Raw genomic sequence first — 72089 nt, 5'->3', positions numbered from 1 at the left:
CAAAAGCAGTAATTGAAGCATTTTCTCATAAGTCAAATTCTCACTATTGAAATAATAACATTCATCAACACCATCATGATTATTATTTTTGCTTTCATATTGCTTCTGTTGTCATCTACATAGTATTTGCAATAAACTTGTTCTTTATATTATTTGGCTAAATAGAGGTGCTGGAGTTGTTGACTATATATGAAACTTATTCTAATTAAGCTTCATTTGTGTATTTCTAAAGCTATCATTTATAGCCAAGTCTGATGGCTCAGTTGGTAGTTGGTAGCATGGGGACTGAGTGGTGGAAGAGGACCTTGGTTCGAATCCCACTAACACCATCTGAGGAGGGGCATAAGTACCGTAATCCTTGGACTCGCACCCGAACTCTGGATTAGTTTCATAGGCGACTCAAAGAGTCGAACCCGTGGAGATACCGGAGGGTTCTGATTCGCCTCAAAGAGATAATTAGGATCAGTTTCAAAAAAAAAAAGCTATCATTTATCTTTTCTCTTCCATAATAATCAATAATGTGTTCCATTCAAATTGGACTTTTAATAAGTTTATTCTGGACTTGCATTATGAGTCTATGACTAAAAGAGTTATAATTACTCTTTAGTGTCATTTTATTTTGGGTCTTAAGTATCCACTACATGATGATATAGGATGATTTTTTCCCTTACTAAATTAGGATTGCCAACATTTGCACATGTTGTATTTTGGTGAATTTTAATATATTTATGGCTGTGTTTTTGTTCATTTAGTTCAAGAAGAGAAGGAAATTTATTCATGAGGATGGATTGCCCCAGTGGTGGACAAGATTTCTTGATGATCAGAAATGCTAAAGAAAAGGCTGAGAGAGTAACATATGAAGGGACCCGTGCTTACCTTGCTTTAGGTTTATGGAAACTTTTCACCCTTTTGTTAGAACTTGGAAAGAATTAAATGATATATCATGTTCACTTCTTCCTTTATAGCGTGCCATGTTTTTTTAAAGTAATTTGTAAAACTAAGGCTTTCTTATTGTTGTTTGCTTGTGGTGTACCGCAGTTTCGGCCATTTAAAATGGATTTTTTCATGATGTGAAAAATTGTGCTGTCCCTCACTAGAAGCTTGGATCTCTACAGATGCTTAAACTATAGCTAAGACTTTTTAAACGCTCAATTATTGAGGAATTAATCTGTGGTTGTTACTTAAAGTTGGAACAATTCAAGTCCTCATGTTGAGGAATTGTATTATCTATGCCATTATTGAGTATAGGTTTAAGGTATTGTTTGTAGGTTTAGACTTGTAGCTTGTTTTAAATTATTTAAACCTCGTAATACTAACGCACTACTAGGCTACCTATTAATTAAAGGTGATAATTCATATGTCAAGATGTAAGCTGTATATTTGTATATTAGGTGGTATATGTTTGGTACTCTTGAGAGGGGAGCTTCAGTACCTCGAATGGGTGTGGAAATAATCGGACAACGACAAAATGAATTTTGGTACTACTGTAATATATTATTGGATTGTTATCCATGTTTTTTCCATAATTGGTTATTCATTAAAGCACCCTAATAAGCTAGCTTTTAAGACTAGCACCACCTCTCGATGCACAAGATTTGGTTCTTTCTATGTTCTTTTTCTGTTTAGTTCAGTATGTATCCCTTAATCAAACACGCTTACTCAAAACCTCAAACAAAGCAATCACTTCCCTTAATTTTACTAAACATGCAATATAGTAACTAACGTTTCCACATGGGAAATGGGATTGAATACTTACTGATAATATGATCGTTAGTGTAGATTAACCCATTGGTGGTGGTTCCCATCATGGGTTTTTCCTGACCTGCAATCCGGTTCTAATACCACTGTCAAGTGGGTTAGGGAGAAGCCATAGTTGGGGACCTATGTAGCACGGATACTGACACGGGACACGTGACACGATACGATACGACACGACACTCCGACACGTTAATTCTAAAAAATGTTAGATTTCGACACGTTAGGACACGTTTTGATATTAAATAATATTTTTAATTTATGTAGTGTATATTATATTTAAGGGTTTGTTTTTTCTGATGTTACTTTGGATAACTTTATCTAATGTTCATCAAAACGACGTCGTTTTGGGACAGAAATCATGGTATTTTTGTAATTTTAATTTATTTCAGGGTTATAATAGTCTTTATCACTCTAATTTTTTAATTTTTCAACCCCAAAACGACGTCGTTTCGATGAACATTAGATAAAATTATCTAAAGTAACATCGGAAACTTTTTTTCCTATATTTAATATTCAATAATTTAACAAAAAAAAATGAAACTAAACTTATAATATTCATCAATTTTGCAAAGAAACATAAGATATCCCAAATATTTATATTAAACTCAATAAAATGGTAATCGTAATCCAATAAATCTAATAGTTGGAACTAAAAACTCAACACATAGAAACCTTTGAACCTTTCTTTGAATTTCTATAACGCGTGTTGAAGTGTCGGGAAGTGTCGGGAAGTGTCGGAGAGTGTCGGGAAGTGTCGGTGCTTCATAGTTGGGGACAACCCCCATTGGGCTAAACTACAACAATAATAAATGAGTCTGACATCATGTCTCAATCTAAAATCCTAAGATATTGTGTTTAGAGTCCTCTCACCTATACGGATTTCACTTAACCTATCATCAACTAATGTGGGATTCTATCACATTTGATTATCCCAACAATGTCTCCATCAACTATGAAATCCATATTAATATGTTCCCCATCTTCTCGAGGTCTAAATACTCAACCCACCTCTAGCCGAAGACCTGGCTAGCTCGAGCCTAACTTAGCTCTGATACCACTGTTAGGCGGGCCAACGGCTGAGGAGCCCATGGCAGGGGACCACCACCAATGGGCTAAGCTACTCCAACCGTAACAAGTGAATCCGACACCATAAGGTTTTGAGTTAAGACATAGTGTTGGACCCTTTTGTTACGGTTGTTATAGCTTAGCTCATTGGTGGTGGTCCCCTTCCACAGACTCCACGTGACAAGCCTAAGATATGGGTGGTAACAAATTGTATGTTTTTGCATCTTTTAGATAAAGAACTTTGAGAATATGACACCAATAGTAACATATTGTTGGTATGGTAGAAGGCATCTTCTTTATCCAATTTCTCTACAAAGGATTATGTGTGGTTATCGTTAGCTCATATACTTCATAATGGATTATAGATCTCGGGTATCTCACGTATGGGTGGACATAGTTTGATTCAGTTATTTATGTTACATCGAACCGAACTGATTTTAGTGATTTAGTTTGGGAAACCAAATTGGTTTTAGTGATTCAATTCTTTTCGTTCAGGAACTAATTTAAATAAATTAATTTGATTCTTGAACTATTTCTATATAAAGTGATTCAAATTTTTTGAAGTTTTTTTTCGCACCTCTACTTACCCGAAAGCAATGTTTGTTTCTGTCTAAAGTAATTTTTTTCACAGCCCATGAGCTCACTTCCTGCATGAAAGGTCAGATAACATGGTATAGCAGTAATCATATACAAAAGACTTCTAGGGACTTCATCCCGTAAAGAAATCCAAACAAATACTTTCGAGAACCTAAGTCCTCGCGGAAGTTATACATGATAATCCAAAGGCTTGGTCCTTAAGGATCGTACTTCCAGGGGCTGTATCCCGTAAAGATAATACAAACAATCACCTCTGAGAACCTAAGTCCTCATAGAGTCATACATGATAGTTCATGGGCTGTATCCCTATGGATCCACCTCCAAGAGTTGTATCCCGTTGAAAGATCACACATGTATGCGTTCACTGTCCATGAACCACAATTCTACACATCACATCATAACATGATCATGTCCTCTATGATTGCACTATATTACGTATCTAACATTCATCAATCACATATACATGAAACTATAGTCCCAATGGACCTGTGGTGGAACAACAGAATAGGAGAAGAGTACTCCTAAACCAAGAGCTTACGTTTTGAAGTTCCTAAGTCAACACTTGCTTGAAAATCAAGAAAGCTATCCACACCACTTTTCACTTGCCCTGTACTCCAAAAATCACATATTTTGCATAGGATATTGGAAACATAAATACTTGTCATAAATCACACATTGACCTAATGGTCAAAATACCAAATAACTTATGGTTTCATAAACTTACCCTATCCTTGAATAAACAAGAACTAGGGCTTCCAATGCTTGATTAACTTGGAACTTGATCTTCCAAAGTTAAATCCCTTCATTCAACATAATACCAAGAATGAAAACACCATTAACCACCAAAGCACATGTTACTTGCAATTCAAGAAATCAGCACATTTGTATGCTAATTTCAAAAATGGACATGGTGATTCACATGGTTATCATTATTACATTTTTCCTTGCCAATTCATGCTACAAAAATAAGTCATAGCTAATTATCTAATTTACACATAATTTTTCACATAATACTTGATTAAGTTCACATATTACATGATTTACATGAATATTAGGCCAAGCTAGGTTTTCACACCCTAAACTCACTTGATACATGCCTAGTATATGTTTTCCAACATGAACTTGAATTTAATACACTTCCTTGTCTAATTTTCATCACATGGCCGAAATCATGTATACATCAACACATTAATTTTTCTCTTGCTTTTCAAAGCTATCAATTAGTTCATCCAACCTTATCATGCCTAAGGATCAACAACCAATAACCAACATGGTTTAAACAAGATTTCAACCCATTCCTCATGTCTTGACCGAAATCACACCCAAAAGGGTTCAACATGTTTTCAAACTTCTAATCACATACACATTGGTTCAACCCTATTTACCATGTTCAAGGATCATCATTAATGATCAAGATCAAATTAAGTTAATTTCCCACATGTTCTTCCTCACATGGCCGAAGCCAACCCTAAAGGGTTTTTCATGTTTTCATGTTTTCCTCAATCAACCATTCAATCCATCCATCTTACACTAATTAGGGCATGTTAATCATCATTAAAAAACCTCAAAAATAATTTTCACATACATTCACTCATAATGGCCGAAAATAACATAGGGTGGGTTCATGAGGATTTTCAACTTTCCACAACATTCACATGCTTTTATACACTATTCAATCATAAATGAACACATTCCATCAATACACAACCAACTATTCACGCTCTTGCATTTTCACAAATTTCTCAAAAATTATGCTTGAAACCTAAACTTGAAACTCAAAGAATCAACAATTCAAAATGGAGTTTCTTACCTTAAACAAGTCCTATACAATGAGAAGACCAATCTTTATGCATGGAATCAACCAAAAACTCAAATTTTTCCCCTTGATGAACAGTAACTGCGTGTTAGGGAGGAGATATCTCTTGATCCAAGGCTTCTCAAGATGAACAAGCTTATGGGTTTTGCTCACAAGGACCTAAGCTACAAGTTTCATGTTGGTCATTTGACTTGAAAGTGAATGAAACAAAAACAAAAATTTTGAAAGGGAGAGAAAGAGAGGTCATAGTTTGCAGAAAAAAAGAGGAGGAGAAAAAGAGTGAATAGTACTGTTCTTACAACACACTTAAGTGTTTTTAAAAAAAAAAAACCATTTGTTCACTTTGGCTTTTACTTCGAAAATTTGCTATTTAATTCTTAGGTTTATACTAACTTAAGACCTCATTTTCAAACTTAATCAACCTAATTATTATCATTTCCATGTCATTAAATTCCCTAAGGAATAATATTATCACACAATAATTGAGTTTAGGTCAATTTTTGCATATTACAATTTGGTCCCTAAACTTTACCATATTTGCACTTTGACCCTTATAATTTCTCATATTTATATTTTTGATCCTAAATGAATTGATTGGCATGAATTGTATCCTTGTTCATATTATTATGTTGATTATGATTACATGATTTTTTTTGTCGTAATTTCCTTGCACACATGTTTGATTTCTTGTAAACTTGCTTAATTTCTTGTTTTCATGACTTGATACCACATGACTTGATATTTCATGACTTGACATTACATGGCTTGATAGTGCGAGTTACTATAAGACACATCATCCATCAATTTATATATCATTTTTTAAAGTCTTGTTTTATCACTTTTCCCCAAGTAAGTTTTGTTTGATCTCTTCTTCTCTTTTTCTCAAGCTCTTGGTAACAATGTAACGCATGGCCACCAACACGAGACTTTTCAACGTGCTTTGTCCTCACTCGCACACTTTCCAGGAAAACTTTCCAGGAGGTCACCCATCCCAGAATTGCCCCAAGTCAAGCACACTTAACTGTGGAGTTCTTCCGTTCCGGGCTACCAAAAAGCATATGCATCTTGTTAGTATAGGTAGTACCAATTAATTCTTATAAGTTATTCTCAACTGTACCATCCCATACCAGCACAGTCTTTGGAATCCCTCTCTTTCGGGTGTCGATTCTATTCATTCATGCGTGTAACCCCCTGCTGGAAGCCTGTCAGGAGCCGCTCTTTGTCCGTTCCTTTTTGCACCGGCGATCACTCCCCGCCCTCGTCAGTGCTCGGAATGTTACATGCCCACCATCTCCGCCTGGTTCGTCTTCGAACCACACCGTACTGGAAGAGAGGTCCTGCTCTGATACCACTTGTAACGTCTGGCCACTTCCAAGCATTAATGATTATCCCCACACACCAACACGAGACTTTTCAGCGTGTTTTGTCTTCACTCGCACACTTCCCGGGAAAACTTCCCAGGAAGTCACCCATCCCAGAATTGCCCCAAGTCAAGCACACTTAACTGTGGAGTTCTTCTGTTCTGAGCTACCGAAAAGCAAATGTGTAACACTCCGTGTATACCTGGTTTGTTAACATGTCATCGTATTAAGCCACACTTAATTTAAAAATGCGGAATTTCTTTTTCTTTTCAATTATGACGTCATTGTACTTAACCAAGTTGATTACTTAATCATTTCCATAAAAACATCGCCTGTATGTAAATTGCAAATAGACATCTAACTGAAATACCTCAATATATAGATATAAATGTGAGTATCTAAGTCACGGAACTACAACACGTAGTCCGGACAATAATTCTGATAATTTAAACAACTCCAAGCTAACCTAAAGAGAGTCAAGCCAATGTGGCATGGACAATCCTCATGCTCACCAAACAAGGCATACAAGCCCAACATAGTCACAACAACAAAGACATAATAAAACATAATCATAAGATGGCATATCAGCATCCAGCATATAATCAGATAAATAGCAATATCAGCTAACTCAGCTCCGGCCTCCTGCCACCCGAGGTCTCAACCCCTGGGTTACCTGAACCTGAAATATGTGCCCCAAATGTGGGGTGAGATCTCTAAAAAGAAATCTCAGTAAGACAAGGGGTCCTCAAGGATTTTCCACCCCAAGCTCACTTGCATGCGCAATATAAGTTCAAAAGCAGTTCAACAGTATAAGTTTCAAAATAGTGCAATGCAGCAGATAATCATGTCATGTGTGTTATAACAATTCTACTGATCAGAGAAGTGCAGGAATACGTCTAGTACCCACAAAGTATCAGCCATGTTGTACCAGCCCAAGTTGTACCCGCCCCCAGGACCACCCCATGGCTTCCTGGCTAGGCGAAACACCACATACATATCATAAGCATTTTGCACTTAACAGCTTCATAGCATTTCAATAAAACAGTACATGAAAACACATCATGCATGTAAACCATCCCCCATGGGACATGGTGGAACATACAATAGCTAAACCGAGGACACGAAAGCTTACCTTGCAAGCTAACAATCCAATGCCAAGAGTCCAATCAAAGCTCAAAGCCCAACACAGCAGAATCACAATCTGATTTAGGACCAACAATCATATCAATAACCATAGCTCATAAGCATAAACATTAAGACAACGCTTCTCTTTTACGTTTCATGTCTTAAGGCTTCTCACAAAGCCACAAGCCTTTAATCCCTTGATTCTGACTTAACTTAGTCATTACAGAAGTTCAACTTACACAAACTAGGGTCCACAAACCCATAACTTAGTTCTGTATGAACAGTACCGTTACTGTTCACGTAAACCCAGAATGTCCGGATATATGTTGGGAGGATATCCGGATATCTCTCTGCCAATATCCGGATATCCAGATCCCCATATCCGGATATCAATATCTGGATACCATATTCGAATATTTCGCGACAGAATGCAGTTTCTGCATTTTGCGAGATATCACTCCAAAGGTTCATCTTTTAACCTACTAAATTGTTAAAGCATGCATTTTTACTCTGTTCAAGGTTCATATACAGATTACATACTTGTTTAACTCATTAACATGCCAAGACTCCATTTTTAAACATCAACAACTCATGATCAAGGTTGGTAACACTTACCCAAGCTCAAAACAGAGCAACAATGGCTCTTGGAGCTCATCACACTGCCTCTACAGTTCTGACTTGAAGGCAAACGAAAATGACAACAAAGCAAGGTTGTAAGAACCCGCACCGTTAATTAAGGGAGTTAATTAATTAATCATGTGAAATTAGGAAATAATTCCATAATTGACCCTAATAATTATTATGAGGCTCTAATAATTATAGTAAGTGAGTAATAATGCTGAAAGTCGCTTTTCTGACGAAAATTGCAGATACCGGTTCTGCTAGTCGGTATAAATGCATACCGAAAAAGTATCCCGGAAAATTATAATAAGTGAATGATAATTACTAGAATAATATGTAGGACTTGTAAAACGAGTTTCAAGTTAAAATAATGTGAACTGGTGTCAGAAACTGGTACTGGCTATGAAAAGCGCGTACCGAAAAGGTGCACCAAAAATTATAAGAAAAATATGTTAATTCTTGTAATATTGAGTAGGTTAAGGGTGTGTATGACAACCTTCCCAGAATTAATTCTTTTTTAATTTATGTTGCCGGGAATATAAATGGATAGGAAACTCGTTTGGTAAAATCGGTTTATTTTTTTGTTCCTGGGATGAACCGGTTTAATTTTTGTGCTGGGGAACAGAAAAAAGAATCAGAAAATTTCTGCTTTTTTGTTCCCGGGCACAAAATGAGAAACACTTATCTCTCTCAACTACTCTCCACATCTACCATCATCACCACCACCACATCATCCCGACACGACTGCCGCCACCATCGTACCACTAGTGTCGTCGTCACCACCACTCACCACCATGATGCCACCGCCACCATTACCACCACCTCCACCCATCACTACCACCATACCACCGTCACCACCATCACAACTACTACCACCACCACCACCACCAATATCACCGTCACCGTCACCACCACAACCACCACCACTATCATCACCGCCACCATCGCCATCACACGCCACTGCCACCACCCTCATCGCCAATACTACTACCACCACTACCATTGTCGCAGCCACTACCGTCACCACCACCGTTGTCGCCGCCGCCACCATCGTCACAACCATTACTGTTAGTACCACCACACCGCCACTATTACACCACACCGCCACTATCATCACCACGCCATTGCCACCACTACCACCACCGCCACCATCACCATTACCACCACTGTCGCCACCGCCACCGCGCATGTCATTGTTATCATTGTTACCGCCACCAACCACCATACCCACCACTATTATCACAGCCACTGCCGTCACCTCCACCCCCACCACTACCGTCGCCGCCGCCACCATTATCACCGCTATCGCTGCAACCACTGTTGTAACAACCACCACGTCACTACCACCACCACTACGTATCGCCACCACCACCACCACCACCACAACCATACAACATGGAAATGAAAGTGATGATCTGAAATTTTTTTATATTTAATAGGAATTATTTTTTATTATATTATTTGTTGTGTTATCAAACACAATTCTCATTCTCGGAATAGAAATAGAACATGTTATCAAACACATTTTTTCTCAGAAACTGTTCCAATGCACAGAACTAGAAAAGAATTGTTTATTTTCAGAAACAGTGCTAGAGAATAGAATGGTTGTCATGCACACCCTAAGAATCCAGAGTTTGGGATTAAAATGTTAAGCGTAGCAATTAAAGTTAATATTGTGCGTTAATTTGTTAAGTGGCTATATATACGCATTGTGGCACATGATCCTAGGTTAAAATTACAACCTACGTGCCTCTCTTTTGCTGAAACACCTCCAGCCACCCTTTGCCACCTTCTCCTCCATTGTTGTGAGCCAATGAGCTTTCTTTCTTCTTGGTTTCTTCTCCAAAATACCTTGGGCTTGTGAGAGCTTGCTTGGTGAGGGAGTGTGAGTGTACATTCTGAGTTCCAGCCACTGTGTGAGGTCAGTTTGAGTGCTGAGTTTGGAGTTTGGGTGAGAGCCATCTTGTTCTTGGCTTGTGAAGCTTCAAGAAGCTTCCTTTGTGAGGAAAGGGCCAAGCTTTGGTAGCATTTTCGTGTACCCTTCAAGTCAGACTTGGAGAGGCAGTGTGGTGAGCTCCAAGAGCCTGTGCTTTTCTATTTTGAGCTTTGGTAAGTTGTACCAAGCTTGATCATGAGTTTTTATGGGTTAAAGGTGATAACTTTGCATGTAAATGGGTTAAGCAAGTAACCAGCTGGTATGTAAACCTTTAAGGGTATAAAATGCATGCTTTAACGTGTTTAAGTGTTAAAAATAGAACCTTGGAAGGATATCTTCGTGAAATGCAGAAACTGCATTCTGTCGCGAAATATCCGGATATCTGCTCGTAAAATATCCGGATATTGAATATCCGGATATGGGAATCTGGATATCCGGATACTGATATTCGGATATTGCCAGAGAGATATCCAGATATTGGATATCCGAATATGCCCCCGAGGAATATCCGGATATTCTGGGTTTGCGAGGAACAGTAGCGTACTGTTCATCCAGAACTGATGTTAGGGGGTTTGTGGACCCTAGATTGATGAAGTTGAACTTCTGTAATTACTTAACTAAGTCAGAATCAATGGATTAAGGGCTTATGGCTTTGTGGGAAGCCTTAAGACGTAAAACGTAAGAAAGGAGTTGTCTTTATGATGTATGCTTGTAGTGCATGTTTATTAATATACATTTGGTCCATAACAGATTGTGAATCTGCTGTGTTTGGACTTTGAGCTGTGGACTCGTGGCTTTGGGTGTTAGCTTGCAAGGTAAGCTTTAGTGTCCTCGGTTTAGCCATGTTGTGCATGTCCCATGGGGATATGGTTATATGCATGCTGAGTTACATGCTTTGAATACTTGAAATGCTGTTGAGCTTTATGTGTAATGACTTTTAATATGCATGTGTTGTTCCATCTTGACGGTAAGCCTGAGTATGTGGCGTCATACAAGACGGTGATCCGGGGTGGATGCAAGTGGCGTCTTGCACTATTTTGTGGGTATTAGACGTATATAAATCCTGCATTTCTCTGAACAGTAGAATAGTATTGACACACATGACATGATTACCTGCTGCATTGCACTGTTTTAGAAATGATATTGATGAACTGCTTTTGAACTTATTTTGCACATGTAAGTGAGCTTGGGGTGGAAGATCCTTGAGGACCCCTTGTCTTACTGAGATTTCTTGTTTAGAGATTCCCCACGTTTGGGGAATGATTATTTCAGGTTCAGGTAGTATGGTGACTGATGCTTCTGGCGGCAGGAGGCCAGAGCTTAGTTGAAGATATTACTGCTTATTTGCTAGCATGACTGGACTGGATGTTGTTTATGTTTTCCGCATTATTATTCTGTTGTTGATGTTGAGACTTATGTAGGGCTTTGTTGCCTTATTTGGGTGAGCATGGGAGTTGTCCATGCCACTATGTTGTTAGTATTTTTGAGTTGAGTTGTATAAACTGATAGTTGGTCCGGTCTACGTGTTGTAGTTCCGTGACTAGAGACATACTTATGTTATTTTAATTAATGAGGTATTTCAGTTAGCTGTTTTATTGCAATTGCATACAGGCGATGTCTTATTAATTGATTAATAAGCAAGTTGGTAATGATAATGACTTTATAATTGAAAAGAAAAAGATATTCCGCATTTTTAATTAAGCGCAGCTTAATACGATAGTATGATAACATTACCGGATATATACGGGGTGTTACAAAGGTCCTTTCTTCACAAGGAAAGCTTCTTGAAGCACCAAAACACCATGATAATGGTTCCTTCAACCCTCACCATGAAGTCAGCCCCTAGACCACCACTAAACAGAAACCAACACTCAGAAAATGGTATCTTTCTCCCTCACCAAGCTCACACCCAAGTGTTTAACACATTTAGAGGAAGATTCAAACAGAAAAGGTGGCAGCTTGGAGACTCAAGGTTCAGAAGAAAACCCACGTAGGAGGCTGAGTATTAGCCTAGGGTTTAGTGCCAAGCACTATATATAGGCGGTTTAAGTTTAATCACACTGTATTAGCACTAATAGCTATGCTTATCATTTTCATCCCAAACTTAGGATTCTGAACCTACTCATTTTTCTAAGATTTTTCATATTTTTATTTTATTTTTCGCAGCACCTTTTTGGTACGCGCTTTTCCATAGCCAGTATCAGTTCTGGCACCAGTTCTCATTATTTTGACCTGAAACTTGTTTTACAAGTCCTACATATTTCTCTAGTGACATATACATACTTTTCATAATTTTCCGGGATACTTTACTGTTACGCATTTATACCGAGTAGCAGAACCGGTATCTGCACTTTTCGTCAGAAAAGCGACTTTCAGCATTATTACTCACTTACCACAATTATTTAAGCCTTATAATAATTATTATGGTCAATTATGGAATTATTTCCTAATTTCACATAATTAATTAATTAACTTCCTTAATTAACGGTACGGGTTCTTACAAGATGCATCTTGTTAGTATAGATAGTACCAATTAATTCTTATAAGCTATTCCCAATTGTACCGTCCCATACCAGCACAGTCTTTGAAATCCCTCTCTTTCGGGTGTCGATTCGATTCATTCATGCGTGTAACCCCCCGCTGGAAGCTTGTCAGGAGCCGCTCCTTGTATGTGCCTCTTTGCACCGGCGATCACTCCCCGCCCTCGTCAGCGCTCAAGATGTTACAGTAACAAACTTCTGTTTTTACGAAAGCATCCAACGCTCTTCCCATCATGTGCTCAAACCGTCTCAATCTATGTTCTCTCATCTTTTCAACCAACTATATTATTCCTACATTTCATCAAATATCTCCATTTCTTATATTATCCATCATTGTATGTCCACACATCTATCTTAACATCCTCATTTTGTTACTCATATTTTATGCTTATGTTGCCTATGTCCTAGCCAACATTCAACTCTATATAACGTTGTAGGCTTTACTGCTCTTCTCTAAAACTTTCCTTTTAGCCTCGGAGAAAATTTTCAATCACATAAAATCCCTGATGCACAACGCCATTTCATCTAACCTGCTCTAAATATATGGTTTACATACTTTTCAATCTCCCAGCCTTTTTGGAAAATAGATCTAAAAGCATCTTTCTTAAGTATCTCTTGTCCAAGTAAATGAATGGAATCTTTATTTTTATCTCTTGTCATAGCAAACTCTCACTTCATATAATCTTACTCTAACTTAGCATGAATCCTTTAGATTTCAATGTTCTTCCCCACAATTCTAATTTTCTATTAACATTACCATTGGTATCATCAATAAACACAATTAATATCGTTTGCAAAAAGCATAACCATGGCACTTCAACTTGGATATCTTTTGTTAGTTCATCCATAACTAGGGGAAAAAGATAAAGATTCAAAGCAGAGCCTTGGTGTACACCTATCGTGATAGGAAAATACCTCGATGTTCAATTATACGCTTTTACACATGTAGTTGCACTACTATATATATCATTGATTGTCTTTACATACTTTAATGATACTATTTTCTTCTCAAGAACTCACCATAGACCATTTCTTGTGTTAGAGTATAATATAAATCATTAAAGAGGCCCTCACCTAACAGCTTAAGTTTTTGGGTTGAAATGGTTCGTTGCATGTTATCAGAGCCTCTATGTTATGGGTTCGATCTTCATTGTCCCCCATTTTCTCTTGTAGAGTTTCTTAGCACAGGTAGGCTAGGCCTGATGCATCATCCACCCTTTAAGCCCAATGAGCTCTTCTGTGAGGGGGCATGTTAGAGTATAATATGAATCATTAAAGAGACTCTCACCTAACAACTTAAGCTTTTGGGATGTAATTGTTCTTTACATCTTGGAACCTTATTATGCACCTTCTCGAGATCTATATATAAACACTATTTGTAAAACCTTCTTTTCTCTATATTTTTCATCAATTTTCGTATCAAGAAAATGGCCTCCTTGATACATCTTCGTGGCATAAATTCAATTGATTTATAGAGACCTTAGTCTCTCCCTTCAGGCGATGTTCAATAACTCTCTTCCACAACTTCATAGTATGACTTATAAATTTAATGTCTCTATAGTTAGAACAATTTTGGATATCTTCCTTGTTTTTATAGATAAACACAAGCATATTTTTCCTCCATATATTAGACATCTTATTAATTTGTATAATCTTATTGAAAAAATTTATCAATCAACTTATTGCCACATTTTCTATGTCTCTCCCCACTTCAATAGGGACACCATCAAATCCCAAAGATTTATTAGTTTTCATCTTCTTTAATATTTCCTTAACTTCATGTTTTTCTTATCTACTTTAATTTTTCCTTAACTTCATGTTTTTTGTATCTACAGACGAATCTTCTGATCAAATCATCATGAGCGTCATCTAAATCTACCTCACTTTTTGTTGCCACCCCCAAAAGCTTGTTAAAATAATTTATCCACATTTCTTTAACTTACATATCTTTTAACAAAATTTTTTAGATGCATTTGACTTGGATTAAGTTTATACTTTTCTTACCCCTTGTTTTTAAAAGTTTATAAGTACCTTTTTCACCATAAAAATAATATTAATTCATCACGTCAGTTGAATATTGGTGAATTTCGACCCTATTTACTCGACACAGCTTTAATTTTTTGGTGTTAACAACTACTAACAATGGGTTTCTTTATTTTAATCGTTGCCTCATAAATATAGATTTGCACACTCCATGGTAAATTTATCCATAAAACTGTAGTGCGATGTGATGAGACTCAAAATAAATACATTAAAAAAACTTATGAAGAGTTACGTAAAGGGGATGAGCAGAAAAAGAGTAAATTTCACGAGTGACATTAGAATAAGAGATCCTTTCATTTTCCAAAAAGAAAAAAAGAATAAGAGATCCTTTTTGTTTTTATAATATAGTTTATATCAATTTAACTATAAACATTTTGCTTTAATTATAATATTAAAAATATAACTAAAGCAAATAATGATAATTATGGCTTGAACTTACATATATAATGATATAAATAAATCAAGGAAGATCACATGCATATTATAATTGGAAATACTACTCTCTCTTTTTTGGCGTGGGGAAATTCTACTTTAATTCATTTTATGGGTTCATTTTTTCTGCAATTACTGCAAATAAGTTATCTGCAATAAATTCAATACGACGTCGTTTTGGGAGGAAAATCATGATATTTTTGTAATTTTAATTTATTTCAGAGTTATTATAGTCTTTATAATTATAATTTGTTAATCTTTTAATCCTAAAACGACATCATTTGGGGATTAAATGCAGATAACTTATCTGCATTAACGGCAGAAATATTTTTCTGTTCATTTTATATAAGGTAATTATCTCATGTTTTCTCACTTCGAAAATTTTATCTTTTTTTTTTAGGTTCATTTTTTCTACGGTCAAAGTAGATAACTTATCTTCATTGAGCCCAAAATGACATAGTTTTACGGCGGATATCAAGATAATTTTATAATTATAATTTATTTTAGGGTTATAATAGTCTTTTTATTATAATTTTTTAATTTTTCAAGTTAAAACGATATCGTCTTGGGAGTATATGTAAATATCTTATCTATATTTACCGAAAAAATATTTAAAAAAAAATTGTTTTTTAAAAGTGAGCCCATCTGACTTTTCTATATAAATTTTAGGTAAAATAAAGGTAATACTTTTCTATATTATAATATGTCCAAAAAATATCAAATCAATATAAAGAAACAAGTAACGGTTGCAGCGGATAAAGAGAAGAAGGGATGTGATGTTTTGTTTGGGATTAGAATTACAGCACGAGTGGTCATAATGCATTCATTCTCTCTCCCTAATCTCGATATATCAACCGATTGTTATCCTCCCCCAAAACGGTTCAGTCCAATCCAAAACGTGTCCTATACGGCTATAAATACATCACAAGTCAAAAGCTCCTCAACCATCTTCTAATCACAGCCACATAATGGAACAGTGACTATTTTATCACTATTGAACAAAAAAATTATCAGACTGCCACGTCAACAGTAAATTTTGCAAAAATATCACGTGGTATATTTTTCTATACTGTGTAACGAAATATGTGTGCAAATAATTCGCTACACAGTGTAACGAAATATGTCACATCAGAACCAAATATGCCACGTGTCAAAATTATAAAAATTCGCTATCCTATGTAGTGAATTTCTTCAATTTTGACACATGTCATTTTTGGTTCTGAGCAGAGTCTGACGTGGCATATTTCGCTACATTGTGTAGCGAATTATTTGCACACATATTTCGCTACACAGTGTAGCGAAATATGCCACGTGGCATTTTGGTAAAATTTACTATTGACGTGGCAGTCTGATAATTTTTTTGGACAACAGTGACACTTTGATCACTGTTCCCCACAGAATCCCCTCCCTCTGTATCCGGAACAGTGATCAGATTGTCTATGTTTTTGTCAATTTTTTACTTATTTAGTAAAATTTATCAAATTGTCAAGTTTGTTATGACTTATAGTAAATTTAGTGACTAATGATTCATGACACGTGGTATATTTTTTGAGGGAAAACTAACTGTTATGAGTTCAAATTTGTTACCATCGTTAGTGAAGTTCATCTAATCAACTTTTTTTATAAAAATGTGTCACATATTATAAAATTATTAGCCATTAAATTTACTACCAATCTTTACAAACTTCAATAAGTGATAGTCTGAAAAATTTTATTATTTATGTGACAAATAAGTAAAAAATTACCAAAAAAACGTAGCAGATTAGTCGCTGTTCTGTCTGCCTCCACTATATGCGCATATCATCTAGCACCCGTTCTCTTTATTGTCTTTTATTAAAATAAGTTTACAATAGAAAAAAGTGTTTATCCAATAATATTATATAAATTTAGAGATAAATAAGAATCATGTTACAAAATTGCTTGTTATGCAACACTATTGACAAGGCAAAGTTATTGAACAACGTGTATCTTCCTTTTTCTTTAATATTATTTTCCTTGTCTGTTTTTGTTTTCGTAGCAGGAAGAAAAATTTCTTTGAGTAACAGGACGAAATGAAAGCCCATAAATTTATCTCATGTAACCTTGATGTTATTTTAAGGTTTGAGAAGAAAAAAATAGTGTGTATTTTAAAATTTATTTTTCTATTGTATTATAAATCATATTAAAATATTCATTATTTTTTTAAAATTCAAAAGTAGACGTTATTTAAAAAATACAAGAGATAATTTTATCTTATATTGTAATAAAAGTATTAATCCTTGTTAATTTATTATAAATATTTGAAAAATTTATAAATACTTACTTTGATATTATTATTTTCATTAAAAAGTATTACTTGAATAATTTATTTATCATTTGAATAAGTGCTAGTTATATAATTAAGAATACGTGATAGAATTAGATGGTAAGTCATAAGTGTAAAACAATAATCTCATGTCTTGTTTTTATATAATTATATTATGTGAAGGATATCGAAATACAAGAAATGAAATTATTTATTCCAAAAAAAAAAAAAAAAGAATAAAGAGATTATCTACTTAAAAAATAACCAAACTAGTTATAATTAAATAATAAATAATAAGAGGCAGTTATATTTATTACTATTTCATGTTTAAGTGCAATTTAAGAGTGGCACTCAAGTGTGACATTTAACCACTGTTTAAGTCTCTCTTGCTTGCAAAAGGCTGCTTCATCCTCATATGGGTCAAGGGCCTAAGAGAGAGACTTTCAAGCTTCATAGTCTCTCTCTCTCTCTCAGCTTCCTTGTTTGCACAAAAGACAATAATTGATTCAGATATTTCTTTCTACTCATCCCACCTCAGATCAGTCTAAATAGATTTGCTTGCTACGTGTCATCTGTGTGTATTGCATGAAAGGATGGCTCTCTGAGCGACCAACACCTTCCAAATTCAATGAATGATTCGATGAGACAGATAGAGAAGATGAGAGAGGGAAGAGTGTGTATTCTCTGGTTGGGGTTTGTCGTTATGGTTATGCTTATGGTCTTTTTCATTCTCCTTTTTTTTTCTTCTATATTTTCGTTTTCTTTTTCTTTTTTCTTATAATCTTTTCCTCTTCCTTCATAAAATTTTTCTCACTTGATGATGCATCTTCTCGGTTAGTTCTCTTTTTACTCTTTTATTTTCCTTTTATTTTTTGGACTCCGGTTCTTGCTAATAAACCCTAAAATTATTTTTCAAACAATTTTGTACCTTTGAACATATTCATTTTAGATCCTAATTTTTTTTTTCTTTTTAACTATATTTCATGATGTTTTCCATTAATGGCTATATCTCTTTTCCCCATATCTGATTCAGATCCTGTTTGGATAGGCTTTTTTTTCTTCAAAAGCTGCTTTTTTTAAGAAAAAAAAGCACTTCTCTAAAAAAGTCTGTTTGGATGACTGCTTCTAAAAAAAGTAGAAGTCATAAAAAAAGCCAAAAAATTACTTTTTTCAGAAGCTAAAAATTTTAGCTTTAACAAAAAGCAGAAGTCAAAAGCCAAATATTTTTTTCAAAAATTAAATATTTTTTAAAAAATCTAAATAGTTGTAACTTTTATAGAAAGTACTTTTAAAATAAGGATGTAATAAAAAAGACTTTATTGAGAAGGCAATACAAACGAGCCCTCGATTATGATGTTTTTCCCTTTAGATTTTTTTTTTTTTTGGGGGGGGGGGGAGTTTCCATATTTGGGAAGCTTTTGTATTTATTTGGCTTCTTTTAATTTCTTTATTGGGACATAGAAATTGACAGAAGAGAGTGAGCATACAGAGGCACTTGGTATTAGTTATGTACTATTGCTTTTGTGTGCTCACTGCTCTTTCTGTCAGCTTCCAGTACCGGAAAATCTCTGGTTCTGCTTGTTCCATGGACCATATCCACTAACCATCCTCTCCCCTCTCTCTTTCTCTCTCACACACATTTTGATGGAGCTCGTGAGAAACATCACATACTGAAGCAGGTTACATGTGGATATCTCACTATCTAACAGTGAAAAAAAAAAATTGTGACTTTTGTTGCTTTGGTTTATATGCTCACTTAAAAAAAAAACACTCTTATTATTATTAGTTGAACATGTGTATGCTCATATTGGCTTTATTATAATTATATACTAGTCATTACTCATAATTTAATTTAATTTAATATTAGCGTAACCAAAAGTATTAGTGTGACTTTTGATAGCACTTAAGGTGCCCTGATTACTGTGCAGATCTTAAGCGGCAATTTTTTTTTGTTTATATATATGTTTTATATGTATCCTAACATGGGATGGGACCATTCACGTTATGTATTATATATAAATATATATATATATAGTATGGTCCTAACAAATTGTGCTCTCTTTGTTGCTCCCTCTCTATTCTTTAGCTATTATTATCGTCTTCCACTCTTTCTGATTTCATAGCCTTCCATATTTTAAATATGATGCGCATGCGCGCCATGTTCACTCACTCGGTAAGTGGTTCTCTCACCTTATACTGTGACTTATCTAGATTCTGGTTTCTTGGACATTCCTATATATTTTTCAAATGGGTATTTTAATTTGACAAGTTTTGGTGGATTACTAAAAACCCTATATAGCAACCTAACTGTAGGGTTGCTTGCTGAGACTCAGACTACAAATTTGTAATACTTTAGAGATTTTATTGAACGGTCAAATATAATTAGTTTTTTCTTTTATTTTTTGGTTTATATATACTGTGATCTAATGTTGAAATAAATATCTAGGATAAGATAATTTACTGGATTTGATTATGAAAACAGATAATGATGTATTTTCTATGAGCTAGCTTTAGCCTTATTTTTCTTCAAGTTTGATGCAGATACAAGCATATATTGGATCTTTCTTATTGCATAACTTGCTTTTGTACCCCTAAGCATGTAACTTGCTTTGGTAGTTTTCTTGAATCATAGATTAACAAAATCGAAAGGCTTAAAGACTTGTTTTTTCTTTGTTTTCCTTCAAAATTCATGCTATTAGCAACTATTATATACAATATACTTTGTAAATGGATATTTATTTTTATTTATTGTTTGTATTTTAATTTAAAATTTGGGTTCATCTACTAGTGACCCCAATTAGTTTGGGATAAAGATATAGTTGATGTTATTTGTATTTTAATTTAAAGAGAGAGCGAGCCTAGATTAATGATAAATTTGTATCTTAATGATTGAGAGGTCATGAGTTTGAATTCAGAGAACTACCTCTTTGCCAAAAATGTAAGGGTAAAAAAGACTGGTTTTATTGTTTGAATTTCAATTTGGTTTGTAATTCAAAGTAGCCTCTTGAAAGTAGTAATATATGGTGATGAAAGTTGTGATCATTTATCTTGTATAACAATCAAAATCATAATTTAGTTGGAACAAATAATTGATGGATGTAGGAGAGGTTTAATATTTCCCTTTTTTCGAAGATAAATATCTTATGTTGTGTATGGCTTTTGTATACTGATTTATTTTTATTTACAAACATGTACATGTGCACCTATTAAAATTTTAAGGCATTGAAAGCTGCCAAAAAAAAAAGAATTAAAAGTTAACTAATTTTACTATCCAGTCCATCCTATATGTGAAGCATAGAGGTGGGTTTTAATTTTTAAGTCCCATGAACTCTTAATTCAAATAAAAATTAAGTTTTGGAAAGAAAATTCACGTGAACCTTTCTTATTCTATGACTGTTGGCCCTGGAGAATTCAAAGGAATCCTTTTGACATATTATGTGACATTATTGTTTAAAGACACATCAATCAAAAAAGCAATTAGCTATTTTTATATGATATTAAACATGAATGCACTTTGACCTGTATATTTTCTATTCTATTTGGAAGCATGTAACTTCAACAAAGAGGTTAATTAAATTTTGGTTATGCAAAGCATTTTTATTTTTATATTGAATAAGGAAGTTCTATATTGTAATTTTATCTTCTAAAGAATTTTTCTTGAACTTGTGTCCTAAAATTCTTTTATGTATGCTCTTGCCATTGATTTTATCTTCAGTTTTACTTAACTGTTCTTATGGATGACCATTTTATCTTCAGTTTTACTTAACTGTTCTTATGGATGTTGGTCATAATTGTCACACAATATGATTATTAAACTTCAGCAATGCCTGCTGCTATCTGATCTATGCTGTATACCTGCATCTTTGATATACAGTTTCATATAAATTTTGGTAATGGTTGAACGATGTATTTATAACAATGTTTGTCGTGATAATTACTGCTCTGGTATATATAGTTGCAAGCTTCTTTCCATGGGTGGCATGATTTCTATGGTGAAAATGCCACTGACTTGTAATTGGGTTGAGTATGACTCATACTTCGTATCCAGATGACAACTCTTGGTTGCGGGACACAGAAAAAGCCAATAGAGGTCTCGATATGGTATTTATATCAATGTATGTCTTGATAAGTATTACTTGTTAGTTGCAAGTCACGAGTTTATTTTATTTTTCTCTTTTTAGTAGTTTGGATTTGGGCTCATGAATAACTACTGGTTTCTAAGTCTATTTTTATTCCACTTGTAAACAAAGTGTTTTGTAATGAATGTGGTGAGGAAAATATAATGAAACATTGCTGGACGTATTCCACGTTGGGTGAAATAGGATAAATCTGTGTTTCTGTTTTTCTTCCCTTCTCTTTTTTCTGTATTGTGATTGTGTCTGTGTGTGATTATTCGATCCCAACAAAGCGGCATACCTATTTCTTAAATTCTGCATCTGTTTTCACGGTAAGAGATTTTATTATTTGTTCTTTTCAATTCTTACTTGATCATTTATTCATGTCTGGGTAGCGGTGTGTGGTCTTTTTTATGTTATACTTTAGGTTTTGTTTCAATTTCCAACTTAGTACGTAGGTGCTAGTGAGTCTTTGAATTGTGTCCAGATCTTTATGATTGCTTTCATATTCTTTTGTGACTGATGATTACCTGTTTTCTCTTCATATTGTGCTAATTAGTTCATGTACCACACCTTGTTGAAGTAAATACAAATCATTTAGATCAATACATTCAGACCATATTTATCATTAAGGCATTCCAATAATGATAGCGAATATTGTAATCATAATTTCACTGTATTGTCTTTTTATCATAATTTCACTGTATTGTCTTTTTATTATATGTTTAGGCTATTTGAGCATTCTTTACCTGAATACTTTTCTCATGCATAAATGTTACTTAGTGAACCTTTTCACAGCAACAATGTGGAGTTTAATAATAGAATGGATGCATTCATTGAGATAGTCTAATGATTATAGTGCCACTAAGCAAATGTGTTTAACTGTATATTTAGTAATTGAGCATTAATTGGAGGCTAGAGGTAATAGCCTAATTAAATTGAATTTGATAAAACAATAAACTTAATTGACAAGAAATTGTGTTCAAGATGTGAGAAAATCAGTATATTGAAGCATTTTCTCAAAATCCAAATTACCACTGTTGAAATAATGACATTCATCAACACTTTATCCTTGCTTTCATATTGTTTCTGTTGTCATCTACATAGTATTTGGAATGAACTTACTCTTGATATTATTTGGGTAAATAGAGGTGCTGCAGGAGTCATTGACTTTGAAAGAATATTCTGATGAAGCTTCATTTGTGTACCTCTAAAGCTATTATCATTTATCTTTTCTCTGCCATAATCATCAACAATGAGTTACATTTATATTGGACTTTTTAATAAGTTTGTTCTGGACTTGCATCATGTCTAAAGAGTTATGGTTAATCTGGAGTGTTATTTTATTTTTGGGTCTTAACTCTTAAGCAATCTACTCCATGCTGATTTCGGCTGAAGCTTTGGTCCCTTAATAAATTAGAATTATTGCATGCACAATGTTATATTTTGGTGAATTTTATTATATTTATGGCTGTGTTATTGTTCAGTTAGTTCAAGAAGAGAAGCAAAGACATTCATGAGGATGGATTGCCATTGTGGTGTACAAGATAAGATATCTTGTTGATCAAAAATGCTAAAGAAAAGGCTGAGAGTGACAAATCAAAGGACCCGAACTCTGGATTAGTCCTATAGGTGGCTCAAAGAGTCAAACCCGTGGAGATACCGGGAGTTCTGATTCGCCTCAAAGAAGTAATTAGGATCAGTTTCCAAAAAAAAAAAAAGGACCCGTGCTGCTTACTTTGCTTTAGGTTTATGGAAACTTTTAACCTTTTTTGCTAGATCTTGAAAGAAATAAATGATATGTCATGTTCACTTGTTTATTACGTGAGTAACTCTTACCTAGTTACCTTCTTCCTTTATAGCATGTCATTTGTTTTTTTAAAGTAATTTGAAAAAAATAAGGCTTTCTCATTGTTGTTTGTTTGTGGTGTACAGAAGTTTTGGGTTTCGGCCGTTTAAAATGGATTTTTTCATGATGGGACAAATTGTGCTGTCCCTCACTAGAAGCTTGGATCTACAAATGCTTATACTATAAGACTTTTAAACGCTCCATTTGAAGTCCAACTCCGGGAGCCATATTTGAGGGTGTCGTTTTATGAAGATTGAGGAATATGTGGTTGTTACTTAAAGTTGGAACAATTCCTGTCCTCATGTTGAGGAAGTGTATTATCTATGCCATTATTGAGTACAAGTGTTAAGGTATTGTTTGTAGGTTTGGACTTATAGCTTGTTTTAAATTATTTAAACCTCGTAATACTAACGCACTACTAGGTTACTTATTAATTAAAGGTGACAATTGTTATGTCAAGATGTTAGTTATATTTTTGTATATTTGGTGGTATGTTTGGTATTCTTGAGGAGGAGCTTCTATACCTCGAATAGGTGTGGAATTACTCGGACAACGACAAAATGAATTTTGGTACTACTGTAATATATTATGGGGTTTACTAATCTCATGTTACATGAGATAGTACTCTCATGTGATGTGAGTGATACAAATATGTGGGGTCCACAATTTAAAAAAATAAAAAAAGAAAAAAAATTAGCACAAAATTCTATGGGTCTATGACATGAGATAGGTATCTTATGTAGCATGAGAGTATCATTTCCCATATATTATTGGGTTGTTATCCATAATGTTTTTTCCAAAATCGGTTATTCATTAAAGCACAGTACTAATAAGGTGGCTTTTAAGACTAGCACCACGTCACGATGCACAAGATTTGGTTCTTTCAATTTTCTTTTTCTGTTTAGTTCAGTATGTATCCCTTAATGAAACACGCTTACTCAACACCTCAAACAAAGCAATCACTTCGTTTGTCTTTACAACAATGTAGTACGATGTAACTAACGTTTCCACATGGAAAATGGGATTCCAATACTTAATGGTAATCTGACGGCATCCTTATCTTGGATTGAGATATGATGTTGGATCCATATATTATTCCTGCATTTTCACAAAGGCGGGTTGTAGGCCAGGGGGAGCAAGTGGCAGGGACCACCACTAACGAGTTAAGTTAGTCCAACTGTAGCAAGTGAGTCCAACAGCATGCCTCAATCCAAAATTCTAAGGCATTTAATTCATAGGTCCTCCCACTTATGTGAATTTTACTTAACTCATTATCAATCAATATGCGACTCTATTACACTGGAATATCTCAACAATCTCTCTATCAAGTGTGAAACTCACATTGTTATACTTTCACTCTCTTCGAGTACCCGAGGCCCATGTACTCGATCTGCCACAAGCCAAAACATCTTACTAGCTCGAGCCTAACCCGGCTGTGATACCACTGTCAGGTGGATCGGGAGAGTCCATGGAGAGGGACTACCAATAGGTTAAGCTACAACAACCATAACAAGTGGATTCAACTCTACACTTCAACTCAAAACCTTCAACCATTGGTTTCATGGATTTTTCTACTTATATATGGACTTCGTTTAGCCTATTATCAACCAATATAGGACTCTATCATATTTGAATATCCCAACAATTTTCTCCTCAAGTATGAAACCACACATTAGTATGCTCCCCCTAGTAGTTCAGAATTTCAGATTGAAGTACTCAAGGCGTCTTCGGCCAAACACTTATCTAACTTGAGCTCATCTCGACTCTAATACCACTGTTAGGCGAGCTAGGGGACTCCATGATGGGAGACCACCACCAATATGTTAAGCTACTCCAATCATAGCAAATGGATATAAGGCTTTGGGTTGAGATATGGTATTGAACCCACTTGTTACGGTTGTTGTAAATTAGCTCATTAATGATGATCTCCCTGCTTGCGTGACATAGGGGTGGTGACGAATTGTATGTGTTTGCGTCTTTTAGATAAAGAATTTTGAGAATATGACACCAATTACAACATGCTGCTGGTACAATAAAAGGGCTCTTCTTTATCCAATGGCTCTACAAAGGGGAATTTTTTAATATGTTCCGGGACCACCGTGGTCTTTCCACTCAAAAATTGATACCTGTATTAAATTTATTTATTTTTCTTTTCTCTCTCCTCTCTCCTCTCTCCTCAACTTTTTCTCTCTTTCTCTCACCTCAGTCCCACGTAATTTTTTTTAAGTCCCGGCCCACAATAAGTTTGCTCCTACAAAGGATCGCATGTGGTTATCGTTAGCTCATGTGCGTCATAATGGATTTATAGATCTCGGACATCTCACACGTATTGGGGTACATAGTTCAATTCAGTTATTTATGTTATATCGAAATGAACCAATTTTAACGATTTAGTCCAAAAAATTGAATTGATTTTAGCAATTAAATTCTTTTCATTCTAGAACTAATTTAAATTAATTAATTTGCTTCTAGAGTTATTTTTATATAAAGTGATTCAATTTTTTAAGGTTTTTTTCTCAACTCTACTTACCCGAAAGTAATGTTTTGTTTGTGTAAAGTAGCTAATAATTTTTATTTTTGTATATGGTAGCTAATAATTTTTCTTATGATTGATTTTAGTTTTGTTAACCTACTTTTACAGCACAAGTCAAAAAAGTTAAAATAGAAACATATACCTTAATAATTCAAATAAAATTTAATATTTAGGATAAGACTTATTTAATTATGGAAAATATAAGTATTGTGTTATTCTCATTCCTACAACCCGTTTTTAAGTATGTACACCGAGAAATATATAATTATAATATTAAAGTTAGTTTTTTTATGAGTAGAAGAAGAAAAAAATAACTTTAATATTATATAACTATGTTAAAAATAAGTTGTACAAAAAAAATATCCTATAACAGGATATCCGACAAACCCTTTAATTATATCATTTAGTTTGCTAGGCTCACTTCTCACAGTGTAAAAAAAATTAGTAAGTAGGAAATTCAATGAAAAATAATAAACATGTATGGAGAAGAAGCAAAGTGACAATGAAGCAAGAATAAAAAGAAAGTAATTCTTCAGTTCTGTGCGTAATTTTGCAGTAAATTACGCACATTGAAGGGTAGAAAAAACACAACGCTTAGATGAGCAAAACTTGCTGCCAGAATATTTCAATTCAAATAACTTTAAATAAATTTACAAAAGAAAAAAAAAGGAAAAAAACTGTACAAGTTAGACATCATGGGAGCAGCTCAACATTAATTTTTGGAAAGGGTTATATTTACAAACTAAATTATTTACAAACTCTTACAACTCAATATTAACCATTGATTTTTGTCAATCTAACGGTTATAATTTATTGAAAATTAATAAGTGTAACTCGATAAATTATCTGTTAAATTGACGAAAATCAAGAGTTAAATTTTGTTGTAAGAGTTTGTATACAATTTAATTTGTAAATATAACCATTCTCTTAGTTTTTTAGGTCTTGGAATTGTCACTTGGATCTGGTATTTGTTTACCAGCCACATTATGCAAGAGCTCCAGCTGCAAAAAGAAGATTCCTTCGAGAAAACTGCTCCAGAACATAATACAAAATTACATATTTAATAAATCCTCATAACATTATGTTAAGATTAGAAATGGATAAAATGAAACCAAGAAAAAAGAATTAGAGAACTTACCTGCAAAGAGTAAACTGGAGTAGATTTGGTTGGCAGATTTTTCAATGATCTGAGTCTGTTAGTATTCCCACTCCTACTAATGAGGTAAATAATACATGCTGTTAGTGTTTCCGTACCAAAAAATTTCCTGAAGAGACAATTATATCTTTTCATATCAGACAAACTACTCACTTTTCTTCGTTCCTTGGAACTTTTGTACCCGTAGTTACATCCCAGAATTTTACAGTGCAATCAGCGGATCCAGAAGCTAGAAGAGAACCTTCGCAACTGATGCATCCAACAATAATGAATAGTAATAGCAGTGTTAAGAGGTTGATAGAAAGCTTAAAATACATTGATTTCCTTCCTAAATATGATCAAGTTGAAATATATTGATTGGGGTCGTGGGGATCACCTGAAACCGAGTGTCCAGACACATGAGGTGTGACCAATCAAAGGTGTGACACAGCATCCACTAGAGAGATCCCACATCATGATTGTGCCATCTTCATCACCAGATGCCATATAGCGACCATCCGGAGACATTGCCAAAGACAAAATCATACTCCTGTGACCAATGAAAACCCGAACACACTCCCCACTCTGCACGTCCCATAACCGAACTGTTTTGTCGCTAGAGCCAGTAGCAATGTAGTTGCAGTTGGCATGCCACTGCACACACTAAACAAGAAAGAAGAAAGGGTAAACATAGCATAATAAAGATTGAAGAACTGAAAATATTCAGACTTGACAACAACGTTGTTGAAGTACTAAACATAAAATTGAGTTCCACTTGGTGAGAAAAGGAATTCTCGAAAGATTAACTGGGAAGAGCGGAACTTTGCTTTCGTGCTTAAACCAAAAGTGATAACAGAGAAGACTTTCTACTGGATCAATCAAAGGAAAAAATATTCGTAGAATCAACTGGAAACCATTTTCTTCAGTTTTAGAGTAAGACAACACCAGTAAACTATATTCAATAAGAGCACCTCCGATTAATTGCACAAAACCAAATAAAATACAATTGCAATAATTGCAGACTTTCAGAATTTAGGTGAACTGAATTAAGCTAGTGGTAAAATATAGTGTAGAGGACATAAGTACCCCCTCCACAGTCCACACACTAATCCCGCGCATAATACACTTATACTATCAAACCTTATACTATACAGTGCACCATATACTATACAGTGCACCAAACATACCCTTAATTCTCAACAGGATGGACAAACTCACTTCAGACTTTGTTTTAGTATAGCATCCTATTTGACCTTCGGGGATAAGGTGCTTTGCTTTAAAAAAATCCACTGCATCGTGAATTAATTGAAGTATCCAGAATCAAATTACTAGTAAGTAGTATATGAATTTATGGAGCAATTAATGAGTAAATTAAACACTTTAATGAACTGGGGTGTGTATGACAAAGTTCCCAAAAAATTTCTTTTTTAGTCCGGGGAATAGAAATATTAGAAATAGTATTTGATAAAACTGGTTTATTTTTCTATTCCAAAGAATGAACCGGTAGCCGAATAACACAAACAAATAATAAACAACTTTTTTTGCTTTTTAGTTCCTTGGCACACTATTAAATGCAGACATAGTAAAATGTGTTATCGAGATTAAATACGCACTATTTATTAAATACATATTCTCTCTCATTGGAATAGAAATAAATTGTGTTATCAAATATTTTTACCCAAAACTCTTTCAAAGCACGGAAATAAAAAAATATTTCTCTCCAGAAATAGGATCAAAGATCATAATGGTAGGTAGCCATGCACATCCCTAGTAGATGATATAAAATCTGGAGAAAATTAGAACAAGCAGAACAGATAAAGGATATTTGACTATAAAACTCACATCAACATCCGACAAGTGCCCTGCCATTATTCTTAAAGGCTGAATTCTGTCCATGGACCAAATCCTAGCTGTTCTATCATGTGAAGAGCTGGCAAAAAAATGCCCTGCAGGACTAAACTGCACCAGAAAAACAAATAAATGGTATAGCATTCTACAATGTACATGCGGACAACAAATGCCCCAAGGCTAAAAAGATGTTTAAAAAAATATAGGAAAGGAAAGAAACAAAATATCCTTTGGTAGAGAAGATATCAAATCTTTGTGAACTGCAGCAATTGAGACTTGAGAGAACAAAGTCCCAAAGATATACGTACTTCTAACTTTCTAAGTATATATAAGCACAATAGAAGATTGATGAATGTGAAAAGAATTCTTTGTTTCTAGATTATTACATTTTTACAATATCATATACTTTCATATTGTATTGAACAAAGATGAAAGGTGTCCATTTCTCAGAGAATCACACTGCATACTAAGAATAGCAACAGTCGAAAGCTACTAAACTACAGAAAGAGAAAGGAAGATAATGGAGAAGAAAGTATAATACATCATTCAAACCATAATAAACTTGCAAGGAAAAGAAAAATCAAGATACAAGAACATAGTTAGTTGCATGGCTAGAACTGACTTGCATATACATGTATATGATATATTTGATTAAAGTAATAAAAAATGTAGGCATCACGTTCAAATGTTTAAATTTAAAATTACCCTTCAAATAGCTGGTTTGTTGTTCTACATTTGTCATCAGAATACATAGGGAAATCTAAAAGAGTTAGAAAAATTCAGTAGGAAAAGTTTTACCTGAACATCCCAGACAGGGTAATTGTGACCCTGGTAACATACAAGATTGGTATTAAGCTTTGTACTCCATAGTCGAACTGCAAAATCCATGTAAGAGTCATGGTTCAGAATAAGACTCGGAATTAAAAATACAACAAAATATATAGGAGTGAAAAAATAAATAAGATAGTATCAAAAGTGAAGAAACAAAATTAGGAAGAACATTCAAACCGAGTGAAGTAAACATACTCGTTTTGTCTGCTGAAGAGGAAAGAATAAAATCCCCAAAAGGACTAAAAGTGGTTGCATAGACCGGCCCTGAATGACCTTGAAACAATGTGTACTGCCTTTTTCTGCCATTTCGCCCAAGAATTTGTTCATTTTGTGATGTATCATTCCATCCCTGTGAAAAAGCTGATGACAGCAACAACTCAACTATTACAGCAAATAAAACATAAAAGTATAAAACTCATATTTGAGCTCATTAAATTGCTCAAAACTTGTTCAAGACTACAAGCTACCTTCAACCAATCGAACCTTCACTAAATAGAACCTTAATTTTGGTTTTTCAACTCAAGAGTCATATTTTTTGTGAGAACTCCTGATGTTATAGTGAGGCGAGACATGGTTTTTGAGCTTAAGAAGCCAATTTAGTATGCATATAGGCAAGGGTGATGAAGATGGAAGACCATCGTATCATTGAAGCACCAGTCATTGTATACAAATCAAAATGACACCACTCTTCCAAATGATATTTAAGATCCATTGTACAGCAAAGAAAAAAAAAGACTCAGAGAGAACTGATCAATCCCCAAACTTTTTTGAAGAATATTTCCATTGAAAGGCTATTACGGGGGGGAGGGGGGGAATAGAGTGTCCATACTGCTTTACTTCACATTCTTACACCTAAGTTTTTTTTTTCCTATTGATTCTTTAAGTTAAAAGTCGAAAAGAGAATGCACTAAGAATGGGCTAAGTTATCATCCAGTGTAATAACTCTCACTAAAAGGAGAGGCATTGCGCATAACTTTCTTTATATATGGGATAGTGAAAATTTCATGTGTTCTCATCAAGAAGCTATACAAATGAATATTCAGCATGCATTAATATATACGAAGCTTTGTCCAGAGTGAATTTTATAAAGGAAACACCCACAAAATGCAAGGGGAAATATTTTAAATAATAATAAAGAAAATGATAAGATTAGAAAAGCAACCTACGAGGGCCTATAAATAAGAAGAAAGATATCAGCAGATGTTGAAGCAAAAGTGGAAAGATAAAAGAGTAGAGTGAAAAAGGAGAGAAAAGGGAAAATAGAGAGAGGGCTAGAAGATTGAAAGAAAGTTCTCAGTAACAAGTTAAGCATCTATTTAAAATTTAGCACTGATTGATAGTATTAACTCCTATTTCGACATAGCACATATAAGTAGATAATGAGAAATATAACAAATCCAGAATCTTTTCACTCAAATCGTTATAATTATTGTTAATTAAATTCTTTTATTTCAGAATAGTTATGCAAATAAATATTTTCATTATTTAAATTTATTTGTTTAAATAATTTGCTTGAATTGCTTTATTAATTATTTATAAAAATTGTTTATTTAATCTCTAGGTATGTGGACTATATCAAGTCCAAATTTAATTTTAACTTTTATTATGATTCTTTCTAATTGAATTCTTTATCTTGGTTTTATAAATAAAAAGTTATGTTATATACTTAATCGTGTTTAAAGGACTAAGGGCTTGTTTGGTGTGATGTATAAGGCTTGATAGTATAAGCTTATACTATACATTATGACATTTTCAGTTGTTTAGTGTGACCATCGTATAGTATAATTTTTTTAATATATTAATTTTTAAAATATTGGAGGATATTATCTTATACAATACCATACCAAACGCTGAATAGTATTAAAATTTAATCAGGTCTTATACAATCAGGTCTTATACTATCAGGCCTTATCCTATACTATGCACCAAACATGACTGCTACCGCTGTAACCCCCTGACTGTTTCCTGGCCTTCATTGCCAGATTTTTCTCTGTTTTCCTATAACAGCCTTAATTGTTGTTCCTTTTAAAGAAAAAAAATCCCTTAATCCATAATATTTTTTTTCCCTTCCTCACCACATAAACTGAACTAAATATGGCATATGATGATGAAACCACTACCTATAACACTGCTATATCTGAAAACCCTGCACCCATTGAAGGCCTAAATTAGGAAGAAATTGGACGACTCAAGGCACTCATTAACAGTCTTAAGAAACCTACAGGTAGTTTCTCTTTAGCATGTTTAGGTAAGGTCTCATTCTCAAGGTCTAAATGCCCCAGAAACTTCTTTGTCTAATTCTTGGATCCTTGATTCCGGACCTACTTACCATATGAGTCACCTTTCATCCTATTTTTCTGAATATTCACCCTGTCCCAATAGTTGTCCCAGTAGCAGGAAAATTGTAACTGCTAAAGGTACCTTTCTCACAGTAGCAGGAATTAGAACCATTTACCTTACCCCTCAATTGTCCTTCACGTACCTAAATTATTTACCAATTTAATTTCCATCAAGAAACCAACCATGGACTTGTCTTGCCATGCGTTATTTGATCCAAATTCTTGTATTTTGCAAGAGAAAAATTTGGGGAGGAGGATTGGGTATGCTAAGGAATAAGACGACCTCTACCTTCTTGAGACCACTGGAGTAACCTTTTTGACAAGTGACCAAGATGAGAACTTCATCAATTTTGATCAAACCAAGCAGATTTGGCTCCATCATCAACGCCTTGGACATCCATCATTTCAAATCATCAAATGCATTTTTCCTTCCTTGTTTTCAAAAATTAAACTTAGTGATTTTCACTGTGAAATTTGTGAATTTGCCAAGCACAAGCGTGTAACTTTTCCATTCAGCAATACAAGAAGCCTAAAGCCTTTTGATCTTGTTCATAGTGATATATGGAGGCCACCCTCTAACCCTAATGTTTCTGGAGTGAAGTGGTTCATAACTTTTATTGATGACTGCGCTAGAGTAACCTGGATTGCTCTGATGAAACACAAGTCTAAAATAAGTACAATTTTGCTCAATTTTTACCGAATGATCAAAAACCAAATTGGGACCAGTACCAAAAAATTCAAAACGGACAATCCCAAAAAATACTTCAATCTTATTCTCTCCCTTCTTTCAAAAGGAGGGAATCATTCATGAATCATCTTGCATCTCTTCCCGCAACAAAACGGGATAGCAGAGCGGAAAAATGGCCATCTCTTGGGGAAAAAAATTTAACCCTGTTGTTTCAAACCAAAGTTCCTAAACATTTTTGGTAGAAAGCAGTCCTAACAACCACATACCCCATAAATCTTCTCCTAACCAAAGTCTTAGATCTCAAAAGCCCAGTGGATGTCCTAACCTCCTTTTACCCTCATGTAAATCTTACCAATAACCTTTCCCCTCACATTTCCGGGTGTGTATGTTATGTTAATGACCATTTTAAAAATAGAGGCAAATTGGACCCAAGAGCCTTAAAATGCAACTTCCTTGGCTATTCATCTACTCAAAAAGGGTATAAATGCTATCGCCCCCTACCAAAAGGTTCTGTGTGTCCATTGATGTCGCCTTCGACGATGGAACAGCCTATTATAATCCTCCTTCTCTTCAGGGGGAGACCTTAACCGAGGAAGACAAGGAGGAAGACTACTCTACCCTTGATACAACTCTTATTCAAAGAAATAAGCCACATCCACCCACCAATTCAGGTTCTGAAAATCCATCTTTAAGACATCCACCACGTTCACCTAAATCCACTTCTCCTCTAAATAAGTCTATATCCGAGCCTAAATCTGTCATGTCCCCTCCTCCAACACTTGAAAATGGAAAATTCAGCAAAGGAAAGGTATACTCAAGAAGGGAAAAGGTCGCCCTTGAGGGGGAGTGTGGGAAGTGAACCATTAGTGGCATAGGAAATTGTCATACTTAATGTATAGTGAAGCTCTAACAATAAATGTTAGTGGGTACAATCATCTGGGAAGTAGGTACTATCACCTATGAAGTGATCTTGTAAATATCACTTGTATTTACTAATCCCTTGTGTATAAAGAGCATGTTGTTGGGTGCATTTCACTCAGACCATTGAACAGAAAAATCAGCTCTATAATTCTATATTTCTTTACAGTTGATTTAGTTTTAGGCAGGGAGTCAGTATTGTTATCATTATATTTTCAGGTTGGTATTGCGATTATTATATCCTCAAACAGGAAGCATGTTGTAGTTCTATTTGAGTATACCTCCACTTGAACATGTATATTATTTTGATGAAGTATTGATTTTTATTTTATATATAAATTGATTTGGGTATAACCTAAGATTTGAAAAGTTATTAGTTTTGTCGATTGATTTAGCACGACTTTTACATGTTCCCAAATAACGGTTGTTATATTTTCCATTATAAATTCAAGCAATTTAGTTAAATAAAACAATTTAAATAAATAACATTGAAAATATTTATTTGCATTATTATTCCATAAATAATTTAATTAAGAATAATTGCAACAAATATAACAAAAAAAATTGGACTTGTTATATTCTCATCATCTACTCACATATGTGCTAAGCTGAAATAGGAGTCAAGACTATCGATCGGTGCAGAATCTTAAAAAGAAACTTAATTTGCTACTAAGCATTTCTTTTCAATTTCCTAGGGTGCCCTTTTCTCTCTATTTTCCTATTTCTCTCCAGTGTCACTCTCTACTCTCTTCTCTATCCTCTTCTATTTCAACATTTGCCGATGCCTTTCTTCTTATTTATAGGCAAATTTTTGTAACCTTTTTCTTATTTTATTCCTTATCTTTTTCTTTTCTTATCTTTTTTATTTATTTATTTATTTTTCTTTTTTATAATATATAAAATATTTCCCACCGCATTTCGCAAGGGTTGTTTCACTTAGGGCACTGCAGCATGTTATAGATGACAAACTACAATATCTTTGAAGCTTTAAAATTGTTTCTAACCATATTCACATTTTTCAAGCAACGAATTCAATAGTCATACTCATAGCTTGGTCTAAACAAAAGAATTTTCAACTACAAACTTACAACTGGTGGGCTGTTCAAGCTTTGCCATATCCCAAACCTGTGGATATAAGTCACAAATTACCACAAGTTCATACTATCTGGAAAGATAAAGCTCCAAAGGAAAGAGGGTTTTTTTTCTGTAGGGGTGGAAGCAGAAGGGTGAAGAGAAAGAACCTTTAGTGATGAGTCAGAAAATCCTCCAGCAACCAATGATCCATCATGGGATATTGATGAACAGTTTAAACTGGGATAGTTGACCCAAAACTAAGCATTAAGCAACAGAAACACAAACATGAAATCAACTTGATCTCCCAAGTATTAGACATTACCTACTATGTGTACTGGTAAATGTGTAGAAGTTAACTGAAGGCAGGGAAACACTACTCAATTGTACACGATTCCTTAAATCTTCGAGGATAGACAGATCTAGCTCAGTTGAACTGCAAGAATGCAACATTACACCATTCAATGGAATAGAACTATATATCTTCAACGGAATGCTTTTCTATGACTTTAGAGTATAATCTCTTTAGAAATTATAGAGTAGAGCGACTAACTTTGACTATGCAATTACTATTGAAAACAAAAAAGAGATAGCACAGTGACTTCTGATTTAATCTACATCCTATATAGAAAATGCAAAGCCTATTAAATGAAAATTTAGACATTAGAGAATACCCTATGGGTAAGGGGAGTTCTGGTTTAACGCAAGGTGGTGCTGATATGGAGTTAGCTTCAGGTTTTGCACTTTTTCCTGTTGCATTTCCAGCCTTGTCCTTTTTTACCTTTTTTATTGAGCCACCTTGCTTTCCTCCGTCAACCAACCTTTTCTAAAGGAGAAAGAAGTGAAAAACAGGAGTGAAAAAACATTTAAAACCTTTGAAGATCAGACAAAGGATTTGCAGTATTAAAGTGATAGAAATGTATTAATGAAACTCATGCACAACTTTGTCACAAGGGCATAAATTCTGAGAAACATATGGTATCAGATTATCCAACAGAAGCATTCATGAAACATAGAGTCAGAGATGCACTTTAATAACAGATGTACCTTACTCTCATCATGCTCTCCTGCTTTGGCTTCCCCTAAACCCTTTTCTGTGTCTGAAAGCAAGGCCCCTGCCTTCTCTATGCGGTCTTCTAAGTCGTCAAGCAACTGTAGCAGAAAGATTATTGAGATTGAAATCAAATTATTATTCAAAAAGTCATTAATAATTTAAATCTAAAAAGTAAAATGATTTAGTAAACCAAAAAAAAAAAATCTTCATTACACTAGTGATTTTCTCATTCTATTTAATGCTTTTATTTAGATGTCCAAGCCACACAGGAACCACAAGGCCCTGGCCCCAGCAGTGGAGCTGAAATAAAAATAGTGATGGGGCCAATATGTGTGTGTGACTGTGTGTTAAAGGACCTTTAAGAGAAATTTAGATTTTTTGGGAAGCCAAACACATTATAAGAAGAAAGGACAAAAAAGTAAAGCGAAGTTTTGTTTTAAAAATTTTGGAGAAGCCATGGTTCCCACGCTGGACAACAAGCCAACGCTCTATGCCTGGCCCAATCAAAGATTCTGTTAATTTAAAATTAATATTCCAGAAATCACTCCAACTTCTCCAAGTACAATGATGATGCATGACAAGGACGGATGTAACATATGTCACAGTTCAATTGACTGATAACAAGTCATGGTTTGATTATCTCAACATTGGCCTCTCATGATAAATTTGCCATGGCACGAAAACTCCAAAATGCAGAAATTTTGGGAAAATTTTGAAGTTTGAAAGTTTCAGATATTTTACATGCTATGAATACCCTTCTTATTACGACAAAAGTTTGCAAAAGTACGAAACTGGCATTACATTAATAGAAACAGAAGGGCAAGATAATATCGAACATTGACTAGTTTTCTCAATATATTAATGGACTCACCCCCCAGAGCATTTCTTTTTGATTTATCAGGTTGGCTGCATCCTGGATGCTTCCAGAGAGGGTAACAGCTTCTGGGTCATCAGAAATTGAGCTAGGTTGTCCGGTGGTAACTGCAGTGTAACAATAATGATGTACAAGCAATACTGACAAGTTCAAATGAACAGATGCAACTTAAAAAGAAGAAAAGTACCTTGGAAGTTAATATGCTCATTGATAATACCAATTATAGTGGTGGATTGCGTACTGTGCAGATGTTGCATCAGAAGCTCATAAGAATGCTAGCAAAACATTAAATATTATCAGATTTTTTATGTATAGCTCTATTCAATAAAGAATGTAATGACCTCAAAGATGAAAATTCTGAAAAAACAAATACCTGTGCAAACAAAGACAATGTTGGTCAAGTCAAAGAAAAATCAAACCCAAAAAGTAATCCATTTAACAGAATCCGTAGATCAATAATGGGATTCAGATATTGATTAAATTATATCATATAAGTTCTAATATTCACATCTGCATGTTACTTCCTTTATGTCCTCACACAAGCCAAAGCCACAATGGTAAGAGTAAAGCACTATGTTAGAGTATAATATAAACCATTGAAAAGGTCATCAACTAACAGTTTAAGCTTTGGGGTTGAATTGGTTCTTTACATGGTATCAGAACCTTATGTCACGGGTTCGATCCTCACTGCCCCCATTTAATTAATAATTAATCAAGTCTTATGAAGTTTCTTAGCACAGGTAAGTGGGCCTGTGCATTATCCACTCTTCACGCCCAGTGGGCTCTTGTATGAGGGGGCGTGTTAAAATATAATATAAAGTATAAACCAATAAAAAAGTTCTCACCCAATAGTTTAAGCTTTTGGGTTGAATTGGTTCTTTACACTCTACAACGGCCTAACAGAGATTAGGGTGGAAATTATGGTATGTCCGAAATATTCCCTCAATCAATAAGTTAGATTTGATGATAAAGTTTCACATTTGAACATGTGAATATATTTTACTGAGATAATGAACACCTGTAACAAATCTACCAAAGAATGTGACATCAATATCCAATGCATATAGTCTCCACAAATATTACAAGACTTTACTATGATAATGAACAAGAGTAACAAATCTACCAAAGAATGTAACACCAATATTCAATGCATATAATATCCACAAACATTACAAGTCTACAACAATGTAGACCTATTGATGTTTTGTTCAATGAACAATAATAGTGCAATGAACATTACTACAGGTTGCCCATTTCATTCCTCTCACTCACCCCTATATCGCTAAAGAAGTGGCTATCGTGTTCTATCAACAGATCTCCCGGCTTCGTGTTTGTAAAGAACCAATTCATCCAAAAGCTTAAGCTAGTGGGTGAAGGCTTTTTAATGGTTTATACTATTCTCTAACACGCCCTCTCACACGAGAGTCCATTGGGCTTGAAGAGTGGACAATGCACAAGCCCACCTACTTGTGCTAAGAAAAATCCACAAAAAAAAATGGGGGGAGGTGAGGATCGAATCCGGGATACAAGGCTTTGATACCATGTAAAGAACCAATTCACCCAAAAGCTTAAGCTAGTGGGTGAAGGCTTTTTAATGGTTTATACTATTCTCTAATAGTGGTTAACCTCAAGCCATTGTCTCTCATGATGACAGGGTGTTTCTCAGGTTGTTTTGGACAGAATTGTTGCAGACAGTCAGTACCAAGCTCCATTTCAGTAGTGCTTACCACCCGTAGACAGACAAACAAATTGATGTGGTTAACCGAAGTTTGGAATCTTGTTTTTCCTCACAGTGACCCTGTGATTGTATCAATTGGCTACAACAGGTGGAGTACTAGTACAATACGTCGTACAACGTCCTATTGGCTTCACCCCTTCCAATCAGTGCATGGATCTGAGCCACTCACACTTTTTCAATTAGTTTCTGATGGGTCTCGAGTTGCTGATGTTAAGAGCTCCTTTCAAGAGTGCAATCAGATTTTGGGCGAGCTTAAGTCCAATTTGACTAAAGCGCAAGACCGAATGTGTGCCTTTGTTGATTACGAAGGTAGAGAGGTTAAGTTCCAAGTTGGAGATCATGTATTTCTCAAACTAGCCCCTTGTCGTTTCTAAAATCCAGCAAGATGTCCTAATGAAAAACTACGACCCAATTTTATTGACCTTATCCCACTGAGGGGCAGATAGGTGCAATTGCTCATCGTTTGGCTCTCCCACCAACTAAAAAAGCTTGTTGGTTCCCAGGTTCAAACCCAACCCTTACCTCCATATTGCACAAAGATTTAGAGCTACATCTTGTTCTGAAGATGTTGGAGGACATTTGGAGGTGCTTATGAAGTGACATGGGCTGCCTGATTTCAGAAGCACTTGGGAAGACTTTGAGACTTTCAATGAGCATTGTGCTGATTTTCACCATGGGGACAAGGCGAAGCTTAAAGGAGGAGGTATTGATAAACTCTTGGTACCAAAGACGTATGTTTGAAAGGCTAAGCACAAACATAGTGGAGTAGCAAGGGACGTAGTGGAGCCTTAGGGTGCCACGCGGAGTAAAAGGACTAATAGAATTCTGTTAGGGAAGAATAATAAGGAGTAGAGCAGGGTAGAGTAAGGGTAAAGAAGAAATTAGAGAGTGGTAGTGTGTCGGTTGCTGAGAGGTGATTAAGAGTTGTTTCGTGTTCTTTCTGTTTGGTGTGAGGATTGGTAATTATCACGCAGAATCATGTGCAGGAATGATCCAGGATATACACTCAACAAATTAGATTCATAAGCAATAAAAAAGGCAGATAGTCACAAAAACTTCCAACTAACTGCAAATCAAATGCTAATAGCCAAGCATTCTTTCAAGGAGTAAAGCACCATCAATACAAATTAAAAAAATCACAAGATAATAGTTAAACACAGAAAAGAAAGCCATTGGGCACAAAAGTTCTAGTGGATTCTGAAACTGGTTGAACGAAATATTTAATTTGAATAACTCCGAAGTGCAACAAAAAATTAAATTATAGAATATCTGACCAACAAATCCAGGAGAATCAAGATATTACCCCACATATCTTTAAGATGAATTTGCTTTGCCTAAGGGAATGAGCGAATTCCATTTCCTGAGTAAGAACGATATATTAGGATTATATAATGCTAATTATCTAGCAACTTCAAGAATCATAAAAGAGATGTAAGATTCTAGACAGCAACAAACCTCCAAATGAGTAGGAGAAAGAACTCCTTCCAACTTTTGAAGGTCTCGTAAGTGCTTCGTTTCATGGTCTTCACGAAAGGAATTAAAAAAGGTCCGAGCTGAGAATATCAATCACAATCATGAATCATGTAAATAGAAGCATAAAACACATGTTGCACTGATGGCTTCATTAGCAATCCTGCAATCTAAAACTAATGATAATAATACTAATAAATTTCTTAATAATAATAATAATAATAATAATATTCTTAAATGTGCGTGTATAGGTATATTTCAAACCTTCATGAAGATACCCTTTTGCCACAAGATCCATGAAGCAATGGATAAATACTGGATAAAGCACACGCAGCAACTCAGGCTGCAAGTAAGTAGGAAACCATGTAATAACCACATAAACTTAAACAGAACAACTTCATAAATACACTTCAAACAAGAAAGTATGGCATGTTACCTTATACAAGTCTAGTGACCTGTATGCCCATGATCTTAGCTTGCCATACCCATCATGGTATCTTGCAAAACCTCTCTCCAACCTGCAAAATAAAGGGTTTTAATTCACTATAATCATGGTCCAGAAATGACACACATTGGAAGAGTAGTCTGGAAGGTAGGATTCAGGCAAGTTGATGGCCATGTTCTAAGACTTGAAGTTTAGAGAGTAAAGCAGATAGGATGAAATTGTGTCTGTGGTAGCTCACGCATAGTTTCTCTATATATCAGGGTGAGTATGAAATAAAATGATTCAACCCTGATATACATAAGCCTAATCCAGCTCCTAATTGATTCTCCAGTATATACACAATATCCTACCATAAATACTTACGATACTCGAACAACATTGTAACAATCTGATACAGACCTCTACTGAAAAATAAGGAACAATCAACTAATAACAGAGAAACCAAGACTTTTTGGCCTGAATAATCAGATTTTTCATATATTTATGGAAATCAAGATACAATTACAGATCCTGTGACATTAAACAGAGACAAATTACAAGAAAAGGAACAATTACAAAACTGGAAATGCATAACAGTAAAGGAAATACAATAAAGGATAGTGGTGAAGCAATTGGAGAGGCTTCACTCTCTCCCAAGAGTCCAATTTCAATATACTTTTCTGATGCCCCACCATGTTGCCTTCCCTCTGTATATAACTAACTTCAAGTCACCTCCATGCTCTCCATTCTGTTACGGGGTAATTTGGGAAACTCTTAGCTGACATGGCATTAGTTGTGTGTTTGCTGACTAGGATCGTATCAATACTCCCCCCCTAACAATCACCTTGTCCTCAAGGTGATATTTAGTCCCCAATCACCTTCCACCGGGATCCCATTGCTTAAATTGTAAACCACAACTTATGACAAAAACACAGAGACTACCTCCAGGGTCCCATCGCCTATCCACATTAGCTCTCAATGCTGAACGCCTTGTTGTTTGATTTCTAAACTTAGAAAAATGGTTGAATACATCTTCCTTAAACATAAGGTACCTTTTCCCCTCTTGAAAATTCAAAGAATAAAATATTCTCCTAACCCACCATTGTGACTCACAGAGATGGCATTCAATTTCTCTGAAATCAGCAGTCATACCAATTAATGAAGCATTTTCGCAAAAATATTCGAGCCAAGTAACGGCTGAGTTACCAATCAATTGAACATTATTTGAAAATGATGAACCCGCAAGTGCCTTGGCAGCAATGACAATCATTGAATGAAACTTGAAAACCGATTTGGCAGCCATAAATCGATTCTCTTCCTTTACACCTACGTGAAGCTTAAAAACAGACCTGTATGAGGACAGATCAGCTGCAAAAAACAGCAGTGCTGATGGCTTCTTGGTTGTATATTCCTTCTTCGTAACAGCTTCAGGCAAGTCGAGTTGAGATGATAAGCACCCATTAATGAACCTTGGAGCTTGCTTTTGATAACATGCCCCCCTGCAATAAATCCTCTTCACGAAATCAGCGCATATAGCTGCAGCATGGCCCCTTTTTTTCCAAAACATAGTTGTATCAAGGAAGATCATCGGGTCGGTAATGTCCGCAAACTGTGCTCCTTGCTCGTCGATGGTGGCTGGCGCTGAAGAGTGTTGTCTACTCCCCCCCTTTCTTTTGGTGACTTCATCCTTCACAGCCCAACTTTTACATTGAGAGGAAATATGTCTTTTTAGTCCCCTTAGCCCAAATGGGTCATTGGGCGTGCAAGCCCAATCTATCACTAAAACATAATTTCTTCTAAAACTTCTTCCGGATTAGGCTGAAAATAACATGTTAATAGTGTGGGCCACTTTTCTAATTTGACCCAATCCCTCCTCTGACCTAATTCCCTCATCTAGGGTCTTGTGTGTTTGTGGCTGCCGTCTTCTTCCTCGGTTGAAATGCCAATAGTTTGCTGTTCTCGTCTTCTTCCCTTGGTCACCACACAAAGACACGTCCATCTTCACAAGAAGCTTTAAGTATGGCGGTTTAGGTAATGGCGGTGGATACTCCACCTCTACTAGTGCTTCTGACTTCGGTGGTTCACACACCACCTTCCCTAACAGCTCGCCTTCCTCTTTTGTAGTCGTCTCTTTTCCTTGAAGATTCGTGTTTGCTGGTTCAGGCAATGGTGGAAGGCTGACAACCACCGCCGGTGGCTGTGTTGTTGCCGGCAACTGCACATCCAAAACCTTGTTCGTAAGCTCTGCATCTACTTTCTCGTGCTTCTCCAACACTGATTTTTTATGCATTTCCGATCTTGTATCATCTTCTTCCCAGCAAATCTTTTTGTTCATGATTTTCTGCTTCTCCAGTTTTGGTGTCTCTTTCTTTTCTATCAACAAGTTTCCTTCCCTCTCCATTTCTGAATTCAAATGGCCCCTGTCTTTCTCTTCGTCACAAAGATATAAATCAGGATCAAATTCCGGTTGAAATTCCTTTAGCATCGCCTTTGAGAAATCCCACCAACTTGCCTTCAAATTCGACCCCCTCCAGAACAGGTACCAAACGCGATCATATCTTTTCAGTCCCTTCGCAGCCTCTGAAATTTTCTTCATTTCTGGAGTTCCTTTCATCTTGAAGTATTGCTCCATTTGGATCTGCCATCTATATGCTTCCACTCCATCAAACACCGGAATCATCTTGAAATCACCTCCTCCTTCTTCTTCTTCTTCTTCTTTTTTTTATTTATTTATTTATCAGCGCGGTTCAAAGCTACCGGATCGGATAGCTCTGATACCAATTTGATACAGACCTCTACTGAAAAATAAGGAACAATCAACTAATAACAGAGAAACCAAGACTTTTTGGCCTGAATAATCAGATTTTTCATATATTTATGGAAATCAAGATACAATTACAGATCCTGTGACATTAAACAGAGACAAATTACAAGAAAAGGAACAATTACAAAACTGGAAATGCATAACAGTAAAGGAAATACAATAAAGGATAGTGGTGAAGCAATTGGAGAGGCTTCACTCTCTCCCAAGAGTCCAATTCCAATATACTTTTCTGATGCCCCACCATGTTGCCTTCCCTCTGTATATAACTAACTTCAAGTCACCTCCATGCTCTCCATTCTGTTACGGGGTAATTTGGGAAACTCTTAGCTGACGTGGCATTAGTTGTGTGTTTGCTGACTAGGATCGTATCACAATCCCCCTTAAGTTGGTGCATATATATCATATGCACCAAGCTTGTCATATATATAGTTGACTCAAAGACCTCTAAGAGCCTCGGTGAATGTGAAAATATCTGCAAGTTAATTATTGAATTTTACAAATGTTGTTGTGATCTCCCTAGAGTGAATTTTCTCGTATACACAATAACAATAAATCTCAATTGGCTTAGTTCGTTCATGAAAGACGTGATTTGGAGACATATGTAGTGCATCCTGATTGTCACATATAGTTTCATTGGAGACATGTTCAATTATTTAGCAACTGTTTTAACTAAATGAGTTCACAAGTCCCAATTCCTATTGCTTGGCACTCAACTTCAGCACTAGATCTAGAAACCTCTTTATGTTTTTTATTTTTTCACAAAATTAGATTTCCTCCCAAAAAATACCATAGCATGAAGTAGAACGTCTATTTGAAGGAGAGCCATAACCACAAATCTCCATATGCCCGTGATCTTCATATAGTAGGCCTCTCCTTAGTGCTCCTTTGATGTACCAAAGTATTCTAACAATAGCATCATAGTGAGAGTCACACAAAGAGTCAACAAATTGGCTTACCACGTTCACAGCAAAGGAGATATATGCTCTCGTTATTGTCACATAATTTAATTTCTAACAACCCAGATTTGACGAATCCCCTTGTTCTGGTAAAGTTTGATATTAGATATATAAATGAACCAATATATCTGCACCCAAGCATGCCAGTTTCTTCCAAGATATCTCAAGCATACTTTATCTGGAAGATAAAGATGCAATGTTTATACTATGCCACCTTGATACCTAAGAAATATCAAAGCTTACTCTAATCCTTGGTTTGAAAATGTTTTAAAAAGTGTTGTTTCAATTGTTCAATGCCAACTCAATCACTACTAATAATGACAACATCATCCACATAAACAAGATTGATGCACTATTAAGGAGATTGATGCAAATATAAAACAAATGATCAACTTCACTACAAGTCATACCAAATTCTTGAACAATTATACTAAAGCGGATAAACCAAGCCCGAAGTGATAGTTTCAAGCCAAAAAGTGATCTGTGGAGTTTGCACACCAGCACAAACTCCTCCTAAGCAACAAAGTTAGGTGGTTGCTCCATATAAACTTACTCTTATAAATCACAATGGAGAAATCCATTCTTGCTGTCCAATTAATATAGAGGCCAATGACAACCAGAGAAAGGAAAAGTCGAACAAAGGCCATTTTAGCAACCAGAGAGAAGATATCATCGTAAATAAGACCAAAGATTTGAGTGTAACCTTTGGCTACGAGTGGCAATTTTCAACACGACACAAAAAAATTCTTATTCAAGTCAACCTGTTTTCAAATTTGTATTATGTTCTTGTTGGCAAAAACTGACACGAAGAAATCTATGTCATGTTGCGTGTCAAGTCGCAAACAGTAAATTTACCAGCATTAATTTTCTTACAGGTTAAGAAGGCGAGCCTGGAGCAATGGTAAAGTTGTTCCTTTACGATTAAAAGGTCACTGATTCAAATCTGGCAAACAAACTCTTTGCAATATGCAAGAAAAAGGCTGCATACAAGGATTGTCCTCACCCCTACCCTCGTTAGTCGGGGTTTAATGGGGAGTATTTTTTTAATCTAGCAAGTTATTCGCATCGTATCGTGTTGTTCTTATCGTGTCATGTCAACCCGCATAATAAGCCACACACTTTGAGATTGGCAGGTTATTCATGTTGTGCAATCGACAAATATAAAAGGGTCGTGTTCATGTCGAAAGTTTTGACCCCCGTTTTCCAATTCGTGTCATATTCGTGTTAAATTCGTGTTATGTCGTGTCAACTCGAATCGCCACCCCTAACTTTGGCGACCAAACAAGCCTTCAACTAATCAACAAATTTGTCTGGATCAACTTTAACAGTGAATACCTAGCGATAACCAATCACAAACTCGTGTATCATTAAAGTGCAAGGAAGACATCTCACCATCACTTGGCGCCATCCTGCGTGGGAAAGTGTCTTGCCTATGGTTTTAGGAATGGACAAAAAAAAAAATACTAGAAACAAAGGTGGAATGTGACGAAGAAAGTCGATCATAAATAAACAAAGCATAAAGCGGATCAAAAATTAAAAGTAGATCATTTATCTTTTCTAAGAGAAATGAGAGGATTGTCTTATATAGGAGCCATGGTATAGGGAACAACAAGCGAAGGTGGTGAGTTATCGGGCACATTATTTGACAAAGGGCTAGTGAAGGCACATTTGCGCAAATGAAGCAGTTTCTGAAGGAGTGTGGCAGCGCGTGGAGAGAAAAACAGTGGTGGGATTCCGGGATCTAGACAGCCTGGACAACGGGCTTCAAATTTAAGGGTTGAGAGGTCTATCAGAAAAGTTTTCAGGTCATCGGAAAATTAAACAACACAGGCTTGTCGGAAAAAGGTGTAGCAAAGTGGGCTCACTGGTATTGAGGCACAACAAGTAGGTCGAGACCATTGGGCAGTGGGTGCAGTAGGGATAGGGTTTCGTTGGGAGAGACGGTCAAAATCCGCTCAAATACCATCCTGAAGTTTAGAGAGTAAACCAGAAATGATGGGTGAGCAGCTGAAATATGTTTACAGTAGAAGGGAGAGAAGAAACCAACACAAGGCAACAGAGGAATCAAAGGCAGAGGCAAAGCAAGATGAGAAGGATAAAGCAGAAGTAGAGAGAAATATTGGGCCAGGTAGGGTAAGCCCAATAGAAGATGGTCCAAGGGTGAATACTGAAGAGCAAGTAGCTAATGAAGAGCAAGTAACTAATACAGAAGGAGCTGATATTGAAGAGCACTTATCTTAGTTGGTTATAACGAATAGGGGGTGAGGAGTTTGTTAGAGGAGAGAGAATGTGAAAGAAGAATATAAGTGAGGCAATGGTGTGAGAGTGGGGGTGTGTGAAAATTTACTCAATTCAGTGGTGAATTGTGGGGAAGGGTACTGTGGAGTCCCTTAGGTGTCCTATTTCCTGTTTTAGTTTAATTTCCCTTCAAAGCTGTATCAGCCATTGTATTGTTTGCTTGCTGAAACTGTTCCATTGAATTTGTCTATTTGAATTGAATCTGAGTTCGTTTCCTTTAATTACAAATTGTGGTTTCATCATGATGAAATTCTGTCTACGACAATCCACACATAGTCTCTATACATATATTAGTATGAGTATTAATCACAATGATTCCCTGATATACATATCCTAATTTGGCTCCCAATTGATTCTACATTATATGCACGATACCCTACCCTATATACTCTCATATATTCTAATTTCTAACACTAAGAAAACATATAAACCTCCTCTTCAACAGCTTACATGCTTGCTAGATGTTTTTGGAGGAAAACAACCCAGCTTTAAAAGTCATATTTGGGCAATAGTTTTCATGTGAGATGCTCAAAATGTCAAGAACAGATACCATTGCTGGTTTAAAAGCACAATCTAAATATATATAAGCCTAACAAACTAGCTGCGAGCTTCATCCTTTTAATTAATTTAAACAGAATTCATAGAAATGTTGGGAAAAACAATCTACTAAATCCTTTTCTGATCATTCACCAAAGTGAAAGGATGACCATTCCTTCATGTTTTATGATTAAATGTAATATACATTTACATTGAAATCCCTTAGGTCGTCCAACCAAAGTATCAAGCAATGTGTAAGTGTGGGAGGATTACTCTAGTGAGGAAAAAGGCACCATCAAACATGCTTCTTTTAATTTTTTTGAATTTTTCTACACACACATATATATATAAGGTCGTGCCTCAGTATAAGCTAACAAAATCGAAATATGAAAATGTTCCAAAATTGAAAAGAAAAACAAAAAGATAGAGAGAGAGAAAAAGAAAATACTGGGTGCGATTGACAGTGTCGGGTTGGAGAGAAGAATCAGTGTTGTTGTTGGTGCGTTGAAGTTCTTCACCCTTTTGGCGCGTAAACCCTTTCTCCTTCAGGTACCCGCTCACACATCCTTCTATTTGATCTTCATCCATGGCTTCTTTTTTTTCTTCTTTTTTCACCAAAGCAAAAATCACAGAACAAGTAAATAAATAAACCCTTGTTTTTGTAACCTGGTTCTCTCCCTTCACTTTGAATTCAAGTTTACGTTTCACAAATAAAAAAACACCGATGATGATCTTCACGTGTTTATTTATTTATTTATTTATTTTATTTTTGGCAACAATTCATGTGTTTATTTGTTTTAGCTTAGTTCCAGGCATGGGCTTCCGGAGCCAACCTAATTGGGTTGATAAGAAAGCCCATACTTAATTGAAGTATATTGGTTTTTTAAATTAGTTTTGAAAACCAAACTAATTTAAATTAAATCAATTTGTATAAAATAAATAAATAAATAATTTTATGTGAATTATTTAATATAAAATAATTGTATGTGAATTACTAAGTCTACTTTGTTTTTGTGGTCATTTATCTATAATGAATTATTTAATATTCATTAATTTATTAATTTTATTAAAAATAATATTTGAACTCCATCAAAGATACTTTCTTCAACTAAATAAAAAAATGCTTACGTCTATAATCTTAAATAATATATATAAGTTCCCTACCAAAATAAAGAAATATAAATCTGACGGAAATGAGGCATTTATAAATTTAAATTTGAGTATTTTAATTTTAAAATAAAGAGATAAGACATGATTTATCATTTAAATAAAATCACATTATTTGAAAGTAAAATTTGAATTGACTCTAAGTTTTTAAATTAAAATATATTGAAAATAGGATGAGTGAATTGCTGACACAACTATACCAAGAGAAACATGAATTTACGTATATATGACATATGGCATTAGATGATTATAAATAAAATAAAACATAACAACAACTTGATAGGAAAATAGTTAAGTAGATGTGTAGATATTTCAAAATAGTTTATCAAATTTGTTTTGACGATTATCTTTACCAATTTCAAATAATATCTATATGATTGTTTAGAAACAAAATGTAATAAAAGATAAGTAAACCAATAAAATTTATTCATTTTAAACAATAATAAAAAATTTGACAAAAAAAATATTCCGTCTATTTTTTTTACAGAAATATTTTTAGTCACAAATTTTGATGAACATATTTTTCGTCAAAAATTATTGTGAAATTTTTTTATGAAAATATTTTTCGTAAAAAATTTTGACGTAATTGTTTTACGTTAAAACTTTTCTTTTAATGTAATTGTGATTTTTTTCTTTTTTTCACATAATGAGTATTGGTCAAGTTTTGGGTCAATGGGTTAATATTAAAATAAGTCAGGTCTAAAATTGACCTAAATAAAAGTAGGTCAGTATTTAAACCAATTCAAAAAATATAGGTATTTATGGGTCAGGTCAAGGTCAGATCAAGGACAGGGCAAGTGAATCAGTTTTTTGCACCCCCCTAATTACACCAATTGAAAGGATATGCCACTATATTTATCATAATATTTACAAGTGGTTACATCATAATATTTTATTCTAACAATGGTTCTTAAAATTAAGCTCAATTTGCCAAAAATTCGGCTTCAAATAGTCAAATTTATAAGGTCAATTATTTACCCGCATAAATAATGTCGAAGTATAGTTATCAGTATATTACGATATATGATATGATAAGATTCACAAGCTCAGCAATAGGGGTGTTAACGAGCCGAGCCGAGCTTTGATCTTAACGGGCTGAGCCTGTGTTCAAATGTGTCACACTGGCCTTAACCTGTTACCTGTTACGAATATAATATCAGCTTGTGGCCTGACTCATTTACAAAAAAATAAAAGCCTTGTTTAGCCTGTTTAAAAAAAAAGACAACAAAAATTTATCCAAACAAAATATACAATCAACAACACTAGTAATTCCATAAATATTCATAAATTTAATGTATATCCAAATAGCATAATGTAAAACAAAATCATTTAAAAAGTCTATTTAATTAATAAAATGGGATGAAATGAATTGAGAATAGAGAGGCTCTAAGGTCGAGCTGTATAAATAGACTTGGGATAAAAAATCTATTTTTTATCACAAGTAGTATAAAAAATAAAAAATAAATAAATAAATAATATATTAGGCAAGCCTGAGAGGCTCTAAGGCCGAGCTTTTGAATTGGAGCCTGAGGCCTTTTTATTAAACGAGCTTTTATACAAGTCCAAGCATAGGTCCAATAATCAATTTTAAACATGTAAGCTCAGGCCTTCACGAGCCGAGCCAAAGGCGGGCTTGTTTAGCACCCCTACTCAGCAATACATATCGAGGGGGCATATCAAAAAAGGGGTTGTATCAGTCAATACGATAAGTATCGTGTATCATTCGATACAAAAATTAAATCAAAATTTGTAATGTTTAATATAAAAAAATAAAGATTTGATTTGTGCATTAAATTTAAAAATAAAAAAATCATTATTAATAAGATAAAGAAAATAAAAATTTGATTAGTAATTCAAACTCAAAAATCAATCCGAAAAATCTCCATTAATAAAAAAATAAAAGAAAAAAGTGAAATAAAAGAATGAGAAAGTGAAAAGACAGAAAGAAGTGACAAAATGATATTGGGCTTATAGTTGCAGTTCACCATTGCATGGATGTATGCATATGTATAAAGGTGGACGAGAGAATGAAAAGAGTAAGAGAAGTGCGAAAATAAGAAAAAGAAAGGCTGAGTGAAAATGTTGAAAGAAGGTGGAAATGTGAAAAATAAGAACTTGTTAGTTTATTTTGTCTTCAATCGGACAATCTTGGCTTAATTGATTATTTTCAGGAATCACTTGATATAAATATTGGAAACGTGGAAAATGAGATCCTGCGTAGTTAAGATGTTGGTGGTATTAAAGACGAAACCACTCTTGGAAATGGGAAGATAAAGGAAATCGAAGTGGTAGTGACAATGATGATGACAGTGGGCATAGGATTGAGCAACGATCGCATAATAAAGAGTTAAAAATACTCTAATTGAGAGTTGCACAGTCAAGTTGGTCGTGGTCGTGAGGAAATGCATCGATTAGCCGGGAATGTGAAATTACAGAAAATATAGGAACTAATGATTTGGTAACATATGGTGAAGGAAGTAATGGTAGAGAAAATCTAAATCGGGTTGGTCGAAACGGGGTTGCGAGAAGTATGAGGGTGATAAGAAGTGATGAAACTCCTCAAAAGCCACCTACTTTTACGCTGTGGGTGCCTAATATTGTTCTTTGAGTATATATAGCAATTGGCACAATAATATACATTGCAAAGGGAAAATTGAAAGGAATTCACACATACAAGTTTATAGATTCTCTATACTTAACAATAATGATGCTTACCTTGTCGGAATACAGAGACCTGGTTCCCAACATGAAGATTACCAAGATCTTAACAAGTTTTTGCATTTTGGCAAGTATGGGAGTTGTGAATAAATTTGCTTGATCGCTTGATTTTCTATATTTTTTCACTAAAGGTGTGAAGAAAATGCAAGACAACAGTTTACGACATGTATAATAAAAAAAAATTAGAATGCTACAAATAAGATGGAAGGTTTTTACAGCTTTGATAGTTATGGTTGCCTACATTTTTATATGAATGGACCGTTTTTATGTCTCCGTTATATTTGTGTCAATAGTAAAATACATGGACAAATCTTTCAATACTGTGCAAGGAAGATTCACCCTTGCATGGACACATGCATGAAGAAGAATGGAAGAGTAAAATGACTGAAAGGAGTGAGAGAAGAAGAACAAGAGGGCGAAAAGCTTGAAAGGATTAGGGAAGTGATAATCTTTTAATAGTTCTAATTTATTCTTGCATGGGTGTATGAACATGAATGAAGAATGAGATAATGAAAAGACTAAAATTAATAGGAGAAAGATACTCTCTTTATAGTTGTAATTAACTCTTGCATGGATGCATGCACTTGTTTGAAGAAAACTAAGAGAGAGAAAAGACTGAAAAAATTGAGAGAAAAGGCAAAAAATGGCAATAATAATATGCTTATTGTTGCAGTTCACACTTGCATAAATACATTCACATATATTAAAAAGATTAAGAGAATGAAAAGACTGAAAAAAGTAAGAAAATAATACTGTGTTTATAGTTGTAGTTCACGATTGGACAGACATATGTACATGTATAAAGGAGAATGAGAGATTGAAAAAACTAAAACGAGTGCGAGAAGAAGAAAAGGAAAGAGTGAGAGAAAATGCTAAAAGTAGGTGAAAATATGGAAAATAAGAACTTTTTGGCTTATTTTATCTTCCATCTGACATTATTGGCTTAATTGATTATTTTTAGGAATAACTTAGACACATATATTGAAAATATGGAAAATGAGAACTTGCGTAGTCAAGAGGGTTGTGGCAGTAAAGACAAAACCGCGGTTAGAAGTGGGAAGATGAAGAAATCGAATAACAGAGTGTAGTGGCAATGATGTTGATGAAGGGCATAGAGTTGGGCAACAATCACATAACAGAGAAGTTGAAAATGCTCAAATTGAGAGCTTGCGCAATCAAGTTAGTTGTGGTCGTGAGGATGATGGTGTTGAAATGCATTGATTAGCCATCAAAAGGAATGTGAAATTACAGAAAATGTGGGAAATGATGATTTGGTAACAAAAGGCCAAGGAAGTAATGGTGGAGAAAATCTAAATCTGGCTTGTGGAAGTGGGGTTGGGAGAACTATGATTGTTTCCTGAAGTGATGAAACTCCTCAAAAGCCACCGACTTTTATGTTGTGGGTGCCTAGCATCGTTCTTTGAGTACACGTAGCAATTGACACAGTAATATAAATTGCAAAGGGAAAATTGAAAGGAATTCACTTATACAATATTATAGATGCTCTATACTTTACGATAATTACGCTTACCCCAACGGAATACAGAGACCTAGTTCCCAACATGAAGATTGCTAAGATGTTAACAAGTTTTTGCATTTTGGCAAAAATGGGAGTTGTGAATAATTTGCTTAATCGCTTGATTTCCTATCTTTTTTCACTATGGGTGGGAAGAAAATGCAAGCAAAAGTTCATGACATGTACAATCGAAAAAAGGACTGGAATGCTACAAATAAGATGCAAGGTTTTCACAGCTTTGATAGTTATGGTTGCCTGCATTTCTATATCAATGGTTGTCTTGCATTATGTTGAACATATGAAGTGAATCGATAGCTTTTATGTCTCCATTATATTTGTGTCAATAGTAAAGTACATAGACAAATCTTTTAGTACTGTGCAAGGAAGATTCACCCTCGCATGGACACATGCACATACATGAAGAAGAATAGAAGAGTAAAAAGACTAAAAGGAGTGAGAGAAAAAGAACAAGAAGACGAAAAGCTTAAAAGGATTAGGGAAGTGATAATCTTTTAATAATTCTTATTTACTTTTGTATCGATGTATGAATATGTACGAAAAATGAGAGAATAAAAAGACTAAAATTAATAGGGGAAGGATACTCTATTTATAGTTGTAATTAACTCTTGCATAGATGCATGCACTTGTTTGAAGAAAAAATAAGAGAGTGAAAAGACTTAAAGAATTGAGAGTAAAAGGAAAAAAAATGATAGTGATACTATGTTTATAGTTGCAGTCACACTTGCATAAATACATTCATATATATTAAAAAGATTGGGAGAGTGAAAAGACTGAAAAAAGTGAGAAAATGATATGTACATGTATGAAGGAGAATGGGAGAGTAAAGAGACTCAAAGTAGTGCGAGAAGAAGAAAAAGAAAGAGTGAGAGAAAATCTTGAAAATAGGTGAAAATATGGAAAATAATAACTCTTTGGCTTATTTTTTCTTCCACGTGACATTATTGGCTTAATTGCTTATTTTTAGGAATCACTTGACACGTATATTGGAAATATGGAAAATGGGAACTTGCATAGTGTAGAGGGTTGTGGCAGTAAAAACAAAACTGCTATTGAAAGTGGGAAGATGAAGAAATCGAATAACAGAGTGATAGTGGCAATGATGTTGATGAAGGGCATAGAGTTGGGCAACAATCGCATAACAGAGACTTTGAAAATGCTTAAATTGAGAGCTTGCAGAATTAAGTTAGTTGTGGTCGTGAGAATGATGGTGTTGAAATGCATTGATTAGCCATCAAAAGGAATGTGAAACTACAGAAAAGGTGAGAAATGATGATTTGGTAACACAAGACCAAGGAAGTAGTGGTGGAGAAAATCTAAATCTGGCTTGTGGAAGTGGGGTTGGGAGAACTATGAGTGTTGCCTGAAGTTATGAAACTCCTCAAAAGCCACCGACTTTTATGTCGTGGTTTCCTAGCATTGTTCTTTGAGTATATGTGTAATGGGCCCGAGTGTTTGCCCAATAAATAATATTGTTAAGTCTAAAAGGGTTAGGAAGAGACCTGGGCACTTAGCTGATTATATTGTGGGCTGAGTGTTTACACTTATTAATCAAGCCCGTTAGTAAGAATATATTTTACAATTTACTCTTATTGTCATGTAATTTCAATTTAAATAGCCTGAGAGCATTAGTAAAAGGTGAGAAGATATTCAGAAATCCTCTTTTCTCTCTCTAATTTCCCTCTCTTACTTCCCTATCTCATCGTTTCCTTGATCCTGTTACATTGGTGCTTCCATTGAGTTATGGCTAAGAATACTCGCCTGCGTGACCTCACCACCCAAATCCATGCTCACGACCAACAACTTAATGACCTCTCTAACCAGATCACCACCGTGGAAAGAACCCTAGATCATCGTTTGGAAACTTCAGAACTCTCCTTTAATCAACGATTCAATGATGTCAATATGCAAATCCAGGATGTTTATTCTCTCCTACAAATGATGCAAGCTCAAATAACCACACTACTGGCCACCCCTCAGTCAGGTATCCTCGGTGCCACTCCAAGAACCAGCAATGCTCGTCCTCCTAATTCGATTCGTTCTATGCGCATTGATTTGCCTAGATTTGGATCTGGCGACCCTGGACCTTGGGTGTACGCTGTGAAGCGTTACTTTCGCTACCACCAGGTACCGGAACTAGATCGTCTAGATCTAGTTTCCTTTAACCTTGATATGCCTGCCTCATGTTGGTTTGAATCCCTATTTTCCACTAGGCATCTCCCCGAGTGGCCATCTTTTGTGCAAGCACTTCACCAACGCTTTGGACCCTCTGACTTGATCCTCTCTGTGCATTAGCTAAATTACAACAATCAGGTTCTGTCACGGATTTTCAATATGCTTTCAAATTACTTGCTAGGAGGATACCTACACTTACTTCTCCGATGCGTAAGAGCCTCTTTATTTCGGGATTGAAACCTCAGATTTGACGTGCTGTTCTTGTGCATCGTCCACCAGATGTCACTGCAGCGTTTGCATATGCCAAACTTTATGAGGAACAATTTGTTGACTACCGCATGACTAAGCCATGGGTAAATCGCCAATCATTACCCAATTCCACATCAGCTACCCCAATCACAGCCCAACCCATTTCTACAATTCCACCAACATCTAATAATAAACCACCTCTAGCTCTTCCCTCCATTCCCATCAAACGTCTTTCTCCGGCTGAGATGCAGGCTCGCAGAGATAAAAACCTTTGCTGTAACTGTGACAAACGTTTCGTTATAGGTCATCGTTGCAAAGGACGTGCGACCCTCTTATATTTGGAGGAAACTGAGGACGAACCGCCACCAATTGTGATAGAAGAACAACCTCTCACGGTTGATACTGATGATACACCACTACCATCATCTGACATTTCCCACGAGATAAGCTTTCATGCCTTGTTTGGCCATCGTTCATCTAATTCCTTTCGCCTTCAGGGTCACATTGGAGGTCAACCAATACAAATATTGGTGGATGATGGCAGTACGCGTAATTTCATCACTCACCGTATGTCCTCCCATCTCAATTTAACCCTGCACGATTTGTACCTTTTAAGGTTCATGTGGGTAATGGTGATACCCTCTTATGCTCCGCTTCTTGTAAACCGTTATAATTGTCATTCAATCACATATGTTTACCATTGATTTATTTGTCATTGATTTAAAGGGTGCAGATATGGTTTTAGGGGTGCAATGGCTGGCCACTTTGGGACCAATTGTCACTGATTATTCTGCACTAACTATGTCTTTCACACATAACAAATTACAGGTGTTGTTGCAAGGTGTCACATCTGACCAGCCCAATCATATCACCTCATCCCAATTACATAAACTAGTAGTGAAAAATTCCATTGATACTTGCTTGATGTGTTTCACTACTGATTCCGCAGATACTATTCCACAGTCACAAAGTAACTACACTACTGATATGACACAATTGTTATTGGACTACACTAATGTGTTCCAGTCACCATCTACATTACCACTAGAACGGGCCTATAACCATCATATTCACTTAATACCCAACTCCAAACCTGTACAGGTGCAGCCATATCGTTATCCACACTTCCAAAAGACAGAGATTGAAAATATGGTGGCCGAGATGCTGTCAACTGGGATCATTCGACCTAGCCAATCTGCCTTCAGTTCACCAGTTCTATTAGTGAAAAAGAAGGATGGAACGTGGCGTTTTTGTTTCGATTATCGAGCACTCAATGCTATAACGGTGCAAGATAAGTTCCCTATACCTACCATCGACGAGTTATTGGATGATCTCCATGGAGCATCTTTTTTTTCTAAACTGGATCTCTGTTCAGGCTACCACCAGATTAGGATGCGTGGAGAAGACATACACAAAACTGCTTTTCACACACATCATGGCCACTATGAGTTTGTTGTGATGCCATTCGATTTGTCCAATGCCCCATATACTTTCCAGGCCACCATGAACACCATTTTCTCCAACCTTCTCAGAAAATTTGTATTAATTTTCTTCGACAATATTCTCATCTACAGCTCATTAGCAGAACAACATCTTGAACACCTTCAAGTGGTTTTCAACACACTATGATCTCACTCACTATTTGCTAAACATGAGAAATGTTTGTTTGCTTAACGTGTTATTCCCTATCTTGGGCACATCATTACAGGCGAGGGTGTTGCTCCTGATCCAGACAAACTTGCGGCCATTAGGGATTGGCCAATACCAACTAATGTCACTCAGGTCCGTGCATTTTTGGGACTCTCTGGTTATTACAGGATATTTATAAGCAAATATGCCACTGTTGCTGCCCCCCTAACAGATTTATTGGCCAAATCGGAGTTTGTGTGGACTCCTATAGCTACTTCAGCCTTCAATACCTTTAAGAAACTCCTCATCAGTGCCCTAATTCTGGTTCTTCCAGATTTCTCCATCCCCTTTATTGTAGAGACTGACGCTTCTGGGGTGGGAATTAGAGCGGTCTTATTACAAAGGGAACGTCCTATTGCCTTCTACGGCCGAAAGTTGTCCTTAACTATGCAAAAGCAATCGCTTTATATTAGGAAAATGTTTGCCATAACATTCGCCATCAGTAAATGGCGTCAGTATTTACTTGGGTCCCACTTTACCATAAGAACGGACCATAGGAGCCTGCACAACCTGATGAATCAAGTTATTCAGACACCAGAGCAACAACAATTCTTGTCGAAGCTCTTGGGGTTCAGTTATACTATCACTTATAAATCAGGTAAAACCAATATTGTGGCCGACAACCTTTCAAGGGTGCCTGAGGAGGGTGCTGTGTATCCACCCCACCATATCATGGCCATTTCTGGCCCAATCATGAACTACACAACATTATCATAGGGCAATATTCAGATATTCCTCGGGGGGATATCTGTATATGCCATATCCAAATATTGCTCAGAGGTATATCCAGATACACATATCTGAATATCATATTCGGATATTTCGCGTCAATTTGCAGAACAGCAGCAACATGAAATGAGAGATTCTTCTAACAAACTATCATGTATTTCTACTTATGGGTTCATACATCAACCTTCCCTTCATCAATTCCCCAATTTTTCTAACCTAGATCATGACATTTCCATGGAAACACAAGAGGAAGATTCATTCCCCAGGCTCTAAATTCGAAAATGGCAGCTCAAAAGAAAGGATTCTCTCATCCAAAGCTCTCAAACACTTGGTGTATTTTATGGTGGAGTGATGAAAGATGAAAATAAGGACTGGACTTTCTTGTTTCTAGAGAGGAAGGTGAAGTTCAATGGAGAGGGAAAATAGCAAGCTCTCTTCGGTGGTGAGGGAGTTCATTCATATGAATAAAGAAGAAAATAAAAAGAGGTGTCTTAAAACTCAACTCAAATGAGTGCAAAATATCCGAGTGGATACAAACTCATCCACTCCATTTACTCAACTCTCTTTCAAACTTATCATATTGGTTTAGAATATTTTTGTACTAATATTCCTTAATTTATTTTTTTAAGTTTAAGTAATTTTGCCCGTTCGTATTTTTATTCCAAAGCTTACACTATTCACACTTTTTCTCAGAATGGATTTTAATTTATTTGATTAGATCTCTCATCTAATTAATTTTTAATAATTTCAATTAATTCCTTAATCAATTCATAATTTCATAATTTACAAATTAGGCTTATTATACACCACGTCCATAAGGCTACGATGGAAATAGATCATCTCATGTGTAATTTAACATGATCATATCATGTGGGAGGATCTTAACCGTTAATAATTAAATCAACGGTGATGATTGTGTAACTTCTTATCCTTATATTTTTTCTTTTTCCTCCCTTATCACCATTAACTCATCCATGTATGATTATGATTGTCCCACATGAAATAGTCATTTTTTTTTTAGTAATATGAAATGGTCATGTTAATTAACAAATGAGAGGATCTACTCCCGACAACGACCCTACTTATAAGTACAACACATCATAGTCAGGATTAATTAGTCCATTAAACAAGTGTTGCACAAGACCGACAGTTATCATGTGATTTCAATGCACGAAATGACATGCATTTATATATGATTTTTTGCTGTATTTTTTTAAACAAATAACTGTTTTTAAACTATTAAAAATGACAGTTTAGGTATCAAAACAAAAAAAAAATATTTTTCGTTCTTATACGTAATAGTTATTTTTAATTTGGCACTTACACTCCCTTGTGTATTTTAATAAAGAATGTTATAATAGCTACAAAAGGTGTCATAAATCATAATAATATCGAACAACGACGATCAAATTAAAAATTAGTATATATCAGAATTAAATTAAAAATCATTTTTGTATAAGGACCAAATTAAAAATAAAAGTCCATATAAGAATAAAAAATATGAAATTTTAATTTTTTTTTTCCGTTTTGTTTTCAATCCCTTCATTAATTTTCACATTATCTACCAATATTTTTTTGGATACAAATGATGGTATTGAAATTTGAATTTATAATTTCATACAAACTATCCAAATCTCTCACCACTATCCTAAAGGCTTATCTACCAATACTTTAATACTTGTTTCGGTACGAAAATAATACTATTGAATAAAAAATTACTTTACAATTATTTAGTACAAAAATGCGATTTAAAGTGAAATGCGACTCATTTACATTCGAAGTCGCAAATTTTGACTACTAGAAGAGTTTAAAAGTGAAATTCTGAACTATAAAGAAACGATTAGTAAAAATAAAACCTGAAATTTCAATGTTCCTCTACGATGGAAAGTTTTATCCCCCTTATGATCTTACCTAGTTCTATCAAATTAATCGAGTAATAAATAAACAATAGAAAAATCTAAAAATAAAAAATAAAAAATAAAAAAATCCCAAGCTTCTATTTCCCCATTTTTTCCCAACCCGTCGCATTAGTTTTGGGTTTAATAAAGACATCTCAGTAGTGTAAATCAGCTGGGCAGTATTGGGCTTCAAAATTCACACGTTTGTGAATAGCATGCGTTTTGAGACCATTCATTTCTCATTCATAGGCTACAACAAGATGGACTGGATTTCCCTTAAAATAAAATATAAAAAAGATATTTAACCTTCAAATCTAAGCCTAATCTCCCAACCCAAAAAAATTCTAGCCCAATATGTTATCGAATATAGAAGACAGAAAGAAATGTAGCCCAATCCAGCATTATCAAATTTCCACATCTTTCTTTCCCTCCCTACCCTAACCAAATTCCAAATAGATTGTAGCAGCAACGACCAAGAACAAATTGTAGCAGGTAGCACACGATACTTATTCTTAGGTCATGTGAGACTATATTATTTCTTTACTCTTTTTTGGAAATTTGTGTGACTATATTATTGTATATATTTCAGCTACGTGTACTTGCAGGAGTAATGTATATGAATATTTCTTAAAGATGTAATAATATAAAAAAATTCATGTATTATTTGCCGGTCATATCCAAATGACTTTTGGATGAGAAAACGTGTTAAAAGCTTTATGATGTTAAGATAATAAGAAGCTTTATATCCAAGTTTAGTAAGAGAAATGTTCAAAACATTTCCTTCACATTGCCTTACACGTAAAAATGACTTGTCTTCTGTATCAAATTTCCAAAGTCCAGACACAATCTGCGGGTATTTATACAGACCCAACACGGTTGGTCTAGAAAGAACCATGCTAATTAAAGAAGCTATCTTAAAATTTGATTCGAAAAATTTCCAAAGTTGCTTTTTTTTTTTTTTTTTTTTCTCTCTTCAGTTACTTTTCAGAACTTGTTTGCTGACGTAGAGAGACAAAAAAAGTAATTTTAATGTTATAACTATGTTCTTCCGGAATAATATAGTTATAAATGATAGCTGTAAATACCTTTATCTAAAGTGAGAGTGGCCGTCGAAATATTTTTTTCATTTATATACACACATGTAGCGTGACTTTGTCTATTTCGTCATATCATGGTGCTCGTGGCTTGTGAATGCGTGAAAATAAAGTAAATCTGATCAACTTTTTCTCTGGATATATTAACTGACGTCGGAGTGTGTTCAAACAGGCAGATCATGTTACCAAGTTTCAATAAAAATTTAATTTATAATTTTACGTATATATTCAGAGCACCTAAGATTATCGGCAAGAATTAAACTCAAATATTTTTTAATCAAATTTCATATTAGTCATGTGTGAATATTATTATATAAATTTATATTAAGTTTATCCGTATGAGGAATGTAATATTGTCATGAGAATGCATTCGCATTACACACGTAAGAATGACTATCTTTTTTTGTCTAAATTTTTCAAAGCCAAAACTAATATTTCCATTATCTGTGGGTACGCGGTTGGTTGGTCTAGGAAGATAATCCAAAAATAAGAAACTAAATTGAAGATTGAAAATTTTATATATCGTGGTGCTCGTGGCTTGTCCTTACATCTCCCTAATTGCCCACATTATTTAGTACCTCGACAAAATTGACCTAAAACGCTTAGGTGGCCTTTTTTGTGGAGCCTCGTGATTCAATTGAACATGAGGCTTGTGCACTACTTTCTACTATATCGATCACATCACCACCAAACTATGTAATGTCGACATGTAAATATAGAATAACTAGTCAACAAGGACTACATAAACAAAAAAACCCCTCAAAAAATTTCACAATAAATCACGCGAATGATGTAAGTATAGTGACATCACACATATTTCATGTTCACACGAATCTAATTTATTTTATATTTCAGAGATTTATGTTAAAAGTATTGTATAATATATAGTTTTTAAAATAAATAAAAATATCTACCACTAGCTTAATTCGGTGCTGTTAGATGAACAATTGTGGGACATTGACTATGTTGCCACCCCTTTAATAAAAAATTACCAGATTGCCACGTCAGAAATTTTTTTTGCCAAAATGCCACGTCACAATCTCGCTGGTCTGACAAGAGTGAATGGTCTGGACACGTGTCAGCGTCTGAATGGTCAACCATTCTCGCTGGGCTGCCCAGCTAGAATGACAGAATGCTGACACGTGGCAAAAGTACAGACATCCAGAAAATACTTGTACTTTTGCCACGTGTCAGCATTCTGTCATTCTAACTGGGCAGCCCAGCGAGAATGGTTGACCATTAAGACGCTGACACGTGTCCAGACCATTCCCGCTTGTCAGACCAGCGGGATTGTGACGTGACATTTTGAAAAAAAAAATTCTTGACATGGCAATCCAGTAATTTTTTGCCTAAAAGGTAGCAATATGGTTAATGTCCCAACAATTGAAGGCCATTCCAATTGGGTTTATATTTTTAGCTTTGATCTTTTTATCATCTTCAAATTAGGTATAAAAAATCCATAATTTACAAAAAATAATTATAAATAAATTTATACATAATTGTAACTATTATATATAATCAAATAATAATAGCTCTAACTTCAAAGCTAAGAGCAACGTTAATCAAAGTCCAAACGATTCGCTACACTATCTTCATTTCTTCTAGTTCGTGAGCATTAATCCAATTTCGTCATCAAATAATGACACCATGCATTTCCCCCGAACTTCTATCGCAAATGGAGAAACTAAAGAATATAGAAAGACATGAGGTGTTTGGTCTATACTTTAACATTATTGACCATAGAAATCAAGATTAGAGGAAAAAGCGTAGCACTCTACAATGGAATTAAATTTCTTTCATAATCCCCAAAAACATCAAAACAAACAATATTTTATTGCAATGATCTTGCCTGGCTCATTACCCTCAATAAAGTATCTTGACCTTACAATTGACCTACAAAGCTTTGATGGCTTTTCGGGAACCTGAAGAGCAAGTTGTAGCATCAAAGAGCAACATTGCAAGCAATACTTGTGAAGGCATTTGCATTATCGACGATAGCAAGTTGGGGTATACAAATTATCAAATTAGTAACTGCCTAAGTCTTATACGTTAGCGAAGATTTAGAATAATCTTTCTCCCTAATATTGTCCTCAGCGGAACGCCTTTTTAAGTTAAAAAAGTATATGAAGTAAAAGTCAGCTCAGGCATTTATATTAAAATCTAATCTAATACTAATATATAAAATATAATTTTTGCATAAGTACTCTCATGTTACAAATTAAATCCAAATTCATATTTTCCTTATAAAATTAAAGCTTCTTTTATAATTTTTTTCTACAATACAACTTCTGTATTTAAAAAGAAATAATAATAATAATGAGTAAATTCAAAGGGTTAAGTGCAGTGTTTTAAAACTCAGTCCAGTCATCGAATCGGTCGAGATAATGGACTATTAAGTCAGTGGTTCAATCCCATAAATTAAATTTATAAAATAATTAAATATTAAATTATGAAGAGAAGAGTTATATTTACAAATTTTTTGTTTTCAAACTCTTACAAACTACATTATGTACTATGGGTAGTACATTACAGAATGTAGTTTATAAACAAAAAGTTTGTAAATATAACTTACCTCAATTATGAATATTATGTCCAACAAATAAAAGTGGTTCAGTAGTAAGCCTTCTAATTCTCAAAAATGGAGACTCAAGATCGAATCTCATTGTTTGTAAAATGTATATATTTTACACAATTTAACATAAAACTGATTTGACTAAAAAATCGGTACGTACTGGTTCACCACCGGTTTTTATCTGGTTCATCGGTTTAATACCGGGTTGGATTTTAAAACACTGGTTAAGTGTTTCCTCCACCAGCCTTCTTGCTGGAAATGACATTCCAAATAGATTACAAGGATGATCATTAATAATTTACCTAGTTCACCTAATATATGCTACGTAGTACGTCCAGTATGTTTGTATTATATTCTCCTCGTCGCACTCCTTACAAGTCATTCGGTTTATAAGAGGAATATAAATAGGATTACAAATCCTAAGCAACAACAGCTGGAAAACAAAAAAAATAAAATAAGTCATATGCCCACAATAGTATCAGGCTTCCGTTGGCTTTCTTTGCGTCCCGCCAACAAGAATTGTCATCTAACTGCGAAATATTAGCCATATCCAACAAGATTGAGACAAGGAAGGATATAATTTTATCAAACCAAACTTATATCCAAAATGAAAAAAAATCCAAAACAACAAAATTTTGGGTTATAGAAGATAAGAATTTTATCTCCCATAACCTGAGTAACAATTAATCCCAATTTAATTATAGTAATTATATTAAAAATCACATTGCCAAAAAAAAATATGTACCGTTATTATTTTATAAAGCAAAATTGATGTTTTTTTTTTTGGTTAAGCTAAAGAGCAAAGCTCTAGCAAAAGCACAAAAATTACGAAAAGACTAAGTTAGGAAAGCTAACAGAAGCTAGATCAACAAAAAATAAATGCCTAATCCCAGGCAGGGGAAAATGGTAGAACCAATATCTAGCCTCTTTGACGATAATTCAGGGGATAGTTAGAAAGCTAATCTGCGAACATATTGCCCTCTCTATAAGCAAACTTGATGTTTATTACATATAAGTACACATATTTTACGTAAATATTCTTTCATGACTATTGTGAGTTGTCATAGTTTAACGGTCTGTGATTGAGAATGTATATAGGAGAAAAGGTTTACTATAATTCTTTTATATATGTGTGTGTAAAATTATTTCTACAACCACTTGACGTCCAGCAATGACAGATGTATGGTTATGATTTTCCACATTTAATGTTTTCACCTATATATATGATAAATAATTGACTGCTGAACGTCAAACGCCTGGAGAAATATAAACCACGCCTGGAGAAATATAAACCTTATATATATATATATATATATATATATATATATATATATATATATATATATATATATATATATATATAAGCAGGTTCTTTTTACACTATTATAAGACAAACAAGTCTTACACCACATCTCAACAGTTGGTGGACGAAAATCATCGGTTGGTACTTGTAGTGTAATTAATGATTAATTAATATTAATTAATTCATATGACTTCCTAAGTTATAACCGTTGGATGCACGAAAATCAATGGTTGAGATGTGGTGTAAGACTTATTAAGTCTTATACCGGTGTAAAATGATCCTGATCATATATATATATATATATATGTATATGAGATTAATGCTTCTCGTATTATAGGAGATAATTTTATCTGCTATACATAATGAAAGTGTGTGGGGTCCATATTTTCTTTCTCTCTCTTCTCTTCACATGGCCCCACATGAACCCCACACACTTTTATAATAATCGTAATGATGACAAAAGCCAAAAATTAAACACAATAAATTGTTCAACAATATCATCAAAACTTTATTAAGATATTTAAATTTTGTTGACTTTTTTACTTTATCCACACCACCAAAAGAATTAGAATTGCAATTCATATGTCTTGATCTATTAAAGCATCTTCATATGATCAAATTTATAGCATGTAATGTTGACTCATCCTGTATAGGAAAGTTGTGAGAGTCGGGCGATAGATGATTTGGAAAGGATGAAAAGTTAAGAAAATGGTAGAGGAGTAGCAAAATTTGGCGAAGGAGGCAAGGGAAAAGAGCGATGACGGTGAAGGAATTTAGGGTTAAGAAAATGGGTATACTTACTACCATTTTAATCTTACTACCTTTTTGGTTATCATTAGATCAATTTGAAATCAACGGTAGTAAGTATAACCACCCCCTAACCAAACATATAGTTATCTTACTACTCTCATTGGGCAAACACATATTTTCTTAGGGGCAATTATACTTACTACAATTTTAATCTTTCTACTCCTAGTATCATTTTAATCTTACTACTCTTACTAATCTTACTCAATTGTTGATTTCAAGTTGATTCAACGGTGACCAAACAGGAAGTAAGAATAGTAAGATTAAAATGGCTAGCAAGTATAACCGCCTCCTAAGAAAATGTGTTTTTCCAATGAGAAGAGTGAAGATTATGGGAGATCCTATCAAACCCCATTAAATTGTTGTAAGCAAATTTAACAATACCTTTGTGTTTTATGTTGCTCTTCAACACTAGAGAATCAGGTTCATTGTTAACCGAGGGAGGGATACACACTCTAATATGATGGATAGTTTCCTCTAGCAGTACTCTATGGAGATACTCAACATTCCAATTCCTTGAATTAACATCCACTAAATCAGCTACAGAAGCTCCCAAGTCGATGGGGCAAGAACTAGCGATAGAGAGCTCTATTAAGGGAGAGCCCAGGTGAGTCCAGCGATCCTCCCAAAATTTGATGTCCCTGCCATTGCCAATTTTCCATTAAAGGCAGTCCAAGAGTTTAGGCTAGATTTGACAGAGACCTTTCCAGAGATGAGAGTCATAAGATTGGACTGATACCTGCCGCCTAGGATTCAGATTTCTTCCATATTTCCCCAGCAGAACTTGAACCCATAGGCTCTTCGGGCAATTAAGAATTTGCCAGGCCACTTTAAAAAGGAGAGCATCATTCTGAGCTCTAAGGCGGTGGATACCCAGCCATCTTGCATGTTTTGGTTTGTATAAGTTCTCCCAAGCAATGAGATGAGCTTTCTTCTTATCAAGGTTGTCCCCCCATATGAATGAACGTTGGATCTTCTCAATCTAATTGCAAACAGCTCTTGGGATAACACCATGTTGTGTAACGTCTGGCAACTTGCAAGGACCAACGACTGTCCCCACACACTAACTCAGTGTGTTTTGTCCTCACTCGCACACTTCTCGGGAAAACTTCCCAGGAGGTCACCCATCCCAGAATTGCCCCAAGTCAAGCACGCTTAACTATGGAGTTCTTCTGTTCTGAGCTACCGAAAAGTAGATGCATCTTGTTAGTATAGGTAGTACCAATTAATTCTTATAAGTCATTCCCAACTATATTGTCCCATACCAGCACAGTCTCTGGAATCCCTCTCTTTCGGGTGTTGATTCAATTCATTCATGTACCCCCGTCGCTGGAAGCCTGCTAGGAGCCGTTCCTTGTCCGTGCCCTTGCGCACCGACGATCACTCCCCGCCCTCATCAGCGCCCAAAATGTTACAATGTTGCATATGATAGGTGGGGATTGAGCTAAGGACACCTGATCGAGTTTTTTAGTCCACTCTCAAAAATGGAACGGGACGAGATGGACCACCCACTTTGCCACCTTTATTTACACCCCCCACCTTGGACATACTAACCTTTTAGCGTAGATCTAGATCCAACCCAAAACACACAATAATATAGACTTTGTTTAATATCGTATATGAGATTAAAAAATAACAGATAATAAAAGAGAGAAAATAATAGGTCTGCATAAATTTCTTTCCAAATTCTTTCCTTTTTGGTAGTAAAATGCTTTCAAATAAGAAATATATTTCATCCCCTAATTATTTTCTTTTTATTTTTACTCTTGAAGTCAAATCAAATAAAGTAATGAAATATTTCATTGTGAATTCAAATTTATAACAACTTGATTCAAAAAAAATAAATTCAACTACCAATTCGTGTCTCTCTTTTTTTTTAAACAAGGAGGGCTGATGCCCACCAATTCGTGTCTTTATCATGTTCATGTGCTTATGTGCACATTTTCTACGTGCACCTGTATTTTCTTTCTGAGTAATGAACTCGCGACACGTCACATTATTCAAGACACTTTCTTAAAAAAAAATTAAAAAAAAATGAATAAAAACAAAAAAGAGTAAATACCGTCATCTTGATTATGTCAGCGTGGTGACCTAACAATCCAAAATATGAAAAAAAGAAAAGAAAATTATAGTTTCCATGACTTGACAATTGACGTGCCTTGATTTTGAAAGTCTTTTTTGTTATAGTCTTCCACGCACTTTCCCTGATATGACAAGCACACCAATTAAGTTTTGCTAGCTAGCTTCATTATTAATTTGCGCATGAAGCATGCCAAATCTTTCATCTGCCTTTGACATATATATTTGCAGGAATGTGCGCAACAGACACATTAGCTAGAAGTCAAGAACTGAAAATTTGGGGAAGTTTAATTAATGGGAAATATTATTCTTATGCAACATAAGATAACATCTTTTTCTTACACACCCATTGATTTCTGTGTAGTTTAATTTGTAATTTTTTATTTTTTATAAGTGAGTGGACCCCACCTATAATTGTGTCTATAGTAGGAGATAACACTCTCCTACAACATGAGATTACTAAATCCCTTAATTAATTAAACTCGTAGGAAGCAAAGCACCGCAGCATTTGGGGTATTGAAATAGGGTTTAACTTTTCTTATGTTGTAGGATTGTAAGAGAGAAAAAAAGTAGAGAGAAGTTAAATGTGGGTCCCATATTTTATATTAAAAAAGAAAAGAAAAATTATTTGATACGAAAAATGAATTTGTGTAGGAAAATGAGAGTATCTCATGTGACATGAGAGTATTATTTCCCATTAAAATAAGGGATTGATGCTTAAAGATAATTTTATACGTTACATATATCTAAAAGTATGTGGATGCACATAAAGAAAAAAAAGAAAAAAAATATGAATTTCACGTATTTTTATGTGTATATAAAAAATAAAATTATCTCTTATAATATGAGAAATAATAATCTCTTAAAATAAATGGTAGAACGTCTATTAAAAATAAAAAATAAATAAATGGTAGAACTAAAATAAAATTTAAAACAAAACAAAAAAATATTAAAATAAACGTCCAAATTGTCTTTAGAAAATAATCAAAAAGAGAGGAAGCGATTTCCAAAACGACCGAGAGAATGGCTGGAAAACTCAAAATTTTAAAGTGGGAAGTTGAATCATGTGGAAAAAGAAAGAGGAGAAATTAAGGTACCGTTTGGTACACGGATTTTTTTTGGATTTTTGTTAAACTGAATTTTTTTAAATTTTAAATTTTCAAATATTATCGTAAACTGAATGTAAAAGTTATATTTTTGAAAATCGAGATTTCCGGACAAATAAAAAAAATTTCTGTACCAAACGTCCTCTAAAGAACAAAAGATAGGTGACGTGAGGATATGACGATGCCAACGAGGTCATAGGTGAGTAAAATATTTTTTTTTTAATTTCAAACTATTAAATAAAGATTGAGTAACACGGTTTGCACACGTAATATAATTAAATCTCGTACTTGTTATGACGACACAGTCGACAGGCATCATTCAAATAGGATTCGAAGCCGTAGTGGCACAGAGCAATTCGATCAAAGTTTTAAGGATGTGTTTGGTAGAGAAAATGTTTTTTTAATCAGATAAATGTAATAATCAGGAATATGATAAGAAAGATAAGAAAATGAGTTTGGTAAAAAAGTTAAAAAAAAAGTTGTTTAGTTGGACAAAATTTTACTAGAAAAATTAAATTAAATAAGTCATATTTTTTGATTCACCTTTTATTATTTCTCTAGTTTTCTTGAAATACTACCTCACAAATGGTAAATCTCAAGAGTCAAGAGAGTGCATTTTCTTCTTTTTTGCATGCAATTCAAAAAGAATGGAGAAAACAGATTAGTGAGTAAGTTTTTATATTTGTGTTACCAAATGTTGGTAACATAAAATACCAATATCAGATGGATGGAAATTCAAAAATAAAACATCAACCAAGCAGTTTAAATAAAGTTGATTTGAGTTATCCAAAAAAAAAAAAAAGTTGATTTGATAGTCTGTTCCTTTAAATTTTATCTACCAAATAGAGATTCTTTTATGGGCTTTGCATGTCTATTGTCGCTGCAAAACTTTATTCGATGGAGTAGACATAAACAAGTGAGTCTCATTTGTTTTTTTTTTTTTTAAAAAAAAGCACGCTAGGATACGGAACCGTATCTTAGTGTTGCTGTAGAAATTTTTTTTTCAGAGACAAGAGAGTTATAAAATCCTTCTTTTATATATTAATAATTAATAATTATATTGTACAGACTCTCTCAGCTTTAGTCAATATAATAATGAATAAAATGATGAACTTGAATTAGGACGCTTAACAATCTCATATTTTTGCAAACTCTAGTTGGATCAACTAGTTGAAGAATTTCCGATAAGACTTTACACTTTTAAATTACTAAGTTTGAATTTCACATTAGTAATATTATTTTGTGCTTATTTATTCTAAATATTTTTTTACCACTTAATTGTCAATTGTGAAATGGCAACGGATAAAGGTGAGAAACATGTCTTTGATACCATGAGAGTAGGTATTATTTTACTAAAAATATAAAAAGTGAAATTTATGTGACATTAACCATAAAAGAGTGGATAGAATAGATAAAGTTATTTATATTATCCCCCCCTAATTTTAGTAAAAAATATATTGAATTTTCAGTATTTATATAATACTAAAGATATTTTTAGCAATCAGCTATGATAACTTTTTTAAAATGAATATTAATTGTCACCTTTCACCATGTTTATGCAGATTTTTAATTGTGAAATTATTTTTATTTTTATCATATAAATAATTATAATCTATAAATAAAAAGGCTACAATTTCATTCTCTTTACAAAATTTTGTTCTTCTGTCATATTAAGAGTTATCAATGAATTGTCTACTTGTGGAAAAAATATAATAAGTACTTTAGAAGTATATTCCTCTGGTAGGTAGATTTTGTTTATCCTTAGAGACTAGGCATGTCATTTACGCCATAACTGGTAATATATTTTTCATCATAAATTAAAAATTCATTTAAATAAAAAGCTCAGAAACATTTGCGATTATAGTTAAAAAAGAAATACCTTCCCCATACTAGACAAAGATAATAATAATGTGGTCTATGAAGGCCTCCTATGCATTATGGAATATGAAATATATATTTTGATGATGACAAAGGGTTTACAAAAAGTCTCAAATTGAAGATGGTGTGTGAAGATACAAGTGATTAGGTATTTTTAGAAATTATGTTACACACTATATTATATCATCTAGTATCTACCTAAGCTCCAATGCATATCATTGCATTAGATGCATTTAGTTGGATGCATTTCATATTACAAATTAAATAAATAAAAAAAATCTAAACAAAATAAAAATAAAAATAAAACAATTAAAAATCAGTTTGCTTTTAATATAAAAACTACTTTAAATAGCATTTTAATAAAGTTATCAGGTCACGTTGGTTTTCAGGTGACTTGAATGTAAAGTTGCTTTAAATAATAAATATAATAAGAAAAGGTAAAATAAAATAGCTTTACCAATTGAAAAAGCTATACGAAAGTTCACGTAGTGGGTTCTCTTAAGTAGATACTATGCAATATAAAAAGAAAGCAATACACAAAAAGGGAACACACTTTTTACCAATTCATACTTTCGTCTTCGTCTTCGTCAGTAACGCTCACATCATTTTTCTTGTTAACATTCATTTTGAAAGAAGAAGAAAAAAAGAGAGAGAAGAAAAACACAGTGCTCATTTTCACTTGCTGATCGAGTCTTCATCATTCAATCATTCAAGAAACGCTGATTCTCTCTCCTTCTCACCTATCTGTGTTCATCATTTTCTTGGAGAAAAAATCTGGTTCATGTGAGAACAAATCATTTCATATTTGGGGATTTTTATGGTATACTCAAGAAACTCAAATCCTCTGTGAATCTTTGATTTAAAGCATTTAATCTGAAATTTCCAGATCTGTTATTTCATATGCTTTAGGGATTTTGAGTTGTTTAATCTGAATATTAAATTCTTGAGTTGTTCATTAGTATAAAAATTTACTGTTAAAATTTGGAATCTGATTTTTGCATCTTGATTTTTCTGTTTTGATTTTATGTGAATATCTTAGAAATCTTGATGCTCTTTGAGTAAGATTTGTGTTTCTAATTTTTGGGAAATATTGATTAAAAATATTAAATCTGAATTTATCTTTACATCTTGTTATACATTGTGTTAATTCAGATTTTTGTTTGAAATTTATTGTTTAGAAACCTAATCTTGAATTGTTCTAGAAATTTTATTGTTAGAATATTAAATCTGAATTTTCTGTTTTAATTGAAGTATATTGTGATTAAAATTCAGATTTCTTTTAGTTTATTATTAAAAGATTTATCTAGAACTAATTCTGAATTTTATGTGAAATTTTGAGATAAATTTCAAATCTGATTTTTCTGGTTATAATTGTGATATTCTTTTTAAATCAGATTTCTTGGTGTCCATTGATTAGAAAAATAATTGTGTAATATCCAAGCTCCTTTGTGCATTAATTTTAGAGATTTTAATACATATGTCATTGGATTAATTTTCTGCATATGGCATAAATTTGTGGAGCTTAGTTTGATATTACTGTGATATATTTGGTGTGATAGGACACTGTAATTTTGGTTTATTTCACTTGTTACAATTCTGAAAATTCTGTATTGATTGTTAAAGTGGAGTAGTTGTGTGCTGCAAATCTGTCCTAGGTGTGTGGGTGCAACCGTGTGGGTTGGCGACCTTGTGCTTGGCTTGAGAGTGTGTCTCAAGGCTTGGAGCCTCAAGAATCCACTAGGGAGAGTGGAGGTCTTGTGTGAGAGGAGTTGGTGAACTCCTTAGGTTCGGCTTGAGAGTATTCTCAGAGCTTGGAGCAGTGTAGGCACTAGGAAGATTTTTGATATCTTGTTTGATTGCATGTGTGACGCGTGTTTGTAAAACTGATACACTTGTGATAAATAAAATATCTGCAGCTACTTCAGTCTGGACGTAGCACCCTACTTAGGCTTAGTGGGTGTGAACCAGGATATATCGTGTGTCCATTGTCTCTCTGATTTAATTTCTGAAT

The 72089-nt window shown here is 34.4% G+C and overlaps 1 protein-coding gene and 1 long non-coding RNA gene across 3 annotated transcripts; one reads left to right on the top strand and one right to left on the bottom strand.

Moving 5' to 3' along the window:
* Positions 1 to 21644: 21644 nt before the first annotated feature.
* LOC133311095 (uncharacterized) lies at positions 21645 to 23952 on the top strand. Its single transcript, XR_009751524.1, has 3 exons — positions 21645 to 21693; positions 23181 to 23517; positions 23629 to 23952. It is a non-coding gene; the product is annotated as an uncharacterized LOC133311095 (long non-coding RNA).
* A 2703-nt stretch (positions 23953 to 26655) lies between these two features.
* LOC133311086 (transcription initiation factor TFIID subunit 5-like) lies at positions 26656 to 47776 on the bottom strand. 2 transcript variants are annotated; one of them, XM_061512103.1, is made up of 19 exons: positions 47529 to 47776; positions 40478 to 40559; positions 40306 to 40384; positions 40027 to 40124; positions 39875 to 39931; positions 37021 to 37108; positions 36831 to 36940; positions 35953 to 36057; positions 35580 to 35731; positions 35231 to 35341; positions 35076 to 35145; positions 34923 to 34959; positions 30085 to 30249; positions 29857 to 29933; positions 29053 to 29169; positions 27608 to 27873; positions 27385 to 27480; positions 27214 to 27289; positions 26656 to 27104 (listed from the first exon to the last, which is right to left on the bottom strand). In XM_061512103.1, the coding sequence occupies exons 1-19, from the start codon at positions 47666 to 47668 to the stop codon at positions 27060 to 27062; spliced, it is 1971 nt and encodes a 656-aa protein (XP_061368087.1). In that variant the 5' UTR covers positions 47669 to 47776; the 3' UTR covers positions 26656 to 27059. The 2 variants fall into 2 exon arrangements, with proteins under 2 accessions (XP_061368087.1, XP_061368088.1); XM_061512104.1 differs by having other exon boundaries at positions 27214 to 27286.
* Positions 47777 to 72089: the final 24313 nt, after the last annotated feature.

Source organism: Gastrolobium bilobum, unplaced genomic scaffold (assembly GCF_033153095.1).
Source record: "Gastrolobium bilobum isolate Gb01-03AN ecotype WA unplaced genomic scaffold, APGP_CSIRO_Gbil_v1 utg6878, whole genome shotgun sequence".
Classification (NCBI taxonomy): domain Eukaryota; kingdom Viridiplantae; phylum Streptophyta; class Magnoliopsida; order Fabales; family Fabaceae; genus Gastrolobium; species Gastrolobium bilobum.
The sequence above is the reverse complement of the archived record's forward strand: the minus strand, read 5'-3'. Positions and strand labels throughout refer to the sequence as shown.

Coding starts and splice junctions, on each gene's coding strand:
- LOC133311086 (XM_061512103.1), bottom strand. CDS start 47,668: ATGGATGAAGATCAAATAGAAGGATGTGTGAGCGGGTACCTGAAGGAG. Junction 36,058..36,830: donor AAAAAGAAATGCTCTGGGGG/GTGAGTCCATTA, acceptor TTTCTGCTACAG/TTGCTTGACGACTTAGAAGA. Junction 30,250..34,922: donor GCTTGAACAGCCCACCAGTT/GTAAGTTTGTAG, acceptor TGCTGTCATCAG/CTTTTTCACAGGGATGGAAT.